The sequence below is a fragment of the Choloepus didactylus genome, chromosome X (genome assembly GCF_015220235.1).
Source record: "Choloepus didactylus isolate mChoDid1 chromosome X, mChoDid1.pri, whole genome shotgun sequence".
NCBI lineage: Eukaryota > Metazoa > Chordata > Mammalia > Pilosa > Megalonychidae > Choloepus > Choloepus didactylus.
Genome location: NC_051334.1, coordinates 16,578,342 through 16,650,430, shown reverse-complemented (window position 1 = coordinate 16,650,430; position 72,089 = coordinate 16,578,342). Strand labels below are relative to the sequence as shown.

Below are 72,089 nucleotides of genomic sequence, written 5' to 3'. Positions count from 1 at the left end.
CGAGCCTGCCTTCTCCCAGCCTCAGCACTGATCCAAAGACTAAATAAGAACTTGCAATTGTGCTTTTGCTAAATGAAGGGGAATCTGTGTCCCCAAGATTCAGACCACAAAACACCAGGAGGTGGTCTCCAGCCTTGCTTCTTTATAAGCTCTGCAAAAGCCTGGTGAGGAAGGGGATTTTGCCAGTGAGGACACACTTTGTCAGTTGAATCCCTCTCCTCAAACCACCCATCTCCATAACATACCTACACACACTTTAGAAAAGCTGCCGCTCCATCAATTCCACGGGAATTGTAGCATGTTATGGCTGTGGTGGAAGGCAGTTCAGATTCCTACGTTTGTTCATTTCCTGGCCATTGGGATGAGCTGCTGGCAGTGATCCAGCCTCTGCCGTGCTCTCCCCAGTGGAAAGATGCTCCCTTCCAGCTGAGGGCAGAAGAGGAAGCAGAGCTAGCCCCCGGAGAAGTGTGAGGGTTAATTTCACATGTCAACTTGGCTAGGTTGGAGTGTCCTGTTGTTTGGTCAAACACTGGTCTACACATTACTGTGAGAGTATTTCACCAATGGGCTTTGCATCTACAGTCAATTAATTGTACCTACAATCAGTTGATTGCATCACCACTGGAGAGAACCCTCAGCAATGTGAGTAATCTCATCTAATCAGTTGGAGGACTTAAAAGAGAGAACCGGGCTTCAGAGATCAGAAGAATTTCTACCTTAATTTCAACATAGGCTGTTGCTGGAATTTCCAGTCAGCCAGCTTCACCTACAGAATTTGGACTAAGGATTTCACTAACAACTTTATCAGAATTTCCAGCCTCTGACCTTGCCCTACAGAATTTGGATTTGCCAGCTGCCACAATTGCATGAGCCAATTCCTTATAATAAATCATATATATATATCACAAAGACATATATCCTGCTGGTTCTGTTTCTCTGGAGAACTCTGATTAAATATAAGAAGTTTCTGTTTGAACTTGCCTTCAGCTGCTGGGTTGCCAAGGGCCCCTGCGGGCTTGCCCTCCCTGTGGCTGTGCAGAAGCTGTTCTTTCTCATGCATGGGGTAGTGAGGGGCCCCAAGCAGGCACCATGAAACCAGGAGGTGAGTTTCCCAAGCCCAGATGACTTGGCATCAACACATGCATCAAGTGTTAGATATTGGAGTTAGAATCCTGAAATCTGAGGGTTGGAACAGACCCTAAGTCTTCTGGTCCACCACCCTTCTGTGCTCTGGCAATGGGAAATGTCACAGCCTTTTGTATTTGAGAAACTCTGCCAGGTAGAACATTCTGCAATGTGCCCAAGGGTCTCCCTCTGTAGATTACATCCAACCATCCTAGTTATCTGCTGGGACTCACTGAACAAGTCTGACCATCAACAGCTGGGGGAGGTTACACAGGCACTGCACGCTGCGAAGCTCATTGCGGCCCACACCGGGATGCAGGCAGTTCTCCTCCTGTATGTCCTATGTCAAAAGGAAAGTAGTTCGGGTTTTTTTTGTTTTGTTTTTTAACAGCAAACAATGAAGGTTGAAAGGATCCATAGAATGTCAATAAGGAGTGGTAAGGAAAACCTCTGCCTAGACATAGGAGAGGAAATTCTCCTAATTTAAAGAGCAGAACACAGGCAAAGGAGCAAGAATCAGATGGATGTATCAACAAAAGGTGGATATAAGAAGACAATTGAGTAATGTTTTCACAATATTGAAAGTAAAGAATACAGCACCTAGAATCTTCTATGCAGCCAAACTGTCAATAACATGATAAATATATCCTCAGGCATAACAGGCCTCAAAAGTTGGCCAAACAAAGATTTATATGGGTGTGAGTTTTGGATGAAGTTCTTAAACATAAGAGATCTACAAATTACAGATGGTCAGATGGCTTGATAAAATTATTTATTGCCTTTAAAAAGTAGCCAAGGGCAAAGAAAAAGAGAAAATATATCAGTAATTACCCAGAATTAAAAGTTTAGATAAAATCAACATAATCAGATGTGAGGCACTGGGTGGACACCAAGGGGTATGGGGCTCGTTTCTCACAAGGGGTGATAAAGATAGCAGTTCACAAATAAGGAAGAAAACAAACACAGAAAAAGTGTGACATTAAAATAAGGAGTATGTGATATAGTGCCAAATAATGTGTATAATACAATACAAAGTGAGTGAGATAAACGTAGATAAGGTGGAACAAACCAAAATACACATGAAGATGTTAGAAACAAGCTATGCAGACCAATGATTCAAATAATGTAAATAGACTAAACTCGCCTGTTCAAACACATATGTTGACAGGTTGGATTAGAGAGAGTGATGCAATTTGTAAGAGACACTCTTAAAGCATAAGAACATGAAAGGTTAAAAGCAAAAGGATGAAAAATGACATGTCAGGCAGATGCTAATCAAAAGAGAACTGGTATTCAAATCAGATAAAATAGACTTTAAGACAAAAAAGCAGTATTAAGGATGGAAAAGATGACTACATAATGATAAAAAGTGAAATTCACCAAGAAGGAAGTTCCATTTTAAACATGTATGTACCCAATATAATAACTTCAAAATACGTGATGCAAGCATTGATAGAACTACAAGGAGAAATCTAGGAATGCATCAATTTGTGGGAGATTTCAACACATCCTTTTTTTTTTTTTTTCATTTTTATTGAGATTGTTCAGATACCATACAATTATCCAAAGATCCAAAGTGTACAATCACTTGCCCCTGGGTAGCCTCATACAGCTGTGCATCCATCACACTTAATTTTTGTTCAATTTTTAGAAACTTTTCATTACTCCAGACAAGAAATAAAGTGAAAGATGAAAAAAGAAAAAAAGAAAAGGAAACTCTAATCCTCCCCTATCCCTAACCAACCCCCCTCAATTGTTGACTCCTAGTATTGATATAGTACATTTGTTACTGTTTATGAAAAAATGTTGAAATACTACTAACTGTAGTATATAGTTTGTAATAGGTGTATAGTTCTTTCCTATATGCCCCTCTATTATTAACTTCTAATTGTATTGTCATACATTTGTTCTGGTTCATGGAAGTGATTTCTAGTATTTGTACAGTTGATCATGGACATTGCCCACCACAGGATTCAGTTTTATACATTTCCCATCTTTTGACCTCCAACTTTCCTTCTGGTGACATACATGACTCCGAGCTTCCCCTTTCCTCCTCATTCACACACCATTCGGCGCTGTTAGTTATTCTCACATCTTGCTACCAACACCCCTGTTCATTTCCAAACATTTAAGTTCATCCTAATTGAACATTCTGCTCATACTAAGCAACCACTCCTCATTCTTAAGCCTCGTCCTATATCTTGGTACCTTATATTTCATGTCTATGAGTTTACATATTATAATTAGTTCCTATCAGTGAGACCCTGCAATAATTGTCCTAATGTGTCTGGCTTATTTCACTCAGTATATTGCCCTCGAGGTTTTGTCATCAACCCATTTTTTTTTTAATATGGTTTTGTTCACTCACCATACATTCCATCCCAAGTAAATAATCGATGGTTTTCTGCATGGTCATACATTTATGTGTTCACCACCTTCACCATTATCTATATAAGAGCATCTACATTTCTTCCACAAGGCAGGAGGGAGAGTCAAAGAAGGTAGAGAGGTAAAAGAAAGAGGAAAAAAAAAAGACAGCTAGGAAGCAGCAAAAGGAAAAATAACCTTAAATCAAAGTAGAATAAAGAATCAGACAATACCACCAATGTCAAGTGTCTAACATGCCTCCCCTATCCCCCCCTCTTATCTGCATTCACCTTGGTATATCACCTTTGTTACATTAAAGGAAGCATAATACAATGATTCTATTAGTTACAGTCTCTAGTTTATGCTGATTACATCCCTCCCCCAATGCCTCCCCATTTTTAACACCTTGCAAGGTTGACATTTGCTTGCTCTCCCTCGTAAAAGAACATATTTGTACATTTTATCACAATTGTTGAATACTCTAGATTTCACCAAGTTACACAGTCCCAGTCGTTATCTTTCCTCCTTTCTTGTGGTGTCCCACATGCTCCCCATCTTCCTCTCTCAACCGTATTCATAGTTACCTTTGTTCAGTGTACTTACATTGTTGTGCTACCATCTCCCAAAATTGTGTTCCAAACCATGCACTCCTGTCTTCTATCACCCTGTAGTTCTCCCTTTAGTATTTCCTATAGGGCAGGTGTCTTGTTCACGAAGTCTCTCATTGTCTGTTTGTCAGAAAATATTTTGAGCTCTCCCTCACATTTGAAGGACAGCTTTGCTGGATATAGGATTCTTGGTTGGTGGTTTTTCTCTTTCAGTACCTTAAATATATCACACCACTTCCTTCTTGCCTCCATGGTTTCTGCTGAGAGATCCGCACATAGTCTTATTAAGCTTCCTTTGTATGTAATGGATCACTTTTCTCTTGCTGCTTTCAGGATTCTCTCTTTGTCTTTGACATTTGATAATCTGATTATTAAGTGTCTTGGCGTAGGCCTATTCATATCTCTTCTGTTTGGAGTACGCTGCGCTTCTTGGATCTGTAATTTTATGTCTTTCATAAGAGATGGGAAATTTTCATTAATTATTTCCTCTATTATTGCTTCTGCCCCCTTCCCCTTCTCTTCTCCTTCTGGGACACCAATGATACGTACATTATTGTACTTTGTTTCATCCTTGAGTTCCCGGAGACGTTGCTCATATTTTTTCATTCTTTTCTCCATCTGCTCCTTTGCGTGTAGGCTTTCAGGTGTTTTGTTCTCCAGTTCCTGAGTGTTTTCTTCTGCCTCTTGAGATCTGCTGTTGTATGTTTCCATTGTGTCTTTCATCTCTTGTGTTGTGCCTTTCATTTCCATAGATTCTACTGGTTGTTTTTTTGAACTTTTGATTTCTGCCGTATACATGCCCAGTGCTTCCTTTACAGCCTCTATCTCTTTTGCAATATCTTCTCTAAACTTTCTGATTTGATTTAGCATTAGTTTAAATTCCTGTATCTCAGTTGAAGTGTACATTTGTTCCTTTGACTGGGCCATAACTTTGTTTTTCTTAGTATAGGTTGTAATTTTCTGTTGTCTAGGCATGGTTTCCTTGGTTATCCAAATCAGGTTTTCCCAGACCAGAACAGGCTCAGGTCCCAGAGGGAAGAAATATTCAGTATCTGGTTTCCCTGTGGGTGTGTCTTAGAAAATTGCTCCAGCCTTTGATGCCTCGGGTCACTGTGCTTTTCTGCCTAGCAGGTGATGCCTGTTAGCCTGTAATTCTTGACTGGTGTGAGGAGGTATGGCCGTGTTCCCCCAGGCTCTGGGGTCTGGTTCTGAATGGAAAGGGCCCCACCCCTTTCCTCCTAGAGAAGACAGAGCCCTGAGGTGGAGGTCATTAGCATTTCAATGGTCTCTCTCTCTGCTTGTGGTGTCTCCACCCTTCCCGGAGTCACAGCCCTGGAAACTGAAAATGACTGGGGCTTTCTCCACTGAGCCAAAAAAGAAACAGATAGTCCCCTTCAGACCCAGTCCAAGGCAACCCTCCGGCTCTCCAAGGTCAGTCGTCACCCAAAGCCTCTGTTTTTTGGGGATGCGTACCTGTAGTGAGCAGTTCACACTCGCTACTTAAAACCCCAGTTGGAGCTCAGCTGAGCTGTATTCGCTTGCTGGGAGAGAGCTTCTCTCTGGCACCACTAGGCTTTGCAGCTCGGGCTATGGGGGAGGGGGTCTCACGACTTGGATCCGCAGGTTTTACTTACAGATTTTATGCTGTGTTCTCGGGCATTCCTCCCAATTCAGGTTGGTGTATGATGAGTGGATGGTCTCGTTTGTCCCCCCGCAGTTATTCTGGATTATTTACTAGTTGTTTCTGGTTTTTTGTAGTTGTTCCAGGGGGACTACTTAGCTTCCACTCCTCTCTATGCCGCCATCTTGCCCCGCCTCCCTCAACACATCCTTTTTGATTACCGAGCGGTCAAGTAGACAAAAATATCATTAAAGATACAGCAGATCTGAGTGATACAATTTGAGCCAATGATTTGAGACTATACATTTTTTTCAAGCACACTTAGGAGCATTAAACATTTGATTATATACTAAGCCATAAAGAAAGAGTCAACTAATTAAAAAAATTAAATATCATTCAGACCATGATCCCTGAAATAAAAAAAAAATTGCTTAAATAACTTACAGGTTAAAGAAGAAATCATAAAAATTTAAAAATATCCAGAAGTCAATGAAAGTGTTACATATCCAAGCTTGTGAGAGACAGAAAAAGCAGTGCTTCAGGCCAAATTTATAGCATTAAATGCTAATATTAGAAAATGGGAGCCTCAAGATGAATGAGCCAGGTTTCCATTCTAAGAAATTAGAGAAAGAACCATAAAGATAATAAAGACAAGTGCAGATTAATGAAGTAGAAAATAAAGGTACAAGAGAGATTAACAAAACCAAAATTGGTTCCTTGGGGAAAATAAAACAGGTAGACCGTCAAGACTGTCCAACAGAAGAGAGAAGAAAACAAAATATGAATGAGAAGGGGGGACGTGACAACAGAAAAACTAGACATTTCAAAAGATAATAAAAGAATACTAGCAGCAAAGGAGAGGCTAGGCCTCCCTATGGTTGTGCCTAAGAGCCTCCTCCCGAATGCCTCTTTGTTGCTCAGATGTGGCCCTGTCTCTCTAGCTAAGCCAACTTGAAAGGTGAAATCACTGCCCTCCCCGCTACGTGGGATCAGACACCCAGGGGAGTGAATCTCCCTGGCAACGTGGAATATGACTCCCGGGGAGGAATGTAGACCCGGCATCGTGGGACGGAGAACATCTTCTTGACCAAAAGGGGGATGTGAAAGGAAATGAAATAAGCTTCAGTGGCAGAGAGATTCCAAAAGGAGCCGAGAGGTCACTCTGGTGGGCACTCTTACGCACACTTTAGACAACCCTTTTTAGGTTCTAAAGAATTGGGGTAGCTGGTGGTGGATACCTGAAACTATCAAACTACAACCCAGAACCCATGAATCTCGAAGACAGTTGTATAAAAATGTAGCTTATGAGGGGTGACAATGGGATTGGGAAAGCCATAAGGACCACACTCCACTTTGTCTAGTTTATGGATGGATGAGTAGAAAAATAGGGGAAGGAAACCAACAGACAAAGGTACCCAGTGTTCTTTTTTACTTCAATTGCTCTTTTTCACTCTAATTATTATTCTTGTTATTTTTGTGTGTGTGCTAATGAAGGTGTCAGGGATTGATTTAGGTGATGAATGTACAACTATGTAATGGTACTGTAAACAATCGAAAGTACGATTTGTTTTGTATGACTGCGTGGTATGTGAATATATCTCAATAAAATGAAGATAAAAAAAATAAAAGACACTAAAGAGAAATAAAAAAAAAAAAAAAAAGAATACTAGCAGCAATTCAACAATCTGCAAGCAATTTTGAAAGCAGAGATGGAAGCAGCACTGCTCCCAAAGTAAAAGCCTGTCAAGCCGCCACCTGCCCGTGAGGAGGTATATTCACACTGTGGAATTTCATGAAGGATTCAGAATGAATCGACTACTGTCACATGCAACAATGTGGGTGACTCTTAGCGATATAGCATCCAGTGAAAAGGGGTTACATCTTCAGAAAGATTACAAACAGTATGACACCCTTTTTATAAAATAAAAAATGCATGCTTGCTAAAGAGCCCAGATTTCAATTAGAGATATGAATGAAGCAAATCTGGTTAAGATGAGGGCAAATCGGGCCAAAGGGTAAAGGTCAAAACTGTGTCTTAAAACTTCAATTTCCATGTGAGACCAAGGGAAGAGATATTTATGTGGTGCAGGATCTACAGTCAGTCTGTTCAAACACCGCAATTACAGGGAACTTTGAATAGGAAGTGAGATATAGTAGGTCTGTATAGGTTAGAGTGAAATAGCGACACATCCCCAAATAATTTGGGCAGAGAATACAAATATATATGCAGGGTCCTGTGAGGAGCTGGGGGAAAATGCGGAAGTGTTGGACTTCCTCACCTGAATTATTGCTGATGTTCTCACAAATGTTGAGGACTGACAGCTTGGTATGCTGAGCCCTCTATCTTGGGGCCTGCCCTTATGAAGCTTGTTACTGCAAAGGAGAGGCTAAACTTGCACATAATTGTGCCTAAGAGTCTCCCCGAGTACCTCTTTGTTGCTCAGATGTGGCCTTCTCTCTCTCTAACTGAGCCATCTCGACAGGTGATCTCACTGCCCTCCCCCCTACGTGGGACCCAACTCCCAGGGGTGTAAATCTCCCTGGCAATGCAGGATATGACTCCCGGGGATGAATCTGGACCCGGCATCGTGGGATTGAGAACATCTTCATGGCCAAAAGGGGGATGCAAAATGAAACCAAGTTTCAGTAGCTGAGAGATTTCAAATGGAGTTGAGAGGTCACTCTGGTAGACATTGTTACACACTATATAGATAACTCTTCTAGGTTTTAATGTGTTGGAATAGCTAGAAGTAAATACCTGAAACTACCAAACTCCATATGTCCTAGTTTGCTCATGCTGCAGAATGCAAAACACCAGAGATGGATAGGCTTTTATAAAACGGGGGTTTATTTCACTACACAGTTACAGTCTTAAGGCCACAAAACGTCCAAGGTAACACCTCAACAATCGGGTACCTTCACCGGAGGATGGCCAATGGCATCCGGAAAACCTCTGCTAGCTAGGAAGGCAGCTGGCGTCTGCTCCAAAGCTCCGGCCTCAAAACGGCTTTCTCCCAGGACATTCCTCTCCAGCAAGCTTGCTCCTCCTCAAAATGCCACTCACAGCTGCACTCCCTTCCCTCTCTTTGAGTCAGCTCATTTATATAGCCCCACTTATCAAGGCCCACCCTGAATGGGCGGGGCCATGCCTCCATGGGAACATCTCATCAGAATCATTACCCACAGCTGGATGGGGCATATTCCAAGCAAATCCAACCAGCACCAAAAACGTCTGCCCCACACAAGACCACAAAGATAATGGCATTTGGGGGACACAATACATTCAAACTGGCACACCATAGAAGACGATTGTATAACAATGTCGCTTGCCAAGGGTGACAGTGTGATTGTGAAAACCTTGTGGATCACACTCCCTTTATCCAGTGTATGGATGGATGAGTAGAAAAATGGGGACAAGAACTAAATGAAAAATAGAATGGGATGGGGGGGTGAGGATTTGGGTGTTCTTTTTTATTTTTTATTCTTACTCTGATTCTTTCTGGTGTAAGGAAAATGTTCAAAAATAGATTGAGGTGATGAATGCATAACTATATGATGGTGCTGTGAACAGTTGATTGTACACCACAGATGACTGTACCATATGTGAATATATCTCAATAAAACTGAATTTAATTTAAAAATGTATGCTTTCTAGAAACGCACACAGATGCAATAAAACTATATAAAAGCAGGGGGGAGGAGAACAAAACCTATGGGATTCCAGACAGACGGTGATTCTGTCAGTTGGGGAGACAGACGAGTGCAATGGAATGGGGAACACATAACCAGATGTAAGTTATTGTTGGGTCCTAGCTTTTTTGGGGGGTATGGGTCTGCATGTGCTTATTACATTTTTAAAAACAGCCAGCTAAATAACTAGGTATTTAGAAGCTGGTTGTACTGGACCAATGATGAGGGTGGGTTGACTGGAAAACAAAGAGGCAGAGGAGGGATCAGGTTTGCAATCATTGCTATTACTTTTCCCCAGAATCTAGGAGAAATGCAAAGCTGGCGTGGCTGAACTTGGGTCTTGGCTGGGCCACTTTTGTGGGTCTGACCCTTTGTTTCCCCCAACTCGACTCCCGCGGTTGATGCCTCTCCCGCCTGGGGAGCAGACCACAGCAGTGAGTAGCTGCCCTGTCCAGGCGTGGATTAGAAGCTGCTGAGATCTGCAATTTGTTCTTTACCCAGAACTGGCAGCAGCTCAGGATTGGGTCTTGACCCCCGCTTATAGGAAAATAACTGGCAGGGAGGAGGATTCCTGAGATGCGGGGATTTGCTTGAAGGCAAGAGGACAAGGGACAAGGTCTCGGCGAGCTGCTGAATCATCATCCCTGTGTCTCTTAAGGTCAAGGGCCACCAGCTAGGCCAGGCCAAAGTGAGCAGGAGTTGGCTGGGGGGGGCCTTGCCTCCTGCCCCTCCTCTAATGGGGTAGAAAGCAGAGGGGGTGACGGGCAGCAAGGGGACAGTGGGTGGGGACCACACAGCCCAGTCCACTTCTGGAAAGGATGTGGAAGCTGGAGCAGGGACCCCAAGGGGAGTACAGGCATCAGCCGGGGGGAACCGACAGACTGGGGCGGGGGTGCAGGGTGTAGGACCCGGACAAGAGGGGTGGGGTCACCAGAAAGACGCAGGCTGTCACCAGGTGGGCAGCAGTGTTCGGGGGTAAGAACTCAGAGGCTGGGCTGGCATCCCCTCTTCCCCCAAGCAGCTGGGGGATCTCGGGAAGTTTCCAGAACCACTTTGTGTCCCAGTTTCCTCAGTCATTCCACTTGACACAGATCTATCAAGTACCTACCACATGCCAGGGACTCATCTAGACACATGGGATGCACCAGTGACCAAAACAATGATTCCTTTCCTCTGGGAGCCTAACTCCTCCCAAAGACAGACAACAAACAGTCACCTTAATAAATAAGCAACTGTGCTATGAGCTGCAAGGAGTTACATTTCAACATCAAAAGTAAAACTTCATTTTCAAGTGGTCTTCTCTTTATGTGTCTGACAATGCTCTTAACTTGAAATTCATGTTGAAATTGGGTGACTTCTATGTCAAAGGAAATGAGCATCCATTGAATATCCATCACATATATTCCCTGGCCCATGTCATTTCATCTTCACCTCACCCCTCTGAAAGGAGGCATTAGAATCCCCATTTTGTAGCAAGGAAAACTGAGGCTTGGAGAGGTTCAGAAGCTGGTCCAGTTTCCATGGTCTCTATCTAAGTGGCTGAGGCTGGGCTTCAAAGCTAGGCCTTACTCTTTTTTTTTTTTTTTTTTTTTTAATCTTCATTTTATTGAGATAAATTCACATACCACGCAGTCATACAAAACAAATCGTACATTCGATTATTCACAGTACCATTACATAGTTGTACATTCATCACCTAAATCAATCCCTGACACCTTCATTAGCACACACACAAAAATAACAAGAATAATAATTAAAGTGAAAAAGAGCAATTGAAGTAAAAAAGAACACTGGGTACCTCTGTCTGTTTGTTTGTTTGTTTCCTTCCCCTATTTTTCTACTCATCCATCCATAAACTAGACAAAGTAGAGTGTGGTCCTTATGGCTTTCCCATAGGCCTTACTCTTAAAACTGTATACCTTCTCCAAGAGTTGAGGCCCCAAAATGCATCCTTTCCAGAAGTTTCTTTAAAGTGATGTGTTACTGATACAAAAGCACACAGGCAAGATGGGAGAACAGGAGAGTGAAAGAGTTAATGAAGCACCCAGTTGAGTCCCCCTCCCCCACCCCCAATTTATCCTTTTTGTGCATTTAATTGGTGATTTCCCCAACCACTGCCTGGTTGAGGCCAAGGCTCCCCAGGCCTCCCTGGCCTGACGGCAGGGGAGGGGGAGGCTGAGCCCGTCTACCCACCCCCGGGCTGTCATGCTCTGCAGAGAGGATTTGCTATCCCTGCCGGACCACTACCCCCCTCCCCCCAACCACCACCACCATTTGCAGACTTCCCAGGAGGTGACAATGTACCCAGCCCCAAAGAGCCATAGCCCCAGAGGCCCATCCTCAGGGCAGGAGCCATCTGCTGAAAGCGTCCACAGTCCCCCCAAGGCTTACAGACTCTAGGGGTCACTAAGGTTACATGAACCCTCATAATTATCAACATGCATAACAGTAATACTAGCGTCTTAGATCAGAGATCTTTGTGCCAAGTGAAAGCACTGAGGGCCTAGCCCCAGGACAAACCAGTAAGGAAGCAAGAGGGGCAGAATCATAGAGCTGGGGAAGGGGCTGAGAAATGATGTGCTCTCGGGCAGCCCAGACTAGCTTTAGCCTGGCCCTCAGGGAGCCCCGAAGTGTGAACTGCACCATTGAGCAAGCCCTGGGGAGGGAGGGGGCTGGAGCCATGGCCCCTCCCAGATCAGTGAGTCATTGGCCTGGGTGATGATGGGGGTGGGGGGCGCATAACCCTGTGGGCCGTCCCGGAAAGGGGGCCGCTGTGAGTTGTTAGCAGGCAACGCTCGCTCCCAGAGGCTGGGGGAGGGGGGTACCAACAGCGTCCTCTACAACTAGCTACTGCTGCCTATGCTGTGTGCAGCACGTGGATTCTTTTCACCTTTGCTACAGTCCCAGGAGATAGTTCCAGTTATTTTGCAGGACAAGAAAGTGAGGTGCCAAATGCTCAAGTCATTTGTCCAGAGTTTCACAGCCACTCGGTGGCAGAGAGGGCCTCTGAAGCCAGGCTGTGTGACTTCACAGCCCACTGTAGGATTGTCAGAGTTAGCAAATAAAAGTCAGCAGTATTGGGGACATGCTTATACTGAAGCATTATTCATTGTTTATCTGAAATTCAAATTTAACTGGGCATCCTGTATTTTGTCCAGCAACCCTAAAGCCCAAGGTTTCAGGCTGCCCCTCTGTCAGCATTCAGTTCCTCAAGCACACAGAAGCCAGGGGATGTGAATTCTAGCCAGTGCCAGATATTGGGGGAAGATGCATTTTTACAGTGAAATGCCCACTAATGCGTCCATGCTTTGGCGGTGCAAGAGAGAGGAACGACCGTCTTTGTCGGATAGCAAGGACAGACTTGTGGTCACAGCTCCACATTTGTAAAATGATGCCCTTCAGGTGCAATAACTCAGAGTGTCTCACTGAAACCTCAAAGCAGGTGGGCAAGTGGGACATTTTCTGTCTAGTAATCAGGCAGCCTCGGGTTTCCCTTCACCCTCGCTTGAGGGAGCTCTGACTAAATCCTATTTCTTTCTCTCGATCACTCCAAACCCCCGCTGAGGACACTTTCATGACTTGCTTGGGGAGGCCACCGTCCTGGCTGAGGTCTCCTCAAGGGTTGTCCAAAGCACATGATGTGCCAACTGCAGGACCCACTTCCACTGTCCTCTCCCACTCTCCTCCTGGGAGGCATTTCAACTTGCACCTTGCCTGGGGTTGTGAGGGATGGGGTGCACTTTGTAGGCTCACTGAGGCAGCAGTAAATGTAAGCTATAATTAAATCAGACTGCGAACATATTGTTCAAAGAAATCTTAGCAGAACATGAGTCATATTGGTTAAGTGAATCACTCAGCCTCAGAGTTTCCATTTATATTTGCTTTATACTTCAGCTAAGGATTTCTGGGTCCCCCATTTATTCTCCCTCTTTGGAAGAAAGCCTCGAACCTGGAGATGGTTAAGTGTCCAGCTGGGCAGCCAAGGCGGAGGAGAGCAGGAGTGGGCACCTGGCCAATACCAAGGAAATCATCTCACCACCAGCTGAGGCTCCTTTCCTTGTCTGCACAGGGGAAGTATAACTAGGGGGAAATTTGGCCATTTGGACTATTGCTAGTTTCTCAAATTTAAAAAAAAAAGCCTAAGTTTGGCAAGAGGGAGGAGGTTAAATCTCTGGGTTAAAATGAAGTTTGTTGATCCTTGTGCATCTCTGGGTTAACTCAGCTCCCAGGACAGGTACCAGACAGCACAGAATGGTGACAGCACACAACCCTGGAGCCTGACAACATACGCCCACAACCCCACTCCACCACCTACCAGCAGTGCCCCTTGGGCAAGCGGCTTAACCTCTCTGTGTCTCAGTTTCCTCATCTATAAAATAAAAATGATAATACTATTTACCTCATAGAGCAGTTGTGAAGATTAATGAGTTAATATGTATGAAGTGCTTAGAAGAGCACTCGGCTCAGAGTAAGTGCTAATGTGCTAGTTCTCACTGTCGCCACCAACCCAACTCACCAGCAACGTCACCACTGTTTGTTTCAAATCATCACAACCATTATCGCCATCATCATCTCACTAGCATCATCACCACCACCAGCATGACCATCAGATTGGCCTTCATCATCACCCCCATGACCATCATCATGACCACCATCAGCAGCAGCCCTTCAGTGGCATTGCCGAGCACCAAGGGAGCAGGGCCACACTTGCTTTACAGGCAACAGGCAGAGACCAGGCAGAGTTGGGCTCAGGAGGCAGAAGGTGCAGGATGTGGGAGCTGGCAAGGACCTTCCCTGCCTCCCGTCCAGTCCTTCGGTTGTCGGTGAGGAAAAGAAAGCTCCACCTCACGCGTGTTAGCAGGCAAGCCCGAGCAGAGCCGAGTCTTCTGACTCCCCATCCAGGGCACTTGCATGTGTTCCCAGGGGCTCCTAATACACTCACATTCTCGGAGAGGGGAGTAGGTTTTTGACTTTAGGAAATGCACAGGGTGGGGACTATAGTGCAGGGAGGCAACAAAGGCTCATCCACCACTCTGAGCCATACCAAGGCCATGTTGGTAGGGTCTCCACAACCACAATGTTAACCATCCCCGTGACCTAGCACACACGTTCAGCACATGGCAAGTTCCAAAGCTGTCACCTCATTTGGATCCTCACACCAATCACAGGAGGCTAACGGGGTGGGAAGCACCCTGCCCTTATTGCAGATCCCTTGGAAGCTATTTAGTGAAGAGATATTTAATCTACTCAGACCCAACTTGTAAAAGGCTTCAGAGATTCCCCCAATTTTTCCCAACAGGGATCCTTCTATTATCATCCCATGTAGCCTATGTTTTGAAAGATTTTATCTACCAAGCTGCAAGTGATAAGTTAATTTGTTCTAAAATTTATTGATTTGAGACCAACATAATGGTCAAATGAAGTTTCTGTTCAGCATGAGCTAAATGGTGTTCCCAAGGTGAGAAGTGAGGAGTCCTGCCAAAAGCAAAGAAATGTGACATTCTCCTTGGCCCGAGAAGTCTTACTAGAGCTCCATGTACACTTGCTGGAAGGCTTTGTCAAATGACAACTGATGGATTCCTGTTAGGATGATTGCCCTCCCAGGAGATGCAGGGACCCCAGGAGGGCAGTCACGGGCTCTGATACCACCATGGCAGTATGAGCTCCCTTAGGTTAGTGGTTGGGCAAGGACCCAAGGAAGCCACAGTGGGGAAAAGAAAGGGACCTAATAGCTTGAGCCTGTTCCCAAGGCAGAGACTACCCACTCTGATGGTTTGGGACCCCTTCCCTTGGTGACAGCCCTAGAAGCCATAGGACCTCAGAGTGGTTCTTTCCTGGACCTCTGGGCACAGAACCCAAAGCTCTACACCTGCCTTGCAATGCTCATAATCCAAAGGTGCACCCCTTTCCTGATAAAGACTTATCCCCAGAGGGGCAGGGAGTCCAGAACCCCCTTAAGGGGCCTCCTAAAAATCATACCCAAGAGGGTATGCAATTCTGGCCCCATCAGGCCTGTGGAGCCAAGTGACACCAAAGATCAGCCCTTCTCACCTAAGATGCCCAGTTCTGGCCCCGCAGAGATCCTCACTGACGTGCCCTGAGAGAGAGTGAGACACCCTGACCCTAAGCTGGTCTGAGCTTGAACCATGCTTATCCAATTAGAAATGCTTGGCTTTGCTAAGAATCTCTGGTATTGTGGAAATATCACAGGGATTAGAGTCAAAGGACGTTGGCTTGACTTTCAACTCCATGACTGCTATTTTGACTAAGTCACTGAAAACTCATGCAAAAGAAAGACTAAAAAAAGGGGGGGGGAGGGGGACTATACCTAAAATCTCCATTAAAAGCCTATTTATCTACTGAAGATATAAATAAGGGGAAAATGGAATGAATGGAAACTTAATTAAACTAGAAAAACATAGGGAAAAAACAAAACCACATTTACTAAACACAGAGTAAGATGAACAAAATAAAATCGAGTGTATCAGTCAACTCACCAAAGGTAATTAGATGGAATTCACTCAATAAAAGACAGAGACCCTCTGACAGAGTTACAAATAAAAATCCAGGTATATGTTACTTAGAGGAGAAACAAAATAAACTGACAAAGAAAGATTGAAAATAAAATGCCAACAATATATCAGAAAAAAGGCCAATAAAAAGAAAGTAGGAATAGCAGTATTAATAAGAGGTAAGGAGAAAGTTAAGGCTCAAAACCCTAAACAGCACCAAGAAGGACATTATGTATGATAAAAATATACAATTAAGAACATATCATATTGACAGTGGATTGTATACCATGGATGATTGTATGGTGTGTGAATGTATTTCAATAAAACTGAATTTAATAAAAAAAAAAAGAACATATCATATTTATAAAACAATGTGCATTAAATAACATAGTTGCCAAAATCAAAGAAAAAAAGCCATAGAAATGCAAACAGAATATGAAAAAAATACCGTTTAACTAGTATGCTTCAATTCATGGCTTTCAGAACTGGATATATCTAATAAGATAAAAATCAGTGACAGCATAGACAAATTGATTGATAAGAACAATGATTTGGTCTTATCTCAAATGTAAAGGCTCCCAAATATATAGGGAGCCTTACATTCTGCAGATGGAAATACACATTTTGTTTGTATGTCCATGAAACATTTATAAAAATAAATCTTGTACATGGTCACAAAGAAAATCTTAGTAAATTTTTAAGGAATGTAAGTGAAATTTTAAATAAGGAAAATTTTAAATGTGGAAAATAAGAAAAACACTCTTAGAAAACCCTTAAAGAGGAAATTAAAAGGAAAATTACTGCCCAGAAACTAATAAAAAAAAGGAGAGCAGTTCATATAAAACCTAGAGAACACAGTGAAAGCAGGGTATAAAGGGAAATTCATAACCTTAAATGTCTTCATTATTTTTTTTAATGTCTAAAACTGACAGACCTATACTAATTGCAACCAATTCCTAAGCTGTTTCCACATTTTTGGTATTTGCAATAGCAGCACCCCACTCTCCTGGTACCAAAATCTGTTTTAGTTTCCTAGGCTGCTTAAAGCAGATACCATGAAATGGGTTGGCTTAAACAATGGGAATTTATTAGCTTACAGTTTTGAGGCCGAGAAAATGTCCAAATCAAGGCATCATCAAGACGATGCTTTCTTCCATTGGCTCCTCTGTCACATGGCAAGGCACATGGAAACATCTGCTGGTCTCCCCCTTCTCTCCAGGATTTCGTTGCTTTCAGTTTCTTGACTTCCATGGCTTTCTCTCTCTCTCCCTGTATTCATTTCAGTTTACAAAGCACTCTAGTAACCGGATTAAGATCCATCCTGAATGAGGTGGGTCACACCTTCTACTGACTAGCCTCATCAAAAGATCCTACTTATACTGGATTTAAACCCACAGGAATGGATTAGCTTTAAGAACACGTTTTTTCTGGGGTATACACAGCTTCAAATCATCACACTAATCTTAAGAAATTAGAAAAAGAACAGCAAAATAATCAACCAAAAGAAATCAGAAAAGAGAATTATATGGATAAAAGCTGAAACAAGTGAAACAGAAAACAAATGCCCCGTCCCCAAAATAGTTCAAAAGATGAACATACACAAAAATTGCTCCTTAGAAAAGATTAGCAATAGAGACAAACCTCTTGCAAGCCAGATCAAAGAAGGAAGAAAGCCAGCAGGAGTTCCCAAGAGGAGGAATTAGAAAGGTGATGTAACCACAGGTTTAGCAAAAATTAAAAGAATAACAAGAAAGTGCAAATTGGAACAATCCAGAAGAAAGGGATGATTTCTCTGCCAAAGTCAAGCTATCAAAATAGATCAATTTGGAAAAGTTAATAGCGGTTTCCCCCAGGTGGATGGAAAAGGGCCCAGGACCACAGGGGCCCACAGGTGAGTGTTATCTAACCTTTATTGGACAAATGAGTCCAGCGTTATTTATAGCAGCACGTCTCAAACTGAATGTGCACACAAATCACCTGGGGGTCTTGTTAAAATGCAAATTCGGATTCAATAGGTCTGGGGTGGGGCCCTAGACTCTGCATTTCTAACAGGCACCCAGGTGAGACCTGTGCTGTGGGTTCACACCTGGCACTTTGAGTAGCAATGACTCTTACAGGCAGTTAAAAAAAAAAAAAAGGTCCCCAGTTCATTTTATGAAGCTGGCATAACTTAAATACCCAAATCGGACAAAGCTCATTCCAACAACAATAAGTCCTCAACCTCAATTTCACTTATAAATATAGATGCAAAGTTCTAAATAAAATACTAGCAAATAGACTTCAGCATGGAATGAAAGAATTTATCAAGTCCTTCAATATGAAAAAATCTAGCAATATAATTCTTTATATCAATAAACTGAAGGAGAAAACCATATAGTCAGATTAATAGAAGCTAAAAGCAGTCATTCCTAATAAAAAACTTAAAATAAGAATAGATGGAAACTAGGTTAAAAAACAAGCAAACAAAAAAAACTAAGGATATTTATTAAAAACCAACAACAAATATTTTTTTTTAATCATCATTTTATTGAGATATATTCACATACCACGCAGTCATACAAAACAAATTGTACTTTCGATTGTTTACAGTACCATTACATAGTTGTACATTCATCACCTAAATCAATCCCTGACACCTTCATTAGCACACACACAAAAATAACAAGAATAATAATTAGAGTGAAAAAGAGCAATTGAAGTAAAAAAGAACACTGGGTACCTTTGTCTGTTTGTTTCCTTCCCCTACTTTTCTACACATCCATCCATAAACTAGACAAAGTGGTGTTTGGTCCTTATGGCTTTCCCAATCCCATTGTCACCCCTCATAAGCTACATTTTTATACAACTGTCTTCGAGATTCATGGGTTCTGGGTTGTAGTTTGATAGTTTCAGGTATCCACCACCAGCTACCCCAATTCTTTAGAACCTAAAAAGGGTTGTCTAAAGTGTGCATAAGAGTGCCCACCAGAGTGACCTCTCGGCTCCTTTTGGAATCTCTCTGCCACTGAAGCTTATTTCATTTCCTTTCACATCCCCCTTTTGGTCAAGAAGATGTTCTCCGTCCCACGGTGCCAGGTCTACATTCCTCCCTGGGAGTCATATTCCACGTTGCCAGGGAGATTCACTTCCCTGGGTGTCTGATCCCACGTAGGGGGGAGGGCAGTGATTTCACCTTTCAAGTTGGCTTAGCCAGAGAGAGAGGGCCACATCTGAGCAACAAAGAGGCATTCAGGAGGAGACTCTTAGGCACAAATACAGGGAGGCCTAGCCTCTCCTTTGCAGCAACCGTCTTCCCAAGGGTAAAACTTATGGTAGAGGGCTCAACCCATCAAACCACCAGTCCCCTATGTCTGTGGTCATGTTAGCAACCATGGAGGTGGGGTAGGCGAATACCCCTGCATTCTCCACAGGCTCCTCAAGGGGGCACTACATCTTTTTTTTTATTTTTTTATTTTTTTATTTTTTTAACTTTCCCTTCTTTTTTCAAATCACCTGTATGAAAAAAAAAGTTAAAAAGAAAACAAACATACAATAAAAGAGCATTTCAAAGAGACCATAGCAAGGGAGTAAGAAAAAGACAACTAACCTAAGATAACTGCTTAACTTCCAACATGTTCCTACTTTACCCCAAGAAAGTTACATAATATAGCAACATTTCAGTGAACTTGTTCCTACTACAACCATCAGAAATTAACAGACCATAGTCATTTCTGGGCATCCCCAGAACGTTAAATAGCTTATCTGTTCTTCCTGGATTATTGTTCCCCCTTCCTTAATTGCTCTCTACTGCTAGTTCCCCTACATTCTACATTATAAACCATTTGTTTTACATTTTTCAAAGTTCACATTAGTGGTAGCATATAATATTTCTCTTTTTGTGCCTGGCTTATTTCGCTCAGCATTATGTCTTCAAGGTTCATCCATGTTGTCATATGTTTCACCAGATCGTTCCTTCTTACTGCCGCGTAGTATTCCATCGTGTGTATATACCACATTTTATTTATCCACTCATCTGTTGAAGGACATTTGGGTTGTTTCCATCTCTTGGCAATTGTGAATAATGCTGCTATGAACATTGGCGTGCAGATATCTGTTCGTGTCACTGCTTTCCGATCTTCCGGGTATATACCGAGGAGTGCAATCGCTGGATCGAATGGTAGCTCTATATCTAGTTTTCTAAGGAACTGCCAGACTGACTTCCAGAGTGGCTGAACCATTATACAGTCCCACCAACAATGAATAAGAGTTCCAATTTCTCCACATCCCCTCCAGCATTTGTAGTTTCCTGTTTGTTTAATGGCAGCCATTCTAACCGGTGTTAGATGGTATCTCATTGTGGTCTTAATTTGCATCTCTCTAATAGCTAGTGAAGCTGAACATTTTTTCATGTGTTTCTTGGCCATTTGTATTTCCTCTTCAGAGAACTGTCTTTTCATATCTTTTGCCCATTTTATAATTGGGCTGTCTGTACTATTGTCATTGAGTTGTAGGATTTCTTTGTATATGCAAGATATCAGTCTTTTGTCAGATACATGGTTTCCAAAAATTTTTTCCCATTGAGTTGGCTGCCTCTTTACCTTTTTGAGAAATTCCTTTGAGGTGCAGAAACTTCTAAGCTTGAGGAGTTCCCATTTATCTATTTTCTCTTTTGTTGCTTGTGCTTTGGGTGTAAAGTCTAGGAAGTGGCCTCCTAATACAAGGTCTTGAAGATGTTTTCCTACATTATCTTCTAGGAGTTTTATGGTACTTTCTTTTATATTGAGATCTTTGGTCCATTTTGAGTTAATTTTTGTGTAGGGGGTGAGGTAGGGGTCCTCTTTCATTCTTTTGGATATGGATATCCAACTCTCCCAGCCCCATTTGTTGAAAAGACCATTATGGCTCAGTTCGGTGACTTTGGGGGCCTTATCAAAGATCAGTCGGCCATAGATCTGAGGGTCTATCTCTGAATTCTCAATTCGATTCCATTGATCTATATGTCTATCTTTGTGCCAGTACCATGCTGTCTTGGCAACTGTGGCTTTATAATAAGCTTCAAAGTCAGGGAGTGTAAGTCCTCCCACTTCGTTTTTCTTTTTTAGAGTGTCTTTAGCAATTCGAGGCATCTTCCCTTTCCAAATAAATTTGATAACTAGCTTTTCCAAGTCTGCAAAGTAGGTTGTTGGAATTTTGATTGGGATTGCATTGAATCTGTAGATGAGTTTGGGTAGAATTGACATCTTAATGACATTTAGCCTTCCTATCCATGAACATGGAATATTTTTCCATCTTTTAAGGTCCCCTTCTATTTCTTTTAGTAGAGTTATGTAGTTTTCTTTGTATAGGTCTTTTACATCTTTGGTTAAGTTGATTCCTAGGTACTTGATTTTTTTAGTTGCTATTGAAAATGGTATCTTTTTCTTGAGTGTCTCTTCAGTTTGTTCATTTCTAGCATATAGAAACATTACTGACTTATGTGCATTAATCTTGTATCCCGCTACTTTGCTAAATTTGTTTATTAGCTCTAGTAGGTGTATCGTTGATTTCTCAGGGTTTTCTAGATATAAGATCATATCATCTGCAAACAATGACAGTTTTACTTCTTCTTTTCCAATTTGGATGCCTTTTATTTCTTTGTCTTGCCGGATTGCCCTGGCTAGCACTTCCAGCACAATGTTGAATAACAGTGGTGACAGCGGGCATCCTTGTCTTGTTCCTGATCTTAGAGGGAAGGCTTTCAGTCTCTCACCATTGAGTACTATGCTGGCTGTGGGTTTTTCATATATGCTCTTTATCATGTTGAGGAAGTTTCCTTCAATTCCTACCTTTTGAAGTGTTTTTATCAAAAACGGATGTTGGATTTTGTCAAATGCTTTTTCAGCATCTATTGAGATGATCAATTGATTTTTCCCTTTCGAGTTTTTAATGTGTTGTAATACATTGATTGTTTTTCTTATGTTGAACCATCCTTGCATGCCTGGAATGAACCCCACTTGGTCATGGTGTATGATTTTTTTAATGTGTCTTTGGATTCGATTTGCAAGTATTTTGTTGAGGATTTTTGCATCTATATTCATTAGGGAGATTGGCCGGTAGTTTTCCTTTTTTGTAGCATCTTTGCCTGGTTTTGGTATTAGATTGATGTTAGCTTCATAAAATGAGTTAGGTAGTGTTCCATTTTTTTCAATGTTTTGAAAGAGTTTGAGTAAGATTGGTGTCAGTTCTTTCTGGAAAGTTTGGTAGAATTCCCCTGTGAAGCCATCTGGCCCTGGGCATTTATTTGTGGGAAGATTTTTGATGACTGATTGGATCTCTTTGCTTGTGATGGGTTGGTTGAGGTCTTCTATTTCTTCTCTGGTCAGTCTAGGTTGTTCATATGTTTCCAGGAAATTGTCCATTTCTTCTACATTATCCAGTTTGTTGCCATACAGTTGTTCATAATATCCTCTTATAATTTTTTTTAATTTCTTCAGGATCTGCAGTTATGTCACCTTTTTCATTCATTATTTTGTTTATATGGGTCTTCTCTCTTTTTGATTTTGTCAGTCTAGCTAGGGGCTTGTCAATCTTGTTGATCTTCTCAAAGAACCAACTTTTGGTGATATTTATCCTTTCTATTGTTTTTTTGTTCTCTATGTCATTTATTTCTGCTTTAATCCTTGTTATTTCTTTTCTTGTACTTGGTTTAGGATTGGTTTGCTGTTCATTTTCTAGCTTCTTCAGTTGATCCATTAGTTCTTTGATTTTGGCTCTTTCTTCCTTTTTAATATATGCGTTTAGTGCTATAAATTTCCCCCTTAGCACTGCTTTTGCTGCATCCCATAGGTTTTGGTATGTTGTGTTCTCATTTTCATTCGTCTCTATATATTTAGCAATTTCTCTTGCTATTTCTTCTTTAACCCACTGATTGTTTAGGAGTGTGTTGTTTAACCTCCAGGTATTTGTGAATTTTCTAAGTCTCTGATGGTTATTGACTTCTAATTGTATTCCATTGTGGTCAGAGAATGTGCTTTGAATAATTTCAATCTTTTTAAATTTATTGAGGCTTGTTTTATGTCCCAGCATATGATCTATTCTGGAGAAAGTTCCGTGAGCACTAGAAAAGTATGTGTATCCTGGTGATTTGGGATGTAATGTCCTGTAGATGTCTGTTAAATCTAATTCATTTATCATATTGTTTAGGTTTTCAATTTCCTTATTGGTCTTCTGTCTGGTTGATCTATCTATAGGAGAGAGTGATGTGTTGAAGTCTCCCACAATTATTGTGGAAACATCAATTGCTTCCTTTAGTTTTGCCAGTGTTTCTCTCATGTATTTTGTGGCACCTTGATTGGGTGCATAGACATTTACGATTGTTATTTCTTCTTGCTGAATTGCCCCTTTTATTAGTATGTAGTGGCCTTCTTTGTCTCTCAAAACATCCCTGCATTTGAAGTCTATTTTATCTGAGATTAATATTGCTACACCTGCTTTCTTTTGGCTGTAGCTTGCATGAAATATTTTTTTCCATCCTTTCACTTTCAATTTCTTTGTGTCCCTGTGTCTAAGATGAGTCTCTTGTATGCAACATATTGATGGTTCATTTTTTTTGATCCATTCTGCGAATCTATATCTTTTAATTGGGGAGTTTAATCCATTTACATTCAACGTTAAAACCGTGAAGGCATTTCTTGAATCGGCCATCTTATCCTTTGGATTATGTTTGCCATATTTTTCCCTCTCTCTATTAATATCCTTTATTGTACCCATACCGAATCTCTTTAGTACTGAACCTTTCTCCAAGTCTCTCTGTCCTGTCTTTGTTTCTCTGTCTGTAGGGCTCCCTTTAGTATCTCCAGTAGGGCAGGTCTCTTATTAGCAAATTCTCTCAGCATTTCTTTGTCTGTGAAAAATTTAAGCTCTCCCTCAAATTTGAAGGAGAGCTTTGCTGGATAAAATATTCTTGGCTGGAAATTCCTCTCTCTCAGAATTTTAAATATATCGTGCCATTGCCTTCTCGCCTCCATGGTGGCTGCTGAGTAGTCACTACTTAGTCTTATGCTGTTTCCTTTGTATGTGGTGAATTGCTTTTCTCTTGCTGCTTTCAGAACTTGCTCCTTCTCTTCTATGTTTGACAGTGTGATCAGTATATGTCTCGGAGTGGGTTTTTTTGGATTTATTCTATTTGGAGTTCGCTGAGCATTTATGATTTGTGTATTTATGTTGTTTAGAAGATTTGGGAAGTTTTCCCCAACAATTTCTTTGAATACTCTTCCTAGACCTTTACCCTTTTCTTCCCCTTCTGGGACACCAATGAGTCTTATATTCGGACGTTTCATATTATCTATCATATCCCTGAGGTCCATTTCGAGTTTTTCAATTTTTTTCCCCATTCTTTCTTTTATGCTTTCATTTTCCATTCTGTCATCTTCCAGGTCACTGATTCGTTGTTCAACTTCCTCTAGTCTTGTACTATGAGTGTCCAGAATCTTTTTAATTTGGTCAACAGTTTCTTTAATTTCCATAAGATCATCCATTTTTTTATTTAGTCTTGCAATGTCTTCTTTATGCTCTTCTAGGGTCTTCTTGATTTCCTTCATATCCCGTACTAGGGTCTCATTGTTCATCTTTAGTTCTTTGAGTAGCTGCTCTAGGTGTGTCTCTTCTGGTCTTTTGATTTGGGTGCTTGGGCTTGGGTTATCCATATCGTCTGGTTTTTTCATATGCTTTATAATTTTCTGTTGTTTTTGGCCTCGTGGCATTTGCTGTCCTTGATAGGGGTCTTTTAGGGTTTGTAGACCAGTTGAAGTCCTTATCTCTAATTTATCAGATCTACAGCTTCGTGGAGTACACTTTCTCTAACTAACCAGCAGGTGGCGTCCACGAGCCACCTGTTCTCCACAAGCCAGATCTCCCCTGCTTAGCCTTTTTGGTGAGTGGGGGAGTGAGTCTTGTGGGGCCCAATTGGTGTCCCAAGCTTGCGTGTGTAGTTGGTGTTGCCTGCCCTGTATGTGGGGCGTGTTTCTGGGCAGTCGGGGAGGGGGGGTGGCCCTAACAATCAAATCTCCCTGATGATCCTAGAGTTTTAAAGCTACTGCAATAGTCTAATCCTTCAGTTCAGTCCTGCCACAGTTTGTCTCTGCCACTGACCCACAAGTCTTTGGTATTGGCGTATGGCTCCTGAGACTTGCAAGTGGGCCCCTCTTCCAGGCTGTGCACCCCGGGTCCTCTGTTGAGGGATGACTGTGCTATGTCACAGGTGAGTGCCGTCCCCCCAGGGCAGTTCTGGGCTGCTGGGCTGTGTTGGGAGGCTCCCAGTCTGCTCAAATGATGGCTGAATGGGGCTCTGTTAATTCACACTGCTCCCCCTTCCCAGCTCTGGGACATTCAGCTGAGGTTGCAGGGAAGGCTAATGTCCACGCCCAGTTTTGTGGTGTGTGCCTGTTATTTGAAGCACTTCCGTCACACTGGGTTGTCTGGGGCAGCTCTGGGCTATGGGGCTGGCGATGGGCAGGAGTGTTTCCTGTCCACCAGGATGGTGGCTGTGAGCGGACACCCCCCTTTTCTTGGGAAGTTGTGTTGTTTAGTGAATTTTCTCAGCCACTGGATTATTGCCTTTTGTCTCAGAGCTCTCTTAGTTCTGCTCTTGACTTGACGTGCCCAAATTTCAATTCTTTGAAGCTTTCTGTATTGAGCTTCTTAGAGTAATTGTTTTAGAAAAAGCAAAAAGGATTTAAAAAAAAAAAAAAAAAAAAAAAAAACGGCCCTCCTCAGAGATCTAATGGGTTATTGAAATGCTAATAGACAAAGCAACCAGGGCCATTAAGGAAAGGTGCCCTGGGCAGAGAGATCAGCCTTGCTTCGGGATTTGCATATGCGCCTCAAGGCCTGATCTCCGCCCTTCCCCTTTCTGTGTTCACCAGAACTCCAAAAATCCTCTGCTTTTACTTTGGAGCTTCTCGTGTTGTTTTCCTTCTATGCCCGTCTCCTCTCTGCTGGGCTGGCTGCTCTCAGAGTCTCTGGTGTCTGGCCTCAGTCTATCTATGGTTGGAGTTTGAATCAGTAGAATGAGTTTCCGATGAGAGCAGCCACTGCAATTCTCCCTTCTCCTTCCTGGAGCTGACAGCCCCTCCTCCCCCGGGACTGAGCCTGGCAGGGAGGGGCGCGGGTCCCCTGGCCGCAAAAACTTACAGATTTCGCTGATCTCAGCAGTTCCACGTTTTCATGAGTGTTGTATGAAGTATGCCCAAAGACAGATTGCTCTGTGGTGTCCAGTCCACGCAGTTCCTGGCTTTTTACCTACTTTCCTGGAGGAGTAACTAAAACATACAGCTCACCAGTCTGCCATCTTGCCCCGCCTCTCCAAATATTATTTTAAATGTCAAGACACTGAAAACATTTAATTGAAATCAAGGATGAGACAGAGATGCTCAAGTAGACCATTATTATTTAACATTGTTTTAGGACAGTAGTTCTCAACCCTGAATGCCCATTAGAATCATCTGGGAAGCTTTTACAAAATATCCCAGTCAAATCTCTATGCTACAGGGCCTCGAACTGGAAATCTTTTAAAAGCTTCCTGGCTGAGGTTAATGTGCAGCCCAAATGAGAACCATTGTCTTAGAGGCTTCAGCAAATGCAACATAAAAAGAAAATAAAACAACAGTCATAATCTTTGGAAAAGAAGTAGGGTTGCCAAATAAAATACAGAATACTTATAAGAAGGTTTAAAAATTATTCATTGAAATTCAAATTTCACTGGGTGTTCTGTATTTTTGATTGCTAAATCTGGCAACCCTAAAAGAGGAGATATAAACTAACTTTGTTTGCTGATGCTACAATTGTATACCTAAAAAGCCCAAGAGACCTTATTTTAAAACTTTTAGAATTAATAACAATATTTGGTAAGGAGGATAGATACCACATCCATCAACAGCTTTTGTTTACTCTAACAACAAGTACCTAGAAATGCTAAGTTTTCCACTTACGATACTGGCAAAAAACTATAAAATACTTAGGAATAAATTTAATAAGAAAGGCATAAGGCCTATGAAAGGAAAACTATAATAGCTCATTAAAAGACAGAAAACATTTTATGAACAAATGGAAAGGAACACATTTTTCTTAGATAGGAATACTTGATATCATTAAAAATGTAAAATTTTCCAAATTTAGTATATATCTTTCATTCAATTTCAATTAGAATCTCAACAGAGCTTTTCTTGAAATTGTATGAAATTATCTCCTTTCGGGTCTGTTTCTCTGAAGAACCTTGACTAATACAGCAGGATTACAAAAATTATGTAGAATATAATTTCATTTTTATATAGCATATCATGAAAAACCACCTTGATTATGTATTAGTGTTTATGTAAATACATGCATATATGAGGACACGCATAAGTCTGTATAGGTTTATATGCAGACACATACAAACATGGAGGGGTACGCAGCAAGTTGTTTACAGGGCTTCTCTAGGTGGGGTGAAGGGGTGATGAGTGCCATGCTGATTTTGGGGGAGGAAAATTGAAAGGAAAAATAAGTGTGACCCTGTAAAAAAACAACATAAATAATATGATCCCAAAAAAATTAAAGAGGAAAATTATTCAGAAATAAGTCCTATCAAAATTAAAAAATGGAGACCCAGTAAATGTCACGTGTTGCATAATGCAAGCACTGGCATATTATGGACATTCAATCATTGTCCAGGTAAAAATATGAAGCCTAAGGATAATTAACAAAGAGCAATGGCTACAGAACGTCTGTTTTTCAGCTTCTGGCAATGTGGTTGACTCAGACAACCTGAAAATCCTTTTATTACACTCACCTAGAAATACTGGGTAAACTATAGCATAATTATTTGAAATGTACGGCTAGGCTCATAAATGATAAAAGCAAATCCCCAGGTGTCAGAAACAAAGAGGGAACTAAAAACGCCGAGGGGTGAATGCTTGGACGAACGGGGTAATTGTTTCCAGAACCTGGGGGCTTGGGTTTTAATGCCCACACAGGGGAAGGAAATAAGGCTTTGGACTTTGGGAGGTAGGAATTGGAACTGAGAACCTCACATAATGCCAAGACCCTCAAAGAACTATTTATGAAAGGATTTAAAAACAAGAGAGACCGCAGGACACAGGGCTTTGGATGGGAAAAAATAAAAGCCCTCTGAGAATTCAAAACCACAGGACCACAATTCACGTTGCTTTTATTCTACCCAGGCAGTTCAGAAACTCCAGACTAAAAAGTAACATGAGAGTTATTCCTCAAGCTGTATGGACACCCGTATATTTTGTATCTGACGGGATGTTCCCACTTCTCAAATACGGTATTTTCAAAGAAAAAAAAATACAAGCCCTGCTAATGATGAGTTCACAAAAAATTACAAACACATGAGTGAGCAATCCAACCTGATCAAGAGTTCGTACACATCACATACTATTAGACTCCCATGAAGTCCAAATATATATAGATAATCATAAAGAAATTATGAAATAAGTACATATAAAAGGACACAAGGAAAGTCTGAGAAACTGCCCTAGCCAAGAGGAGCCTAAGGAGACAAGACAACGAAATGTAATGTGGTCTCCTGGATGTGATCCTGGAGCAGAAAAAGGACATTAGGGGAAAACAATGGAAAAGCTGAATAGATTATGGGCCATGGTTAATAATAATGTATCAATATGGGTGCATTGTGACAAGTGTACCATTTCAATGTAAGATATTAATAATAGGGGAAATGGGCATGGGGTATATAGGAACTCTCTGTACTATGTTCACAGCTTTTCTGTAAATCTACAGCTATCCTAGAGTTTATTTAAAAAGTTAAAACAAAAAAAAAAATCAGTTGCCCATGTATGTGTGGGTCTATTTCTGGAATCCATTCAGTTTCATTGATCTATTTATACATCTTTACACCAATTCCACACTGTCTCAATTTCCATTGCTTTATAATACATCTTGACATCAGGTAGTGTTAGTTCTCCAAATTTCTTCTGCTTTTTCAAAGTTGTTTTGGATATTCTAGGTCCTTTGCATTCCCATATGATTTTTAGAATCAGCCTGTAAATGGCTACAAAAAGTTTGATGGGATTTTGATTGGGACTGTGTTGAATCCATAGGGGGATAATTGGAGATAACTGACATCTTACCATTATTGAGTCTTTTAACCCAAGAATACAGTATAGATCAACATTTATTTAGGTCTTCTTTAATTTCCCTCAGCAATATTTCATAGTTTTCAGTGTTCAGGACTTGCAAATCTTTTGTCACATTTATTGCTAAATATTTCATTTGTTGAGGCTATTTTAAACGGTATTGGTTTTTAAATTTCAATTTCTGATTGCTTATATATAAAAATAAAATTGATTTTTATATATAGACCTTGTGTCTTGCAAACTTGCTAAACTCACTTATTAGTTCTATTAGCTTTTTTGTAGATTTCATCAGATTTTCTACATAGATGATAATGCCATCTGCAAATGAAGACACTCTTCCTTCTTCCTTTCCCATCTGGAAGCCTTTTCTTTCTTTCTCTAGTCTGATTGCACTGGCCAGGACTGTAGGTTTCTTGTAGATGACCTTTATTAGGTGAAGGAAGTCCCCATCTATTTCTAGTTTGCTGAGAGATTTTTTTTTCTTTAATCAGAAATGGACATTGACTCTTGTCCAACATCTGTGTCTACTGAGATGATCATACGGTACATCTTTTGTGGTTTGTTCACAGGTGAATTACACTGAATGATTTTCAAATATTAAACCCAACTTTCATTGACCAAAGGTCACTTGGTCATGACGCATTTTCTAAAATATATTCCTGGATATGATTTGCTAAAACTTTGCTTGAAATTTTTGCATCCATATTCATGAGGGATATTGGTCTGTAGGGTTTTTTTTTTCCCCTCTGTAATGTCTTTGTCAGGTTTTGGTATCAGGGTAAGGCTGACCTGTAGAATGAGTTGGGAACTATTGTATCCTCATCAATTTCTGGAATAGTTTCCGTAAAATTGGCGTTATTCCTTCCTTAAATGTTTGGTATAATCACCAGTGAAGCCATGTGGTCTTCAAGTTTTCTTTATGCAAATGGTTTTAACTACAAATTCAACTTCTTTATAGATATAGGGCTATTCAGGTTTTTTATTTCTTCCTTGTGTCTTTCAAGGTATTTATCCATTTCATCCAAATTGTCAAATTTATTTATTGGCACAAAGTTGTTCATAATATTCCTTTATTCTATATTAATGTCTGCTCAAAAACTCGTGATAATCATATAGCGTTTCTTTTTCAGTTTGTTAATATGGTGAATTACATTGAATGATTTTCAAATAGTAAACCAAAATTTAATTCCTTGGACAAACCTCACTAGGTCATCATATATATATATATATATATATATTTGGAAATTTGTGATCAATTTGATTATGTGTCGTAGTTTTCTTCAGGTTTCTTGTGGTTGGGGTTTGTTGAGTTTTTTCAGCCTGTAGGTTTATTTTTCATTAAATTTGGAAAATATTTGCCTATTATTTCTTCAAATATTTCTTCTGTCCCCCCACACTTCCTCTCCTTTGGACATTCCATTTATACATTTATTAGGGCTCTTGAAATTGTGGGACGGTTTACTGACACCCTGTTCATTTTTAAAAATTCTTGTTATCTCTAGAAGTTCTATTTGGATCTTTTTCTATCTTCCATTTCTCTCAACTTTTTGGACATATGGAATTCAGTTGTAATAATTATTTTAATGACTCTGTCTGCTAATCCTAACATCTGTGTTAGTTTTGGATCAGTTTCAAATTTGATTGATTTTTTTCCTCATTATGGTTAGTATTTTTGTGTTTCTTTGACTGTCTGGTAACTTTTGTTTGGATGCTAGACATTGTGTATTTTACCATTTTGGGTGCTGGATATTTTTGTATTCCTATAAATATTCTTGGGCTTTATTCTGGGACACAGTTGAGCCACTTGCATACAGCTATATCATTTCAGGTCTTGCTTTTAAGATTTGTAAGTCCAGACCAGCGCAGTGTTTAGTCCCCACTACTGAGGCAAGGTACCCTTTGGAGGACTCTACCCAATGCCCCGTAAATTATGAGGTTTTCCACACTAGTTAGTGGGACAAGGTTCTATTCCAGGAACTAAGTGAGCACCAGATGGTTCTTTCCCTGGCCTCATGTAAATGCACTGACCATTACTCTGCTGAATACTCAAGGGGAATCCTCTGCAGCTCTCCAGACTCTCTCTCTCTGTTCGGCTCTCTCCTCGCTAGTACTGTGTCCCGTGAGAACTAGCCACCTTGGTTTCCCAATTTAGTTGTTATTCTGGGCCTTGCCTGGGTTTCCCCACCCTGTGTCATGGCCTGGAAACTCTCTCAAGGCAGTAAGCTAGGGCAATTTTAGGGCGACCTCATTTGTTTCTTTCTTTTGGAGGCCACTGTCCTTTATTGCCTGTTGTCCAGTGTTTTGAAAACCATGGTTTCATCTATTTTGTATTTTTGTTGTTATTGTTTTAGTTGTTTCAGGCAGGAGGATAGATCTGGTCCCTATTACTCTTATCTTGACCAGAAGCAGAATTTGCCTTCAAGTTTTCATTTGCTTTGAAAATATTTTGGTAGTTGGATTTTAGAGGTGAAAAATACTTTGTTTTCCAACCCATCCTGCCCTGGCCCCTTCATATTCCTCCTAAATTCTGCTTGTAAACTGAATAGTTCTTCCTTTAGCTCATCTCTTTTTTCTTATGCACTATTATCCACAGCTAGGACCAACTAGCTGTCACTTTCAACATTTTGCCTGGAGAGCTCCTTAGTCAAATCCAAAGTTCATTAAGAATATTTTCCATCTTCCACATTGCTGTAGACTACAGTTTTACAAATTGTTTCAAAACTACATTACCTCATAGTCATTTTTCTAGCCTGCTATAGCAAATTCCTAGCAAATTTTCCAGTCTTTGCTGTTTCGTTGCTTTTCCAGCCACTCCCTATGCCTTGTCCACATATTTTAATTTTTGTTAAGACAGCACTCCACATGTAGCTATCAATTTCCTTGTTTTGTTTTGTTTTGCTACATTATAAACTACCTCAAAATTTAGTGGCTTAAAACAACTATTTATATAACTCATAATTTAGTAGGTCAACAATTTGAGCTGGGCTCAGCTGAGCAGTTCTTCTGGCCTAGATCAGGCTCAGCTAATCTCAGCTGAACTCACTCATCTATTGGCAGTCAGCTGGTTGTTCAGCCGGGGCTGGCTACTTTATGATGGATTCAGTTGAGTTAGCTTTAGTAAATTTTATTTTTTCCCTAGAAAATAGTCCATTCATCTAAGTTTTCAAATTTATTGACATAAAGTTATTCACAATAATATTTTACACTTTTTTTTAGCAATTTCTGGTATACCTACAGTCAAACCCCTTCTTCATTCATTCATTTTTATGGTTATTTTTTTATATTGGTTTCTAATTTAATTGCATTATTGTCAGATAGTGTAGTCTCTTTGTTATTGATTGCTTGGTATTTGAGATATGTTTTGTGGTCTAGTATGTAATCAATTTTCATGAATGTTCCATGTGTGTTTGAAAATAATGTGTACTCCCTAAAATTGTTTGCAGGGTTGTGTATGTGTATACACACATACACATCATATGTACACATATTATACACATTATATATTTTATATTTATATGATCAGGTTATTAATTGGGTTGTCCAATCTTTTGTATACCAAATTTTTTATTTACATGATCACTAACTGATAGAGGTATATTAAAAATCTCCCTCTTCTCAATTTCTCCTGGTAGTTATGTCAATTTTTGCATTATAAATTTAAAACTCTGTTATTGGATGCATATAAATTTATCATCATTATATTTTCCTGGTGAATCATTCCTTTTAGCATGACTTTCCTTATCCCTAATGATATTATTTGCCTTAAAATCTATCCTGTCTGATGTTAATATTGCTATGATTTTAATTATACTTTTTTCCTGCTTCCTAGGGGTTTCTTTTACTTTCTTGCAAGCTCGGTTATGCATTTAAAAAAGAAGTTTGTTATATTTTATCTATTATTGCTGATGTTTGTAGCAGGCAGGGTTGTAGGATATCTAGTCTGGCATATTGGTACATCTTGAAGTTCCTAAACTTAAAAAAAAAAAAAAAAAGAAATATATTTGCCTTGAAACAGAAATCTCTTGTGTTTGATACACGACCAGAATAGCAGAATAAACTGCACAATGTATGCATAAACAATGCCCCATCTTACCAAAGAAGGTGTCATACCATAATAATTGTAGGGCTCAATCTGAATGTATTTACTCTGTATCTCAATAGGAAAGAAAAAAGTTTTTTCAAACAATATACTCCCACAGCATCCCCCAAGAATCTAATATGGCCCCCATCCCTGAAGAGTAGTTCCCCACAATTGAGAATTACTGGTTTATGATAGCTCCAAAGAAGATTACGACTTAAAGATGGAAATATTTTATTCCATTAACAGTTTGGTATTCCTCCTCCCATCCCTCAGCCATACACAGATGTTGCACTGAATCGTTTTCTCTGGTGCTCAGTGGGTGTCTTTCAGTATGTTGCCAAACTCTGGTCTCCCAGTTAGGTGGCATCTAAGAGACCAACACTAGACTCAAACTCAGTTTCTCCCTGGCAATGTGTGGGTCCTAATACTGGAACAAAATCCTGTCAGATGACATTTAACCTAGTCTTAACATTAACAATTCACTAGGAATTTCCAACATCCATATCATGCATTTGTTTGTGGAGTGAGCTGGGGACTACTCTTCTCTACTACTGACTATGAATTTCAAGGGTCCTGGTAAATATTATGTCTGTGATTAGGATCCAGCTATATACACGGAGGCCGAGTGAAGCCCTCATTTTTGGCCAGCCAGGTTGGTGTCTGATTTGTTCAGATGATCAAATTTATGCACTACATAGAAAGCCTTTAAGAACTCGTTAAAGTCAATGTTTCCGTCTTTGTTCAGGTCCATTCTGTTGGCGAGCTCATCAACTTGGGAGTCATCAATGTGAACACTGTAGTGAGTACAGAAAAGTTGCCACATGGTACGAAATTCTTCCATGGAAATCAGGCCTAAGAGAATATAGGAGAAGGCTGTGAGTGTTCATTTTAAGACCCACCTAAGGGAGGGATGGGGCAGTCATACTGATTGAATAGTCTCAATTAGAAGCTCACTAATATGTCTGACCACTGAGACACTGAAGGAAATGGAAAGGGAAGAGTAAGATCACAAATGTAAGAAACAATATGTCCCTTTCAACTACCAAGTGATCCTGAGATTATTCAAAAGCCAGAATGAGTAAATAGTGAAGGGACTGTGGGCTGTGGGGCTATATGTGGTATAGAAACTTTAAGATCTGAAATCTAAGGGAGGGGACACAGAAGGAATGCAGAGAGGAAGGTGACATCAAAGCAGAAGGAGAGGATACCCTGATACCCCGGGACTAAATAAGAGGATCGCAAACAATGGTGCTCTGCCTCTTTTATAGCAGTAATTTACTTTGATGTGTTGGATTATTGATTTTTTATTCTTTATAAAAGGTCTCTGCAATAGATTTGATTTTTTTTTTAAGTTTGAAAAATAAGCTAAGTAGAAAATGAGTTGTCACAGCTCTCAGTCCCCAAAACAGAATCTGATTTTTTTTATTGCCAGGAGTAATTAAGCTTTTTAAACGGGCAGTGGATTTGTGCTGGTGATTTATAAAAGGAGCTATTCCAGTTTGCCAATGGATACATAGGCTTATGTAGGCCTCTTTGGTCTTGAATACAGAGTTTGTGGGCCAAACTAAAATAACAATAATAATAAAAAAGGTGAGCTCACTTATTCCCCTTAAGTTTAATCAAGCTTGGATGAAGAAGGAAATCAATAAAAAATTTAAAAAAATTTAAAAAAAAGGAGTTCTGGATTCAGAAAAACAGACTAGCTTTTGCTTTCTAGTACTGAATTAATTAAAGAAAGTTCACTTACCTGAGTGATCAGAGTCAATTACATTGTATATGATCTGCAGGTCAGATCGGTATCTGTACACAGTTTCAATTAGAGTAGACTGAGCCTACAATAAAGATTTTCTGAGCATTAAAACATATAGAATTAATGGCACAAATCAAGTTCAGTAAATATAACAATCATGAAATATTATCACAAATTCAAATTATATGACTGAGATAGAAATTTGAAAAGGCAGCCTTCCTTGGAGGCCCAACACTCTTCAATCAGCTAAAGTACCGTGCTCTTTGTTTTCTGCACTGGTCTGCAGTGTGTGTTCCTCAGGGGACAGGGCCAAGGAGAATAAGGAAGCAGTAAATAACAAAAGTCAGCATTTACCGAGAGCACCTCTATGCCAGGCTCTGCACAAAGAGCTTACTTATGTGGGTTATTTCATTTAGTCCCCAACCACAATCCTAAAGAGTAGGAACAGAACTACTATTGGGTTCATTTTACAGATTAGAAAGCAGAGAGGTAAAGTAACTCTCCCCAGGTTCACATAGCTGGTAAGTGGGAGTTGAATCGCAGCTGCCTAGAGTCAAGGCCTATAATCGTAGTCACTGCACTGAACTGCCCCTTAAGGGAAGCCAAAAGCCTCCTCCTTGTCTCGCTCCTGCACTCTCCCTCCCTTCTCTCTGTTCCTAACCTCTCATCTCCCCTGCAATCAACCACCCAATTGCCAGTTCCTATGGGCTCACTTTCAGCTCAATGTTAACGTATTGCTGATGAGTTGTTAACTAACAAATACTAGAGAGCTGACACCTCTCCCTGGGGTATTCACATTTTAATAAGGGATGCTAAATTTTAAAAATCTTTAAGGCATATTCTGGGTCATGTAAGCAAGTCTATAACCTCACAGCTTCATAGGAAATACAGTGAGTATTTTAAAGGGTATGTTGTATGAAAGAATGGATGTCAAATCTTCCCTTCACGAGACAACACTTAAAATAAGAATCACGTTTGCCATGGATTTGCTTGCCTTTGCAGGAGTGGGTGCCTATCCTCAGAGTACACAAATTTCCTGACGATATCACAATGTACTTGGGAGATCCCTCTTAGGCCTTTCCTAAGACAGCTACAAGATGATTACATCCCCAAATTTTTGAAGGGCTAAGTTATTCGTTTAGGTTGTCCAAAGTGTGTTTTGCTCCAGCCAGGTTTTAACTGGGGCTATGTTTCACTTGCCTCTTTCACAGGTTTTTGAATGTGGATATCCTGGAAGCTGGACATGTAGTCAATATTTCCATCTTTGTCTGTGTTTACCAGATGCGATCTCAGGGATCTCCATGGTAAGTTCAGCCCCAAAATGCTCTCCATGGAAAAAGCCCACTGGCCCAAAGAAAGTTTTCCTAACAACAACAACAACACAACAAAAGTCTTATCATTTGTTTACATTTGTTTATAATTTGATAAAGAAACGCAGCCTCCTTGGTAGAGTGAGTGGGCAGTCTGGGGTTCTGAGGCCTGGGTACCTCCTGCTCTCCTCTATGATCTGTCCTACCAGACCACACAGCTCTCAGGGAGGAATCAACTTAAGAAAGTCTTCAGTGTTCCACAGATCTTCCCCTTATTATACTTATAAGAAATCAAGACTTTTAGTGTTAATTTTTTTCCATTTTCTGATTAACAAAGTAAGGTATGCTTATTAGAGAAGATTTGAAAACAAAAGAATATAAAGAATAAAAGATTTACTTTACTCACCTTTCATTTTCCTATGTAATATCTTTTTCCCCTAATATTGCATGTAGTTTTTCAAAATAGAAAATCTCCATTTCCTTCTGATTATTAAAGATATGCTCATTTAAAATAATTTAGGATGTACAGAAAACAATGTTATTATTTCCACTCCTTTTGCTATATATATAAACATGTATATACATAAATTATACATATTTTATCTCTTAAAATCAAATATACATTACACTCTAGCATAAATTTTATATCTATGTATTGCATATGACAAAACCCACATACATATTTAATCTCCTTTTTTACTTATAATAAACTATGGACATCCATTTATATTATAAACATAGATCTACATCATCATTTTAATGACTATGAAACTATTCCTTAGAATAATTCCTAGACGTGGAATTGCTGGATCAAAGGGTATGCATATTTTTAAAGCTTTTGATACATATTATCAAACTGCTTTCCAGAAAGAGTCTATCCATTTACATTCCCACCAGCCCATTTCCCCACACACTTACCAGCTAAGGACAATTTATTTTTAATTGAAGTTTATCACATACAGAAAAGTTCACAAAACAAATACAGAGCTCAAGGAATTATCATAAATGGAACTCATGCAACCACCACCAAGGACAAGAAATAAAACACTGATAGTACCCAAATTGTGTGCCCCACACAATTATTACCACATCCCACTTTCCCAAGGAAAGCTGCTATCTTGATCCCTCACACTATAGTTTATTTTTTGCCTTTATTGATCTCTATATAAATGGAATCATCCAATAATATATTTGGGAGGAGAGACCTTCTGGCTTTTGCTGAACAATAGTTCAGCCCTGTTGTTCCATTTAGCTACTGTAGTTTATTCATTTTCATTGACATATGTATTCCATAGTATGAGTATTCACAACTTAAATATCCATTCTATTATTGATGGACATTGGATATCTCTAGTTTGGGGTTATTACAAACCATATTGCTAAGAATATTTCTGTACGTACCTTTGGTGCACATATCTCCCTGCATTTCTGTTGGGTATATACTTAGGAGTGAAATTGCTGGATGATAGGGTATATAAAAAGTATAGCTTCATTTGATACTCCAGTTTTCTGATATGGTCGCACCAATTTAGACTTCTACCAGCAGTATATGAGAGTTCCTGTTGGTCCACATCTTTGCCAACACTTGATATTGCCAATATTTTTCATTTCAGCCATTCTAGGGACTGTGTAGTAATATCTCATTGTGGATTTAATTTTTGTTTCACATATTACTAAAGAGGTTGAGCACCTTTTCATATATTGGCTATTTGGATATCCTCTTTAGTGAACTGGCTATACAAGTCTCTTGCCAATCTTTCTACTGCATTTTCTGTCTTTTTATTTTGATTAGTAGGTGTTATTTATATTTTCTGGATGTGAGACTTTTGTCAATTGCTTGTGTTGCAAATAACTTCTCTCATTCTATGGCTTGCCTTTTTTTCATTCCTTTAGCGGTATAGTTTGATGACCAGAAGTTCTTAATTTTAATGTAATTAAAATCACCACTTTTTTCTTTATGGTTAGTGTTTTCCTGTACTGTTTATGACATCTTTGCCAAGTCCAATGGCATAAAAAAATTCTTCTGTAAATTCTCCTTCCATAAGCTTTGCTTTTGCCTTTCATAATTAGATCTACAATCTACCTGGAACTGATTCTTATAGACGTATGAGCTATGGGTCATTTCTCTTTTTCATATGGCTGTCCATTTGGCCCAGCATCATTTATTGAAAAGACTATCTTATTCCCACTGTGTGGCAGTGGCACCTTAAAGCGTCCATATATGCATGAATCTTTTTCAGGATTCTCTATTTTAGTTCCATTTGTCCATGTGGGTTATCCTGGTGCCAATTCCATACTATTATAATTACCATACCCTTATAATATGTCTTGTTATACTGTGGGACAAGTACTCCAACCTTATTCTTTTTCTTCAAGAATGTCTTGGCTATTCTTGCCCTCTTGCACTTCCATATAAATTTTAGATGCAGCTTCTCAAGATATATGAAAAAATCTCATGTTGGGATTTTGATTGGGATTGCATTGAACCTACAGCACAATTTGGGGAGAATTTATCTTGATAACTCTGAGCACAATACCCATGCATTTATTTCAGTCCTCTTTAATTTCTCTTAATATTTTATAGTTTCCATGAAGAAATTTCATACATCATTTATTATATTTCTTCCTACATACTTGATTATTTTATCTATTGTGAATGATATATTTTTTAAAATGGCATTATCTAAAAGTTAATTGCTGGTTACACCGGTTATCAATTTATTCTCATTCAACTCAAAACCTACACTTCTTTGCCCTGTTTTGTGATACTAGAGCTGGACCCTGTAAATATTTCTCCTTTTACAGCTGCTATAATGTTAAACTATCAGCATAGGGCGCAGAAAGAATGCTGCAAAGAATAGCAGAAGAAACAGCTTCTCTTTCTGGTTCTGGTGTGCTTTGCTTCTTGCTTCTACAGCACAGCATGGTTGGCAGAGGTATGTAGGAGACACAGGGCACCCACCCTGTAGTGAATTTCACTGACACCCTAGTGCATGGCTGTAGTGTGTGGGAGACATAGTGGTACACAGCCTTTAGAGAGTTTTGCTGGCACCCCAGTGAGTGGCTCCCTCCTCTTCAGTCCTGGCCCACCAGCTGCAGATAAGGTCACACCTGAAGCACCTCAGTGAACTTCTCTGTCCAGTGGGCCACAGCCAAACGTTCTCCAAAGAGGTCTGAATCTCAGCAAGTTTGTGTCTTTTTTGGGTATTCTTCCAGAGCCCTACAGACAGTAGCTACTCCCTATACTTGCTATTCCTATATTCTTTAGAGTTCTCTTTTATTCCTTTTAGTAGTTAATCACCTTTTACTAGTTAATAATTCTTTATATTAAATTTCTCTGTTCAAATTACTGGTATGGTTTCTGTCTCTTGGCTAGACTCTGACTGATACACTAACATACGGAAATGCAATCAATTTCCATGTATTGACCTTGTGGTCAACAACTTGCCAAATTCACTTATTAATTTTAATCATTCTAATTCTAATAAAATGAATTCTAATAGTTTTTCTGTGGATTTCTTTGGACTTTTCTACATACTTAATCGTGTTGTCTACAAATAATGAGTTTTATTTCTTCCTTTCCAATTACCATTTTATTTCCTTATCTTGCCTTATTGCATTGGCTAGCATCATGAGTACAATGTTGAATAGAGGTGTTGATTGGGAGCATCTGTATTAATTTCCAATTGCTGCTGTAACAAATTATCATGGAATTAAATTAACATAAATTTATTCTCTTACAGTTATGGGGGTCATAAGTCCAAGTCAGTTTCAATGGGCTAAAGTCAAAATGTCAGCAGGGCAGTTCCTTCTGGAGGCTCTGAAGGGAGGATCCATTTCCTTGCCTTCTTCAGCTTCTAGGGGCTGCCTATATTTTATCTTGTGGCCCCTTTCCCCATCTTCAAAGTGCATTATTCTCATCTCTGCTTCAATCATCACATTGTCGTCTTCTCTAAGTCCTCCTGCCTCCCTCTTATAAGGACCATTGTGAGTACAACAGACCCACCTGCATAATCCAGGATAATTTTCCCATCTCAAAATCCTTAATTTAATTACATCTTCAAAGTTCCTTTTGCTATGTAAGGTAAGAGTAGCAGAGTCCACAGATTGGAATGTGGACATATTTGGGGAGCCATTATTCAGCTTCCCATAGCATGCTTGCCTTATTGTCAATCTTAGAAGGAAAGCTTTCAACATTTTTCTATTAAGTGTGCTATTTGTTATAGGTTTTTGTAGAGAGCTTTCATGAGATTATGGAAGGTCACTGTTAGTGCTTTTTTTAAAAAAAATTATTAGAAAAATTGTAAGTTTACAGAAAAATCATCCAGAAAATACAGCGTTCCAATATACTGCTCCCTCACAAACAGTTTTCCCTATTGTTAACATTTTGCATTTATGTGGTAACTTTATTACAATTGATGAAACAATATTAATTATAATTATGCTATTAACTATAGCCCATATATAGTCTATAGTTTACATTAGGGTTTGCAGTTGTATAATATAGTTCTATGGGTTCCTTTTTTTTTAAATTTTAACTCAAAGAAATACATCAGAGAATTTTTGCTTATATAGAGAGAATTCTATGACTGATCATATGTAACCTGGTATGGTAAGGAATGGCAAGCATTACCTGATTTTCTTACCTGATTTACTGCAATCATAAAGTTCGAAAGCACAAACGAGGTCAGATTTTCGTGAAATAATTCTCTCTTTTAGTATCCTGATGGCACTACTTTCAATAGCATGCACCCTATGTCAAGAAAACATTAAATGAAAGTTACAGGAACCATCCTGTTCTGTTTCATTTTAACGTGCTATGTTATCACTTAACAATTTTCACTTTAAATGAATTGCCTAAATTCATACATACCATGTTCCTAGATAGTGAATGTAAGAGTGTATATGTGTGGGTATTTTGTGAAATTCTAAAAGGATTACAAATGGGTTTTCTTCTGGATTTCAAAGAGTCACACGGACAATTAATATCTGAGAATATCCAATAAAATTTTGAAAAAGAAGAAAAAAAAAGAGGGACTTGCTATACCAGAGATTAAATTTTACTATAAAGTTACTGAAATAAAACAATGGGTGTTGACCTAAGAGAAGACAAGCACACAAGTAGAAAATAATAAAAATTTCATAAATACAGATGACTATGTATGGGAACAATATATATAATAAAGGAGGCATTGCAGTGAGTAGAAAAAGACCATTTTTTTCTAAATGGTGCCAGCATAGTTAGCCAACCACCTGGATTCTAAACTCCTACTTCAGGCCATTTACAAAAATAATCTTGAAGTAAAGGAAGAACAAAGGTACAAAGTAGTCATGAGACATATACCAAAAAAAAAAAAAAAAAAAAAAGAGGCAGACATAAATCCAGCCATATCAATAATAGCATTAAATGTGACTGGATTTAAAAACAAAACAAAAGGCAGATATTGTGAGACTAGATTAAAAAAAAGACAGACAAGATCCAGCTATGTGTTGTCTACAAGAGATACACTTTAGTTTCAAAGATTCAAGCAGGTTGAAAGGAAAAAGACAAAAAAAGAAATATCATGCAAACAGCAAAGATAAGAGAGCTGGAGTAGAGCAGACAAAATAGACTTCAAGACAAAAACTGTTACCCAAGATAAAGAGGGATATTTTATAATTATAAAAAGGGTCAATCAATCAGAAAGATAAAATAACTATGTGTGTGTGTGTGTATGTGTGTGTGTGTATACATATATGTATATATAAACCTAATAAGAGAGCCAAAAAATCCATGAAGCAAAAATGACAAAATTGAAGGGAAAAATAAATGATACAATAATAATAGTTGGAGACATCAATTCTGTAGTTTCAATAATGGATAGAACAACTAGTTGGAGAATCAACAAGGATATAGAAGACTTGAACACATTATAGACCAACTCCACTTAACAGAAAAGCATAAAACACTCCAGCCAACAACAGCAGAATATACATTCTTCTCAAGCACATATGGAACATTCTCTACAATAGATCCTATGCAAAGCCATAAAACCAAGCCTAAATATATTTAAAAGTATTGAAATCATATGAAGTATCTTTTCTGACCATAAAAGAAATAAATTAGACATTAATAACAGAAAGCAGTTTGGGAAATTTACAAATGTGTATAAATTAAACAACACACTCCTAAACAACCAATGGGTTGAAGAAGAAATCACAAGAGAAATTAGAAAATGCCTTGGGATGAATGAAAATATAAACACAATATGCCAAACATTTTGGGATGCAACAAAAGCAGTTCCTAAGAGTAAAATTTATAGCTGTAAATGCCTACGTTTAAAAAGAAGAAAAATCTCAAATCAATAACATAATCCTCCACCTTAGAAAACTAGCAAAACAAACAAAAAAAGAGTAAACTAAACCCAAAGTAAGTGAAGGTAAGAAATTATAAAGATTAAAGCAGAAAAAAAATGACATAGAGAATAGAAAAATAATAATAACAAAACCAAAAATTAGTTCTTTGAGAAGATCAACAAAATTGACATACCTTCAGTCGGACTGACCAAGAGAAAAAGACAGACTCAAATTATTGAAATCAGGAATGAAAGAGGAAAGATCACTATTGACCTTACAGAAATGAGGATAATAAGGAAATATATGAATAATTGTATGCCAACAAATTAGATAACCTACATGAAATTGGCAAATTCCTAGAAGACACAAACTACTGAAACTATAGACCTATAATAAATAAATAAATTGAATAAGTAATCCAAAAACTTCCCACCAAAAAAAGCCAAGGCCCAGATGACTTCCCTGGTAAATTCAACCAAACATTTTAGAAGAACTAATACCAGTTCTTCACAAACTCTTCCTAAAATTAGAAGGGGGGGAATACTGCCCACCTTAGTCTGTAAAGTCCATATTACTCTGATACCAAAACTAGATAAAGAAATCACAAGAAAAGGAAACCATAGACCAACAGTCCTTAATAATATATATGCAAAATTCCTAAACAAAATACTATCAAGCCACACCCAGCAACATATTAAAAGGATTATACACCATGACCAAGTAGGATTTATCCCGGGAATACAAAGCTGTTTAACATCTGAAATCAATCAATGTAATACACCATATTATTAGAATAAAGGGCAAAATCCACATGACCATCTCAATAGATGCAGATAAAGTATCTGACATATGCAATACCCTTTCATGATAAAATTACTCAACAAACTAAGACTAGAAAGGAACTTCCTCAATCTGATAAAGACATCTACAAAAACCTACAACTAACATCATACTTAATGGTGAAAGACTAAAATCTTTCCCCCTAAGATAAAATACAAGACAAAGATGTCCACTCTCACTATTTCTATTCATCATTGTATTGGAGGTTCTAGTCAGGGCAATTAGGCAAGCAAAAAGAAATAAAAGGCATCTGGATTGTGAAGAAAAAAGTAAAACTTTCTCCATTCAGAAATAATATCATCATGTATATAAAAAATCCCAAGGAATCCACTAAAAAGGAGTTCATTAAGCTTACACAATATCAACACACAAAATCAATATAAGATCAATATACAAAAATCAATTGTATTTCTAGATACTAGCAATGAACAATCCAAAATATAATTAAGAAAACAATTCCACTTACAGTAGCATCAAAATGAATAAAATACTCAGGAATTAATTTAACAAAAGAAGTCCAAGACCTGTACACTGAAAAGTACAAAACACAACTGAAAGAAATTAAAGATCTAAATAAATAGAGTAACATTCCATGTTCATGTTTTGGAAGACTTAATATTGTTAAGATGGCAATAGTCCCCAAATTGATCAACATATTCAACATAATTTCTATCAAAATCCCAGCTAGCATTTATGCAGAAATTGACAAGCTGATCCTAAAATTCATATGGAAATGTAAGGGACATAGAATAGCCAAAACAATCTTGAAAAAGAAGAACAAAGTTGGACTCACATTTCTCAGCTTCAGAACTTTCTGCAAAGCTACAGTAATCAAGTCAGTGTGGTACTTGCATTAGGGTAGACATATAGATTAATGGAATATGATAGAAAGCTCAGAAATAAACCCTTACACTTATGGTCAACTGATTTTTGACAAGTGTGCCAAGACCATCCAATGAGACAGAATAGTCTTTTCAACAGATGGTGCTGCATCAATTGGACCATCACATGCAAAAGAATGAAGTTGGATCCTTACCTCATACCACACACAGAACCTAACCAAATTGTTCATAGACCTAAATGTAAGAGCTAAAACTATAAAACTCTTAGAAGAAATCATAGGAATAAATCTTTATAACTTTGGGTTATGCAATGGCTTTTTAGATACAACACCAAAAACACAAGCAACCAAAGGAAAAAAAAATAGACAATTGGACTTCCTCAAAATTAAAAACTTTTGTGCTGCAAATAATACATCAGAAAAGGAAAAGACAACCCACAGAATATGAGAGAATATTTGCAAATCATGTACCTGATAAGGGACACATAGAAGGTACTCAAATTTTTTTAAATAAAATGGACGAATAACTGTCTATTTTTATAGGAACAAGAGTAGAGGGGAGATGGGTCCACCTCAGGCTGTTAGGTTTAGTTACTTCTAGAGAAGAGGATTATTGAGTAGTCAGGGGAGAAGAGATCATTAACATTTTCTTTCTATATATTTGTTTTGTTTCACTTGTTATCAAACATTAATTTTATAATTTAAAAATACCTTAAAAGACCATGTTAAAGGGGAAAAAGGGAAGATATGCTATGAATGCCATCACATGGAATGAGAAACTCGACTATTTTAGTCATATACACCTCTGGCAAGAGAAGAGGAGGAAGACCTTGTCGGGCAGAGAAGGTTGTAGGTTAGGGGTCTGAGTGGGTATGTGGACTCTCTTCTTTATATTTCATTAGGTTCTGCCCCTGGATGATGACTGCTTCACCCATCTAAAGAAAAGTATGAATTGAAAATTGTTCCTTTGGGTTTCAAATATTGGCACATTCACTACTTGGTGTCTGAAGCCATTTCCATTTTGTTTATACCAATAAGTAACCAATAAGTAGTTGCCTTCACTCTGTGGCTGCTCTTTGTCACTCAGGACTGTTTTTACTGGGTCAACAATACAAGTGTTCAGAATTCTCCTTAGAATATACACACCTTTGGTAAAGAGGCTTTGGGCACGTTAACTCAGTTACTTGGTACTGGACAAATCGAGGCTTCATACCAGGACCCAGTTTGATGTAAGCGCCTCGATTGCTGCCTTCTTCATAATAATTAGATGCAGAAAATACAGTAATAACCTGATTGAAGAAAAAGAGGGTGAGGTTCATGCAAAAATTAGTTCTCAGAAGGTCATTAATAAATGCAGAAATAGCTATAATTCGTTAAAAACAAAAATCAAACAAACTTCATAACCACGGAAAATTATCCAGGTCTGATGTGCTTTCCTGAGATTCTGCCCTAGATGAAAACAAGGCTTTTTAATCAATATCCACAGGAGTACTAACTGCTAGTCACTCATCCAATATCTTCAATGTATTGCAATCCTGTGTATAATTTTATTTCCACATCTTGGAATCCTTAATGTTCAGTTTTGTGAATTCTAATTTTCCAAGGACATAAATATTTTTTGTTCTTTCCTTATAATATTTGAGCTTTCAAAATAAAACTTGTGTTGTATCATGGTCTTTTTCTTTTGCTTGGAGCTGAAAGATTTAGAGGGTCCAGGGCTCCATAAAACCAATGCTTTAAGGGCAGGGAAATAGTGGCTAGAATAAGGAACCCCCACCACCATTTTTGAAAGGAACCAGCCTTGGGGCAGTGGTGGCATATGGGAGGACAATTCTTGTCTGTGACAGGAAACCTGGCTTAGGCCCAGTTCCACCCTAATAAGTATGTCACTTCAGACAAACCACTGCTATTTTCTCTCAGTTTTCTTATTGCAAAGAAAACCTAAATAATACTTGCCTTACTCATCTTGCAATGTTAGTGTGAACCTAAAATGAATTAATAGAGTTAAGAAAAGTGAAAGTGTTGACATTGAGGGCAATACCATGCAATTTGGTATTCATTTTTATTCACTGCTGTTTGCTTTTAGAGAAAGAAGCATCCCAGGACAACTTGGGACAAGAAACCAGTTCCTCGGTTCTTACCTCTTCCAGCCTTATCAGACACCACTGACAGAGCACAACACACTCCATTTTATTGGCCACAGCTAAACTGCCCATAGCAAGCAAGTTGCTGGAGATCACCTACTCAACAAGTTGAAGGGAAGTGGGTTGCTTGGCTCTGCCCTACACAAGGAAAGTGCAAAAGGTGCAAGAAGACAAAAAATATTCACTGCTATCTTTTGTATTTTCTGTGAGGGTAAGTACATTCTTAATCACACTGTAATGGAGATTCATCTTACAATTAATAAAGAACAAAGTCTTTCTGTGTGTGTACTTACTGCTGTGTGCCATACATTTCTATTCCTGAGATTAGGGAAGATCAGGCAAATAAGCCAAATATTTCTGAGGGTGAGGGGCAGTGAGGCCCCTTCAGATAACCTCTGTGAACCCTCCAGTCTCCTGCTTCTGTGTACCCAAGCATGGCCTTTCGTTTTGGTATCAGGGAAGATATCTTCCCATGGTCTTCTGGATCAATACACTCTCCTAAGAGAAGACTATGGTGGTGGGAAGGCTGTCTGTGAGAACGTTTCCAACAGCGTGAGCTTACCTTCCCATCATGGCAGACTTCATAACCCTCAGGCTTACATTCATGAGACCGAATGAGCATCTTCAAATGGTATTTACTAAGAATCTTGGAAGTAATATCTGGTCCAAAATAGCAGCCTCCTCCCCGACTTTTGTTTGGGTAACAGCCTCTTTGGCCTCTGGGATCACTCCACAGAATATCAACAACCTTTGAACAACAAACCAGATTAAGCTGCTATTTACAAGTGAGAGTCTGTCATTCTAGATTCCAACTTATTTGCCAGAAATATCCCAAGTTATCCCAAAGGAAAACTATTTCTCATTCCTCCTTGAAAATTGTTTTATACTCATCTCCATGAATCCTTTCCAGAGTAATTTGAATGTCCATAGCCACCTCAATCCCTTTCTGCTCATCTCCAACAACCAATGTAGCAATAAAAATGACCAATTTAGCAATACTTAGTGTGAAGAAACAATCCCTGCTTTTTTTTTTTTTTTTTTTTTTTGGTCTTTAAAAATCCCATCACAATTGTTTCACACTTGTGCAAACTCTTTTCTCTAAAGGAGCGTCATTGCACGTTCAGAGGAGAAAGTAACTCCCCACAATGAATACACATGTTCAGAGGGATAAAGTAGGTCACCCAGTTGCAATGGCCTGGAATTTTGTCCTGTTGGGCACACAGCCTAAGAAAGCCCTTGTTTTTTTCCCAACACAAATATAGAAAACTATTCACCCAAGAATACCTTCTAAAGCATCTCTTCCACTTTTTGCCCCTTGACAAGTACATTCTCATTTTTGGCAATGGATTCTGTAGCTTTTAGCCATATTGGTTTCCATAGTGCGTTCTCCTAAATCCCTAAGTACGTTATTAGCATCACATTTCTTTTTGGAGCCAAAAGAGGCAAATGCGGCTACACAAATGCCCAGGACTGAAGACCCAAGTTTCTAAGAATATTTTTCCTAGTAAATCAGAGGCTCCCTCTTTGTGGCTCCGATCTATGTATAAAGATTCTTTATTTAAATTTCTATCTGAGCTTAAGCAGTAGTGAGAAAAAGTAGCTTTGTCACAAAAGCTGTGAAACCTTGAGAAAATGCTCTGGGAATCACTTTCTAAATCTTTAAAATCAGAGGTTTGGACCAGATGACCAGTAAAGTATCTCAAAGTTCTAACAGACTATGATTGTAGGAGTCTATATTTTCCATGTTTCCTTTGAAGACCTGAAGTAGCATGCATTGTAAGTTGTACAGTTTTTCTAGTGGGTCCAAAGCAGATTTTGAGAAGAGGGCCAGAAACGGTTGTCCCACTAAACCTGACTGTACACCCATCCATGTTTGGTATTGAAGGGAAGCTAGAAATAAGAGGAAAGACAGTGAGATGGAAAGAAGAACGGTCCTGGTAGCAAAACTGCTCTTGTATGATAAGCACCTGGTCAGAGCTAGAGACCCCTGCACCAGGCCCATACCAGACACTTGCAGAATTTTTCAGGGTTGATTGAAGTGAGAATTCAAACTACCCAAAGAAGACTCAGACAATAATTTTCCTCTCTCCCCTCTGAATTCCAACATTGGCATAACCCTACCCTACAAATAAATAAAATGGAACCCTTTCACTTTGCTGGTGTTTAGGATAAAAATAACACATTTAAAACTGTGTCATATCTGGCTCTTACCATGAATTCATGTTATGGGGACATGTTTTGACCTTTAGTACAGTAAAGGAGGAGAGATGGAACATGAGTTGTGTTTTATTAGAAGGGGATTAAGTTCTAAGTACCTACATGAGATGCAATTCATTTACAGCCAAAATTACCCCCGGAAAAACTTCTTAAATTCCCCTTAAAGGACAGGACACATGATTTTGTATATACAAGTCCTATGTAATAATACGGATGTGTGACTATTTTATAGATACATTAATGTACAGTATATGATAGAGAATATATATGAAAATATAAATTTACAGTATTTTCATCCTTTTTAGCCATATGCATATAGTTGAATTTACATAAATTAAATGTACATATGATGGGACTCGAACTAGAATAAGCACTAGTCAAGGAATTAGCTCTTCTAGTATTTACCTGTGCCACCTTGGGCAAATCACTTAACCAATTTGGGCCTTAGCTGGCTCATCAATAATATGAGAACAATATATCAAACATTCATTTTTCTTTGATTCAAAGTCATAAGGGGGTATCTATTTTATAGAAATGAACTTCTCCTTCAGAACCCATTCCATGAGTTCTGCATTTCTTTTCTCTGTCTAGAATTCATTTACTTGCCTAGGTTTACCCAGACTGTGGCCATTAACATAGATCTATTTTCTATTCTTTGTTGGTGAAACCAATTCTTCAGCAGAGAGAATCTCTTTCAACAGCACCTTCTCCTCTGAAATGCAGGGGACTCTTATGTGGTAATTGCATGAAAGAATAATTATTTAAAAGATTCCTGAGAATTTTCAAACAAAAAAATATGGAAAAGCTTTATTGAATTACAGCTTTTATATAACCTTACCAACCCAAATCTATTTGTTTCTCAACCTTTTAAACCTCCTTAATCCAAAATAAATCCTGCAATAAGTGCCCTGTGCTTGTTTGCAGCTGTAAGTAATCCAGTTTCCAAAAGTATGCTTTAGGTGAGGGTTAACAGCACTGAAAGGTGCATCTAAATGCTTCTTTTAGTTACGTGTGCCAGTTTGAATGTATTATGTCCCCCAAAACGCCATTATCTTTGATGCAATCTTGTGTGGGCAGACATATTAGTGTTGATTAGACTGTAATTCTTTGATTGAGTGTTTCCATGGAGATGCGACCCACCCAACTGTAGATAATAGCTCTGATTAGATAATTTCCGTGGAGGTGTGGCCCTGTCCATTCAGCATGGGCATTGATTAGTTTATTGGAGCACTATATAAGCTCAGACAGAAGGCGCAAGCTTGTTACAGCCAAGAGGGACACTTTGAAGAATGCTGAGAGAGGAGATGCAGCTTACAGAGACATTTTGGAGATGGCCTTTGAAAGCAGCCTTTTGCTCCTGAGAAGCTAAGAGAGGACAAATGCCCCAAGAGCAACTAAGAGTGACATTTTTGAGGAGCTGCAGCCTAGAGAGGAACGTCATGGGAGAAAGCCATTTTGAAACCAAAACTCTGGAGTAGACGCCAGCCACGTGCCTTCCCAGCTAATAGGTTTTCCGGACACCATTGGCCATCCTCCAATGAAGGTACCCGATTGTTGGTGCCTGACCTTGGACACTTTATGGCCTTAAGACTGTAACTGTGTAACCAAATAAACCCTCTTTATAAAAGCCAATCCGTTTCTGGTGTTTTGTGAAAAGGCAGCATCAGCAAACTGGAACAGATTTTTGTACCAGAGAAATGGGGGGCTGCTTACCTTGCAAATACCAAACATGTTGGAATGGCTTTTTAAATGGATAAGGGGAAGATTCTGGAAGAATTGTGAGGAGCTTGACAGAAAAGGCTTAGATTGCTTTGAAGAGACTGTTGGTAGAAATATGAATTCAAAAGATACTTCTGATAAGGCCTTGAGCAGAAATGATGAATGTGTTGCTGCAAACTGGAAGGAAGGCGATCCTTGTTTTAAAGTGGCAGAGAATTTGGCAAAATTGAGTCCTGGCGTTGGATGGAAAGCAGAATTTGAAAGCGACGACCTGAAATATTTAGCTGATAACGTCCCCAAGCTAAATACAGAAGAAGTAGCCTAGTTTCTACTTGCAGCTTATAGTAAAATGCGACAGGACTGAGATAACAGAGAAATGAATTCTTGTGTACAAAGAAACCAAAAATTGATGCTTTGGAAGATTCTGGGCATCCAAAAAGTGAGACCCCAGAGGCGACAGCCCCACATGAGGATTTAACCAAACATGGAACCCGACTTCCATTTCAGTACAAGCCAGGATTGGAGATGGAGTTATCCAGAAAGGATATGTGGAAAGTCCTATTGTCTGATGGATTTGACCCCTGTGTACTTCATGCCAAGCCAACAAGATTTTTGCAAGATCTATTTAGAAGGAGATACTGCCGGCCTGGACTGGAGAAGGGACAAATTGAAGGAAATATTTCTTCAAAGATAGAGCCATGGAGATTGCAGTCTGGAGTCAGGAGGTCTCGGGCTGGGAGAGTGGAGCAGCCCATGCACGGGAAAGGGTGCATTTGCCCCGGAGGCAGAGCGCAGGCCTTCCAGCTCGATGCTCAGGAAGACTGCTGCCACCCCAGGCCCCAGAGAGGGTGGAGCACATTCCCCGGGGACTGGGGAGAGCCTGGCTGCCACTCACTGTTCGGAGAAGGGAGAACCTTTGCCCGGGAAAGGCACAGTCCGGGTGGCACCCCGATGCTTGAGGAGGGTGGGGCCGAGAAGAGGGTGGTCTCCCCAATTTGTGGATATGTTGGAGCACTCACCCCAGGGTTTGGAGAGAAAAGGGCTGCCATGTAGGTCCTTTGAAAGGGTTGGACTCCTGCTCTCTCAAGCCCCAAGGATAAAACGTCGTTCTCTAAATGACTCTCAGACTTTGAAATCTAATGGAGTTTGCCCTGCAGGTTTTAGGAACTGTTTTGGTCCCTTAAACTCTGTTTTCCTTACTGTTTCTCCTTATGGCAATGGGAATGTTTATCCTATGACTGTCCCTCCTTTGTATATTGGCAGCAGATAACTTGTTCTAAGTTTCACAGGTCCACAGTCAGAGGGGAATTTTGCTTTAGGACAGACCACGCCTGTGACTGACTTTGATGGGATCTTGTGCTTACTTATTGTTGCTGAAATGATTTAAGTTTTTGTGATATTGTGATGGGATGAATGTATTTTGTATATGGAAAAATCATATCATTTTGGGGTCCAGGGAGTGGAATGTGCCAGTTTGAATGTATTATGTTCCCCAAAACGCCATTATCTTTGATGCAAGCTTGAGTGGGCAGACGTATTAGTGTTGATTAGACTGTAATTCTTTGACTGAATGTTTCCATGGAGATGCGACCCACCCAACTGTAGGTAATAGCTCTGATTAGATAATTTCCATGGAGATGTGGCCCTGTCCATTCAGCATGGGCCTTGATTAGTTTACTGGAGCACTATATAAGCTCAGACAGAAGGAGGGAGCTTGCTACAGCCAAGAGGGACACTTTGAAGAACGCACAGGAGCTGAGAGAGGAGATGCAGCTTACGGAGACATTTTGGAGATGGCCTTTGAAAGCAGTCTTTTGCTCCTTAGAAGCTAAGAGAGGACAAATGCCCCAAGAGCAACTAAGAGTGACATTTTTAAGGAGCTGCAGCCTAGAGAGGAACGTCCTGGGAGAAAGCCATTTTGAAACCAGAACTCTGGAGCAGATGCCAGCCACGTGCCTTCCCAGTGAACGGACGTTTTCCAGACTCCATTGGCTATCCTCCAGTGAAGGTATCCGATTGTTGATGCCTTACCTTGGACACTTTATGGCCGTAAGACTGTAACTTTGTAACCAAATAAACCCCCTTTATAAAAGCCGATCCATTTCTGGTGTTTTGCAAAAAGGCAGCATTAGCAAACCAGAACATTACGTGTTTTCTCTCCAGTTTTTGAACATGTCGTTTTAAATATTGTGCTCAGCCGAAATCTTCTGGCCAGATACCAAGATTTCTTTAGATGACTTCCTCCTACTATTCGTCCACCCTTTGCCTCATTGGATGAGGGTGACTAGAATATTTCATTTCCTTCTTCAGACCTCCTATTCCTTCAGATAAAGAGACTGGGCATTAGAGTCAGACCTGGGATCAAATCCTGCTCCATCATGCACTGACTGGCCAAGTGACCTCAAACAAGTCATTTCACTCTTCGGAGCCTCAGTTTTCTCACCAGGTTGTTGTGAGGGTTACATAGGATGCTGGATGAAAAGAGATTGAAGCAATGCCCGGCAAAAGAAGATGCTGAACTAACTTTTGTGGATTCCCTTTGGCTAGGTGATAGTACTACTTTGAACTTTTTGTCATCTTTAAACATAATCAAGAGATAAGTTAAAATAGAGTTCTTATTGGCCCAGAACCCTTCTCTGCATTTTTGAAGTTCACTAAGGATATCTATATTGGCTGAAAATGTTGACTTTGGGGTTGGGGAGAGAGGTGAATGAGAAAGGCTTTGGAACATCTCTGCAAACTTTAAAAATTTATCTAATCACAAGTAAATCCAGATACCATATTACCCACCTACTCATACCTGTGCCCATGTATTCTACCTTCCTGCCCATTACCATAGATGAACTAACCATTCTCCCAACCTAAAGCCAATTCTCCACTTGCACACTAGATTCCATAACCTCTTGTGACTTAAGGGTCATTTTTGCTCTAGCTTCTCTGCCATCCCTCACATCATCAATTTTTCTCTACTGAATAATGTCCATTGGCATTCAAACATGCTGTTATTTCTCACAATTTAAAAAATATCTTCTTGACGTCACTTTCCCTGCCAGTTACTGCCCTATTTCTTTGCTTCCCTATACCACAAAACTGCCCCCCAAAGTTGTCTGTACTTGATTTCACCAATTCCTTGCCTCTTCAAAGAGAGCTCTGAAAGCTATCCTGATCAGACTCTCATCTCCACCACTCCATCACAACTGTTCTATTGAAGGTCAACAATAACCACATTTCTAAATCCAACAGTCATTTCCAATCATCATCTTGCATGCCCTTTCAGAACACTTAACATAACTGATCTTTTCTTCCTCCTTGAGACCCTTTCTTAATTTGGCTTCCAGGACACCACACTCTCCTGGTTTTCTTCTACCTCATGGGTTGCTCCTTCTCAATCTTCACTAATGATTCCTCCTCTTTCCTGACTTCTTAATTTTGAAGAGCCTCAGGGATCAGTCCTTGGTTCCTTTTCTCTATATACTCACTTCCTTGTTGAGCTCACCAAGTCTCGTGCATATGGCTCACAAATTTGTACTGCAGGCTAAGAACACTATCCAAACTCCAGGCTTGGATATACAACTGTTAGTTGGTATTTCCACTTGGATGTCTAATAGACATGTCACGTTTAACATGTCCCCAGATGGACTGATACTCCCCCCACCAAACCATATCAAATGACAGCAACTCCATCCTTCCGACTACACAGAGCAAACACAGTGGAGTCACCTCTGACTCTTCGCTTTCATATCCCACATCCAATCAAGGAAATCCAGGAAATCCTGTAGGCTCTACATTCAAAAATACATACAGAATCTAACCACTCCTCAGCCCCAATTCTGCTAACACATTGGTCCAAGTCCCCATAATCTCTTGTCTGGGTTATGGTAATAGTCTCCTAAATGGTCTCCCTGTTTCCACTCTTGCTACCCTACAATCATCAGTGTAATCCTTTTAAAACTTAAGTCAGATCCTGTCACTGTTCTGCTGAGAATCCTGCAATGGCTCCCCATTTCCCTTAAAATAAAAGCCAAAATTCTAACAACGATCTGCCAGTTCCTACATGATCTACCTCTTCCCCATCCACCCCAACCCTACTTACTCCTCTGACCTTAGCCACTATACCTGTTCCCCTTCATTTATTCTACTTCAACTACACTGGTCTCCTTGCTGCTTCTTGAATGCACAAGGCACATTCTTTTTTTCTAATGCAATTTTATTGAGATATATTCACACACATCTAAAGTATACAATCGATGGCTCACAGTATCATCATATAGTTGTGCATTCATCACCACAATTTTAGAACATTTTCATTACTCCAAAATAGACAAAAAATAAAAATAAAAAAGAACTCCCAAAACACCCCATACCCCTTATCCCCCTATTATTTACATATTTTTTGTCTTTATTTTATTACTTATCTGCACATACACTGGGTAAAGGGAGTGTCAGTCACAAGGTTTTCACAATCACACAGTCACACAATAAAAGCTATATAGTTACACAATCATCATCAAGAATCAAGTCTACTGGATTACAGTTCAACAGATTCAGGTGTTTCCTTCTAGCCAGTCTAATACAGTAGAAACTAAAAAGGAATATCTACATAATGCATAAGAATAACCTCCAGAATGACCTCTCGACTCTATTTGAAATCTCTTGGCCACCAAAACTTTATTTTGTTTCATTTCCTTTCCCCCTTTTGGTCAAGAAGGCATTCTCAATCCCACGATGCCAGGGGCAGGCTCATCCCTGGGAGTCATGTCCCACATAGCGGGGAGGGTAGTGAGTTTATGACTGAGAGAGAGAGGCCATATCTGAGCAATTAAAGAGTTCTCTGGGGGTGACTCTTAGACATAATTATAAGTAGGCTTAGCTTCTCCTTTGCAGGAATGAGTTTCATAAGGGCAAGCCCCAAGATTGAGGGCTTGAGTTATTAAATTGGGAGTCCCTAATACTTGTGAGAATATCAGGAATTTCCCAGGTGAGGAAGTTTAATATTTCCACATTTTCCCCCAGTCCTTCAAGTGGACTTTGCATATATATATATATAATTTTCTGCCCCAAATGCTCTGGAATGTATAGGGGTATTACATTAACCTGTTCAGAATTACAAGATCTCATTCCCTATTCTAGGTTCCATGTAATTATGTTCTTTAAATAAACTGACCTTACAGGTTAAATTAGTGTGCTATAGAGAATATAAATTTTGTACCAAAAAAACATCTCTTAAATAACAGTTAACACTCAGGAATAGATGTGACTGCTGTAAGAACTTACAATCTAGGAACCTTTACAATAAGTCTTATTGAACATTCTGTACTCCTGCATCATCAATTGCCCAATCTCTGTCCCCCATTCTATCCCCTGATAACCTATGCTCTTGAATTCAATTCTCAGCATTTGCTCATTATAGTTTGTTGATATTAGTGAGGCCTTACAATATTTGTCCTTTTGTTTCTGGCTTATTTCACTCAACATAATGTCCTTAAGTCTCATTCACCTAGTTGCATGCCTCACAACTTCTTTCCTTCTTACAGCCACTCAATATTCCGTTGAATGTATACAGTACAGTTCGCCCTTAGGTTTACCGGTCGATGTACCCTTAGGACACCTCCAATTGCAAAGCGTGAATACTGCTGCCATAAACACCAGTGTGCCAATGTCTATTCGTGTCCCTGATTTCATTTCTTCCAAGTATATACCAAATAATGGGTTTGCAGGATCATATGGCAACCCTATACTTAGCCTCCTGTGGAACCACCATACTGACAAGTCATGTTCTTGTTAAAGCATTTGCACTGGTTATTCTCCCTGCCTAAAACAGTCTTCCCCAACATCTACAGAGCTTATTACCTCATTGCCTTTATTAAAAAATGGGCAAAGGACTTGAATAGACATTTCTCCAAAGAAGATAAGCAAATGGTCAATAAACACAGGAAAAGATGCTCAACATCATTAGTTATTAGGGAAATACAAATCAAAACCATGAGATTCCACCTCATACTCACTAGGACAGCTATAATTAAAAGGACAGACAATAACAAGTGTTGGCGGGGATGTGGAGAAATTGGAACCCTCATACAATGCGGGTGGGATTGTAAAATGGTGCAGCCTCCTGGGAAAACAGTTTGGAAGTTCTTCAAAATGTTAAACTTAGAGTTACCTTATGGCCCAGCAATTTCACTAAGTATATACCCAAGAAATGAACACATATGTTCACATAAAAAGTTGTACATGAATATTCATAGCATTATTCATAATAGCCAAAAGGTAAAAACAACCCAAATGTCCAACAATTGATGAATGGACAGACAAAATATGTGGTATATCCATACAATGGAGTATTATTCAGCAATAAGGAGGAATGAAGTACGGATACATGCTATAACATGGATAAATCAGAAACATTGTGTTGAGTGAAAGAAGCCAGACCAAAAAGACCATATATTCTATGAGTCCATTTATAGAACATGTCCAGAACAGGCAAATCTAAAGTAACATAAAGTAGATTTGTGTTATCCACAGCTACATGGGGAAGGGAAAGGTGGAGGGAATGAGGAGTGACTACTAATGAGCATGAGGTTTTTTTTGGGGGTGGTTGATGAAAATGTTCTAAAATTAGACTGTGGTTATGGTTATACAACTCTGGGAACATACTAAAAACCATTGAATAGTACACTTTAAATGGGTGAATATGGTATATGAATTATATTCTCAATAACACTGTTACAAATATAGTGATGAATTCAGATAGAAATGGTTTGATCTACTTATAAAAATAAAGTCACTTTTATCTGTATACCGTAAGGGACAACATCTATGCTATGTCTTTGTTGCCATTTTGGTGAATACTGGGTTTCTGTAGAGTTTTGCTCACCTACCTGTTCCCATTCATGTTTTGATAACTGCTCAGGAAGGGATGTATTTGATTTTCCAGGCATCGCACTTGCACCTGCTTTAGTTTTCTGGAAGTCAGAGGCAAGGTCTTCATTTAATGGCACTGGTGGCATTAGCACAGATTTCATCTACAAAACAAATTCATGCATCAGCCAAACCCTATACTTAGTGTGTCACATGCAGAAATGTGAGGGCCAGTTGGTATTCTGTTGTGCCTCAACCTAATGAAAGACACATGGTCACCTTTTCATCTCACCCAGCAACTCTAGCTCATCGATCTGCTGCTCTCTGTAAAGTGAGCCTGTTAAATTCTGTTTGTATATTACCCAACAGGAAAAGTTTCCCATTTGAGTTTCTAGGAGACACCAGAAACCACAGCTGTAGGCACTAAATAAATTTTGAGGCCTCATCACAGGAAATTAAAGACGCTATGGGCAGGCAAAACTAGTCTCCCTGTGAGCCTTTCTCTATAAAGGGGGCTAAGAGAACCGACAGGCTTTGAGGGGTTCAAAAACACCTTTCAAGAGGGTGGCTGCTTTTCATTTTGTTGTGTTTTCCTTGATAAATGAGAGAAAGTACACCTTTGTCCAAGAAAGTTCTCAAAGTGGATAGAGGTTGAAAACTTTTGAAGCCCGTCAACCTAAATGCAATGTAGTTCTCAACCTGACCCTGCCAGCAATTGGTTGTGTTCTCTGATCCTAGCAGCAAAGCTGCTGTATTCCTTTGGAAACCAAATGTCCTTCTGATAGCAAATTAATTACTATAATCCTTTCTGCATTCCCTTTCACAACCTGACACTATAATTTTATACACATTCCTTTGTAGTACCATACCTTTATGCAAAACTGAATTTGTAAATAGTGCTTCTGTTACATTGGTGGCCATAGTTCAGTGATGGGCAATTCTCTGAGGTAGGCACTTAGTTTCTTCTAGAAACCAGGGTTTGTATGAAATCTTACCTTTAATTTTCAAAAAAAAAAAAACATTAAATCCTATTCTGAAGTCCTGTGTCATTGCGCCAGTTGGAAATTCAATCTCAGATATTATTAGTGAACTCACAGCCTCACCTCCCTCTCTCCCCCCAGAAAATGTCCCCAGCTCATAGGCAGAGAAGAACATACTGGTAGGACCCTCTGGACTTAGGTCCACACAGCTCACTTCTGGTAAGTTCACTGGACAAGGCCACATGGTCTCTTAAGTGTGTGTGACTCTGTAGTTTTCAAGGACACTTGGGATAGAGATACTTTGCCCCAGCTCCTCTTAAGGCACCATACCACCATTTTCTTCTGGAGTCCTACTACCCGCCCCTTCCCACACCCTCTGCCAGGGAGTTTGAAGAACACAAAATCAGAGTCTTAGACTAACAGAATCTTCCTTCTCTGCCTCTCCACACTGGCCCTCAACCTGCCCCACTTTACAAAATGCCTTTAATGAACCTAAATGGAGGTTATCATCAGGTTCCCGAACCCTACTCCTCCCCTATGAACAACGGTACCATGAAAACAGGTGTAAACCAGGAAGTATGGTCACCCCTACAGCTGGAGGGTCCTATGGGATAGGAAAGTGGGGGCTATAAAATTGGATTTGGAAATCTACTTTTGCATCTCATCTGACAGAGTCCCAAAGGCTTGAACATGCTTTCATTAAGGTTCAATTCAACAAGTATGTGCTGCAAGTTCAACCTCACTCAAGGAGGGGTAGGAGATAAAAAACATATACAAGTCAAAATTTCTATCTTTAAAACCAGTCTTATGGGTAGGTGGAACAGTGACCCCTGAAGAGGGTAAAATTTGAGTTACCCTGGAAAATCCTGGCCCCCAAATTCTCCAGGGTCTGTCTTGGTGACTGAAATTCAAACCTCAGACCCAAGAACCACGAAAGAGTAGGAGAGGGTGGGAGAAGGGAGGTATATGTTTAACACCTACTCTATGCCATTTTGTTGATGTAGGTAATTATATTCTCCCAGCAATCCAATATGGTAGGTATTTTTATCTCCAATTTATAGGTGTGGAAACTGAAGCTTAGAAAACTTAAGTATCTTTCCCAAAGTCACCCGGCCAGGAAGTGGCATAGGCAGGCTATAAATCTAGCTACATCTGTCTGAGTTCAGAGCCTCATGGTCTTTACCACACTAAGGGTCCCTACTTAGGGTCTCCACAGAGCTAGTAATGGGTATTCCAGAGAAGTGGTATTAATATCTCAAAAAGCCCTAGATAGGGTTGGCTGCTCAGGCTAATCTCAGGAAAGTAAATCAAGCAAGAAAGTAACTTTCAATCTGATCACTTGGCAGTGGCTGCCATGGCTGATGAGTGCTGTTGTCATAGGGCACTGTAGCATTCCTGCCATGTGCTTGCTAACATTTGATTGACAAAAACATCATATTCCCTTGCTCTTAGCTGGAATCCTACCCTCCGGTTATCACTGGATGGGAGAGGAGGGGGGCATATAAAATCACCATACAATCAGGACTGGCATTGTAAAGTTTCTACCCAGGTTTGCCTGACTTTGGTCTTAAACCTCTTAAATGATACTCAACAAACACTGATTAAGTATTTACTATGTCTTAGGTGCTAGGGCTATAGCAGGGAGCTAGAGAAGCAGGGGAAGATAGTAAACAACAGTACCACAATTCCTTTTTTAACTTTGGTAACTGTTAAGAAGGATATACACAAGGGGCTTGAAAGCATACTAAAGGAAACCTGATCTGGGCTGGAGGTTGTGGAAGGCTTCCCAGGGGAGGGGTGCATTTAAGCTGAAATTAAAAGGATGAGTGGATCTTAGCAACAACATTATTCATATGTATATAAAGGTATAAAGGCTCCAAAAACTCAAGGTGTGATAAGTGTCATACTTTTGTCTATATCAAGTTAAAATTCCAGTTCTAGACCCCAGCTCCTAGATTGGTTGAAAATTTATCAGTCTTGAGGTGTCGGAGTTCAGGTTTCTCACTAGGACCATAGCTGATCTTCTGGCTTTGCAGCTGCTATTGGCCCTCATTCTCACAGGGTGCCTTTGTAGGGCACTGGTACCCTCTTCCCCCAGTCTGGGGGCTTCTGCTTGGCACTAGTGGAGGAAGACCACATCCCTCACTCTGTATGGCCCACCCAAGGGAAGCCCTTCGTTGAGTGTGGGATCTTATCAGCACTGCAGGGCCCTTCCCGCCGATGTTCTATACATGTTCCTGCTTGCTTCTGTCGTATTGAATATGATTTGGGTTTAAAATCTTTCAAAAAACTACTCTGAGCCATTTGAAGTATATTATAAGGTAAGTTATATCAATTCAAAAATAAATTGAGATTCTGCTTTAAAAATCAGGATTTTTCATTTCAAAAAACTATATGAAATGCCAAGTTTCTTCATTTTTCCACTTCCACCATGAATTTAAAAAATATTTTCCATATATAGGTTACCTATTTAGTTTTTTATCATGCAATCATAGATTTTTCTTAAAATTTTTACTAATCTTTTCAGAGTTACAACCACCACAAAACACAAATCAATACAGAATAATAAACAAAAAGAAGTACACATCGCCTTATTTTTGAGACAAGGTTTATGCATACATTACTTCTTACTTTGTTTCTCTCTAGATGGTGGAGTAAATTCAAGTCTGTGGACTCTGATATCCCACCATGTATGACCAGAATTTCGTTGTCAACTATCGTACCAATTGGGAGCCAGGTATAGACTTCTTCCAAGAGTCGCAAGATTTTTCGTCCATGTAGCTGTAAGGAAAACAGCTTGAGTATGTTTTGTTTTTCTGATAGGTTCAGGTTTATTGATTAGTTACAATGTATGGACAAAAAGCAACAGTTTTCAGGCCACCCAAAGGAAGTTAGCACGGAGTCACTAACCAATTAGAACCTTTTAAAGAGCAATATGTTTCAATCAAATGCTCAGTTACCCAGTATGTGTTTCATGGCAATATTAGGCCACCCAATCTGTTTCAGAAAAATCCTTGATAAGCAATTGATCAGGCCTGGAGCCAGGCTATTGTCTTGTCAAATCTGGGCCAAACGTTAATCCTTAAGAACAGAAAAGAACACCAGTGAAGTGGACACTCTGGGCCATTCACAGCTCTGGTCCTGGGTGTTTCCTGCTATCTGTCATTTCAGGGACAACTATTAGATCTGACAAACATTTACTGATGTTGAATGAGAAGACATAGTCTGTGCCCTCAAGAAACACACAACTGATTAAGGGAGATAAGACATGTATACAAACAGCTAAAATAAGTGCTATAATTTGAATCTGAATCTAGGTCTCTGGGAATATAGAACAGATGAGAAAATTAAGCTCTACCAAGAGTTCAAGGAAAACATCATGGAGGAGGTGGCCTCTAAATTGGACTTTGAAAAATGAGTAGGATTTATGACTGGTAGATGTGGGAAAGTGTGTTTTGAATAGAGACTATTGCATTGGCAGAGGAATTAAGGCTGGAACGTACAGAGCAAATTCAGGGAACAGTGAGCAGGTCACTTTTGTTAGAGCTAAACTGATGCATGAGAGACAAGAGAGGAAGGCAAAATTGGGAAGGTAGTTTGTAGGCCTATCTTATGGGGCCTAATGTATCAGACTAAGTGATTTAAACTTTATTCTGAAATAATGCCCTCAATCCTAGCCTAACGCCCTCATCCAATATATAATTTAGACCTTATTCTTTAAATCACAGAAAAACATTTTTTTTAAAATGACATTTGGCGTGACAATAGTAAGAAAGCAAAATTGCAGGCCATCAAAAGGATTAAAGGCCATTGCAAGGGACTAGGAAGTGAGAAAAGGAGGAGGAGGAAGATGAACGTGAGCCATCTGTAACAGGGTTCTTGGGAATTCCCAGAGCTGTTGCCTCCTTCCAATGAGAGCCCCCCAAATGCCCTAGCGAGGCCAATGGGAAGGCAGTGTGCCCATCGACATTCTCACTTGGTGGATATGAAATAGATAGCACCCCCTTCTCCCTTGGCCTAGTTCTTGTCATTAAATATTTGTTTATTCTTATAGGAAGCAAATAGGAGGATCAAATAGAAATTAAAATAATAACTCACATCCTTGCACAACATAACAATTTATATATACATGTGTACAGACACATGTATTTTCACAGGCATTATTTCACTTGATCCTTGTAACAATCCAATGAGGCAGAAATGATCATTTCCATCATACAGATAAAGAAACTGAGGTATGGACAAGTTAACTGACTTTCCCAAGATCCCACTGATACTAGTAGAGAATCAGGACTACAACACATGTCAGCATAACTCTAGGTATCTTATATTTTCCCCACCATCCTATGCCTCTTGGCAACCCATGCTCGTTAGAATAATCACATCCCTTCCTCTAAGAATCCCAGGACTGGTTCTTTTCCAATCACTAACGATCCCCTCTTTGAGTTAGGATCTGAAGCCACCAAGGAGTGACTGTGCTTTTTCCCCTCAGTTCCCATAGAGGAATGCTGAACCAACAACCAAAGAGGAACATTTCCTGCCATAAAGATTAATAATTAACACTGTGCATTTCTTGATTAGGTCAATAGTTTAAGCAAAGGGGTTGGATGAATGAAGTCTAAGGACATGTGGTATTATTCTACTTCTGATTTAACATCTTCCCCAAATCCCTAAATACTCATTAGTCCTCTCGCCCCTCTAGTGTGAAAGTAGCCTGCTCAAAGTCCTTAGGGTCCCCAGAAAGCTTTGCACTGCTTATAGACCATGCAGACAGACACATTACAACCTGAAGCCATCATCTCATTTCAGCTGCATGGAGATTCCATTCACGTTTACTGTCTAGCTGCTGAGCCCCCTCAGGAACCTGCTGAAGCAACTCTGCCCAACAATTTAGACTGTGAGCCTGGCCCCAGTAAATGACAGTGTAGCCCTTATTGTTTACAAAGAAGGTTCTCCTGCTAGACTATGGGCTCCTTGAAGACAAAGACTGTGTCATATTTGTTTCTGTCTCCTCAGTGTCAACATAGTTCCTGACATGCTCTAGGTTCTCAGTAAGTATTTGTTGAACAAAATAGAGACTGTGGTTTGCATCAGATACCACTACCACATTTTACTTAGGGAAGAGTCAGTCTTTTTTCCTGTTGCTCCAATACCAAGTATTCTGGCACAATGATGATTTTAGGAACTGCAGACCCCTTCTTTAGTCTGTAACCACAGAGTCATGGTTCTGAAGGAGAAAGCCCTACTTCCTTTTACTTCTGTGTCCTCATACTAGCTTACTTGATTCATTGGCTCAAAAAGACAAATTTAGATATCAACTTTCTTAAGGGGCAGAAACATCTAGGTTATACTACAACTCTGGGTCCCTAAGCCAAAAGATCTCTAATGGAAAGGGGCTCTCTTTTTTTGGACCTCCCATACAGGTGCGGTAGCAATGAGGTAGTCATGACGATGGATGACCAGGAACATAATCTGGCTCCAAATGTATTTTTTGGATCTGTCATATGCCTTCTTTTGCACTCATTCTTTAGTGGTGGTATTAACACCCATGCATACAATTATTTTCATTCATATGCATTTCTTCACACTCACTCATACTTCCATTTTTCATTCTAATAATAATAATAATAATAATAATACCAGCTACCATTTATTTGGGGCATACTATGCACCAGGCAGTGTGTTGGGTTAATTTTCACAACCCTAAAAAATGTATTATTATTATCCCCATTTTAATGAAGTAAACAACTTGTATGGAGGTAAAACAACTTGTATGAGGTCATATGAGATATAAGTATGGAGCCAGGACTTGAAAGGGCCTAGGCTCTTAACCTCCAAGCTATGTGAACTTTAGTCTTCTAATTATTCTATCTCCTTAGCAAACAGGACACAGTTTCTCAGAGAAAAACAGTGCGTACACTGTTTACCACCTCTGTCTCTATGCTAATTTGCTCTGGCCCCCTGATTCTGCCAGGATGATTCTGGCATCTAAACAAACACCCTCTTGTTATAAATTCACTCTTCCTGTGAGATACTACATACCATGTACTGAAACAATTTAGGGCTTAAGGATGTCTCCAAATTTCTAGAAATCACATAAACTGAGAGATTGGAACTAGATTCATTAGTGGATGGGTGAATGTATTAGTCAGTCATAGTGGATTAATTACTTTTTTTTTTCTTTTAAATAGCACAATTGCTTTCCAAATATAAGGAAATAATAGCACCTAGAGGGGGCATGATGGGAAGCCAAGGGATCCCAGGTGTCTAGCCATCCAATCTCTCATCCTAGCATTCCTTGTGCTGCTTTTGACTTCACTAGGGGTTTCTGGATGGGGGCAGTACCCAGATGGTACTTTTGTGCCTATGCTGAAATTTACACAAAAGTCACAAGGAAAAAAGCTTGGTTTAGTCCAGAAAGAAAATATGAGACTCTATCCTGGCCAGGGCTTCCTGCTGTGCTTTTATTTCATTGCATGGATTCTGACTAGCTCCCCATCACCCTTCCTGAAGCATCAATCTGGGCTTTGACAATGCTTCACTTTTGTATAAATAACAAGGAGAATACAAAAAAAAGAAGTATGTAAGTCTTACCTTGTATTTATTCAAAACTTCTTTTGTGAAGCCATACCTGAAAAAAAATACGGGATTTAAGCAATTCAATTAACTATTGATAACTTCTACTTAAATGAATCATGCAAAAAGGGGAGTCCTTGACATCTCACTATCACAAGTATCAATAACTCAAGAAACTAGACTAGTTGGAAGTATTTTTCCTCAAGTCTTTGCTAGGTGTAATGGGAAAGAACAAAAGCAATCAATGCCAACATCTTGCCCTCAAAGAGCTTATGGTATAGTTGGGGAAAGAAGATAAATTTTCATGAAACAATTTAAGAAATATGTAGTGGGCACAGGCTGTATAAATGCTGCAAGTATTCCGAGAAGTGTGCTGTGGCAGCTGGGGTGAGCCATGCGAAAGACAGCCTTTTGTTTAGGTAGAATTTCTCAGACACCCTATATCTTACTTTGAGTGAATGATGAAAAAAAAAAAAAAAGACTGAACAAAGAGGAAGAAAGGCCTAGAAGATAACAAGTTGGCTCTGTATGCTTTTGCTGATATAGTTCATGCAATGGTATTCAGGGTTTTAATAGAAAGTGCCAGGAATTTCAAAATACAAATAGCAGTAGCTATGGGGGATTTAATGATGGAATTTTTTCAATTACTTTTCCTTGATTTGGGACAATAGTATGTACCATTAATACTCAACACCGTGAAACTGGAACACAGCATTTACTCCAAGTTTCCATGCAAATCATGTCATGTCAGGCTTCTGCCATGTAACATGTTTCTGGACATGACTTCAGTCCTGTACTCACCAAAGCTCTCTGCTTTATTAAATCCAATAGACACCTTGCAATTCTCATCTTTCTTGCCCTCCTGAAGCATGAAATACAGTTGACTACATTGTCCTTCTTGAAAAATTTTTTTCTCTTGGATTCTATGATAAATATCTTGGTTTTCCTCTTTCCTTTCTGGCTACTCTGAATCTCCTTTGCAAGTTTGCCTCCTCTATCTAGCCTGAGATGTTAGAGTTTCTTCAGGTTTAGTCCTCTTCTCCCTTCTCTCTCTCAGCAATTTCACCTGTGCCCTGGTCTTTAGTTACTAGCTATATGCCAATACCACAGGACAATGTTCCATACCACACTGTGTCCGAGTTCTGGACACATATACTTAAACTGCCCACTCAACAGCACCTCAAATCAGATTACCCCAAACTCAACTCCTCACCCTCCCTCATCCCAACCTGCTCATCTTTCATGTTCTCAATATCAACGAATGATGCTGCTATACTCCCAAACTCAAGCCAGGAACTTGGAAGTCATCTTGATTCCCTCCTCTTCCAAATCCCCCATATCATGCTACCAGGCCCTAAGTCATCATTGCACAAATTCCTCTTCAAGCAATCTACTTCTGTGCATCTCCAATGCCATCACCCTGGTGTAAGTGAGAATCCATCATTTATCTCTTCAACCATTTCCTAATTGGCTGCCTTGTATCCACTCTAGCCTCTCCAATTCATACTTCCTGCATTTTAAACTGCTACTTTCTAAAACACACATTCTATGATACTCTTCAATGATTTTCTGTCACCCTTAAAAGAAAATCCAAATTCCTTTGCATGATGCAAGTACTTCAAATCTCTCCAGTCCTACCACACACCATCCTGCCCCTTATTCTATGCCCCTGCCCTCCTGAACTTTTCTCAAGTCTAAAAAGTCTCGTCTCGGGCTCTGCATAAGGTTGCCTCCTCACTGTGGAACACTATCCCATTCCTGCCATACCCCTTTTCTTCCACCCCGGCTCTCCCTTGATTGCCTAATTCATCCTTCAGGTCTCCGACTAACAAGACACTTCTATAAGGGAACTTTACATCACTCCTCAGACAAGGTGGAGTCCCCCCTTTACAAACTCATCACACTTGAAAAACATGCTCAGCATATGTCAGCCCTGCTAGATGTAAACTCTATGAGGGCAGGGGCCATGTCTCTTTCATTAACCACTAGATAAATATAATTGACTAACTGAATAAATGACAGAATAAATGCCATGCCCAAATAAAAGTATTGAGCACTGTTATATAGAATGGACTTCGGATAATAGTACTGGGATATTTTTCTTCACAGTCTTAGCATTTCCTTTCACACCTGAGAATTGGAATTGAAACTCTACACTCATGCCAGGTGCCAAAACTGCACAAAACACAAAAATAATCAGTTGCTGAGTTTGGACCAAGGCACCCAAAAGCCCAGGACCAAAAGCAAGAAGCATGCCATGCCTTCTACTGCCCTAGTACAAACCGGTTTCTGTTTTTCATAAAATAAGAAAAGAAAGAAAAAGGGAACATTTGTCACCTATTGTGCCTTTCAGCAAAAATTCTTAAACCATTTAACAAATCTTTATTCCTCAAATCTCCAGTGAGGCAGATAGTTGAAATGCTATGTTACAGCTGTTCTCAAATATGTTTATGAACACTATGCCAGAAGCAATTACCATGTCATAAAAAATATACACATCAGTGAATATCACAGTACTAGTTTCCGAGACAAAATCTGAGGCAAAGCAAAAGATTAGGAACAGAATAAAAAGAACAGAATTAGAAGAAAAGACAGGAAAGGGGCTTCAGAGCAATTTACACTCAGTAGAAGACTGGGGGTGGTAAATAGAGATAAGAATCAAGGTCTTCCTTGAGATTCTCCTCATCCCCACTTCTCTACCCTCATCTCTAACTCTTAGCTAGGAACTAAATGTGGCAGCATTTCCCAGAGCTGTACACAAATGAGGAAACCTAAAGACCTAGGTTACCTCAGATTCATCAGAAAATCTTCATGGTTCCCTCTGTTCAAGTGCATGTCCCTGGGGTAGACAAGAAGACTCACACACAGGATCATTAGGATCTCTATGGAATTTTTTCCTCGATCTACAAAATCACCATTAAAAACATACGGATTGTCCTCTGAAGGAAGACCATTCTGTGGAAGGAGAGGGGGGAAAAACAAGCAATTAAAAGAATGTACTTTTCAAGTAAGGCTTTATTCATAATGTCCCTGGGAATATGGAGAGGAGAGGCTGGTTCAGTGCCTTCATTGGGAAAAAAAGCTGCTCATTCCCTTGAGTCGGTAAATTAGCTCAAAACAGGAAGATTCCAGTAGGGGTGGGGGTAGGGGGTGCTCATTCTACCCACCACCCACTGTGAGTTCTCCCTGGAAGGAGCTGATTTTTATCCTATCAAAAATAGAATCTCTCATCTCTTCCTTTTCCCCTGAAGAAAAAAGGGAAACTTCTACCCCAGGAAGAACTCTGAACTAAGAGGTAAAAGTCTTTCATACTAAGGGGCCCTATGGTTAACTTCTCTGAGCCGTGATTCTCTTAATTTGCAAAAAGGGGATGACACCATATACCTCCCCAGATCAAATGAAAGAATGGATATAAAGGAACCCAGGGAACTTTGAAGGCATCATGTTGAGTGAAATAAGCCAGATGGAAAGGGACAAATATTGTAGGATCGCATTTATATGAAATAAGCAAAATAAGCATATTCATGAAGTCAGAAACTAGAATACAGGTTACCAGAAGCCAAGAAGGGGAGGGGAATGGGAAGTTAATGTTTCATTCGTATGGAGTTTCTGTTTGGGGACAGAAAAGCTTTGGCAATGGATGACGGAAATAGAGGCACAACTTCCTATAGTAATGAACACCACTGAATTGTATAATCAAAAAGAGAGAAAAAAGGGAAATTTGAGGTTGTATATAAGTTACCCTGCACACACACAAAAAACTGTAGAATTGTACAACACAATGTAAACAGTGTGCTAAAATTAATAGCATAATTATAATAATATTGTTTCATGAATTGTAACAAAAGTACCACACTAATGTAAAATATCAGTAATAGGGAAAACTGTGTGTGTGTGTGTGTGTGTGTGTGTGTGTGTGTGTGAGAGAGAGAGAGAGAGAGAGAGAGAGAGAGAGAGAGAGAGAGAGAGAGAGACGGGGGTACATGGGAACTTTGTACTTCCTGCATCATGTTTCTGTAAACATAAAACTGCTCTAATGAAAAAAAAACACACACACACAAAAAAACATAAAATGAACCCAAGAAACTATAAGGTGCTAAGTGACCCTGAGCAGGGCTGATACAACACCAGCACGCACTGATACAATCACATCAGGTGTCTATATCCAGCCTGGATTCTGATCACTCACTGTGCCATATTAGTTAAATATTTTTAATATCACCCGTAAGAACGAGATAAGACTTTTACACACAGTGTTAGCGCGAAAAGATCTGGAATCAGGAGAAAGGTCTGGTCTTTATAATAGTGATTAATTCATTTACTCTTACAGTATAAAACTCTAAGACAAAACAAACATATGTTACATGGTTACCTTTTCTCAATGTCATGCCTGATGGTGAAATGGCCTAATGAACTTCTATTGCATAATAAGATAAATACAAATGTTAAAAAAAATACCTTACAAAGAGAAAAAGTTAAGTACTCATCTGTGCAAATGTATGTCCTCCTTCAGGAAATAATACACATATTCCAGCTAGAGTAATCTTTCTCCAACTACTTTCAAATTTTCTTCTTTTGTTAGCTTTCAAGCTACACAAGAAAATCTTATTTTCTACTCAACATCTTAGTATTTATATATATACATTTTTGGTTTTTCAAATCAATATAATAGAAAGAGTTGAACAACTATAATACATACTGCTACACAGAACTCAGGGATGCCAGAAATTATTATGTAATGTAGCATATTCTGAAGGAAATTTGGGGGAGGTGGCAGTGGTGTAGTGTCCTGGGCCAAAGTAAGAGGACTTATTCTCTAGTCTAGCTTCACTTATTACCTTGGGCAAGTTTTTTTTCAACCTTTATAAGCCATAGTTTCCTCAGCTATAAAATGAGGATAACAACTTCCATGCTTACCACACATGGCTATTTAGTAACTCAAACAAGACTTTGCATGTAAAACTTCACGAAAACTGTAAACACCATATGAACTAAGGGATGCATTTCATTAAGACCTCCATGTTATTACTAATTTTAAGAGTCCATGATTTTATATTTGCTTATATATTAATTCATATAACCTTATTTATCTGGGGTTGGATAGTGTGCTAGTTTGGATGTATTATGTTGCCATGTTCTTTAATGCAGTCTTATGGGGGCAGACTTATTAGTGTTGATTAGGTTGGAATCCTTTGACTGAGTGTTTTCCATGGAGATGTGACTCAATCATCTGTGGGATGTCTGATTGGATTATTTCCATGGAAATATGGACCCCGCCCATTCAGGGCAGGTCTTGATTTAATCACTGGAGTCCTATAAAAGAGCTCACAAACAGAGGACCTCAGAGCAGCTGAGAGTGACATTTTGGAGAGCAACTGAAAGAGACATTTTGAAGACAGCCGCTGAAAGCAGACTTTTGCTGACACTTTGGAGATGATAGCCCAGAGTTTGCTCCAGAGAAGCTAAGAGAGGACAAAATGCCCCAAGAGCAACATTTTGAAGAATGCACAGGAACTGAGAGAGGAGCTGGAACACAACCTGGTATCAGCAGATGCCAGCCACATGCCTTCCCAGCTAACAGAGGTTTTTCCAGATGCTATTGGCCTTCCTTTGGTGAAGGTATACTTGTGTTGATGCCTTAATTTGGACATTTTCATGGCCTTCAGACTGTAAATTTGTAACCAAATAAATCCCCTTTATAAAAGCCAATCCATTTCTGGTATTTTGCATAATGGCAGCATGAGCAAACTGGAACAGATGGTATAAGCCAAATACAAAGAGAGGCTATTTCTCATCAAAACTTAAGGAAAAGAGGAAGGACTATGCATCTCTGATACCCTTCCTTCCCCCAGCCTTCAACTGGTTGGGAAGAGCAAGATGGAGAAGCTTGAGTTGTTGGAGACTACCGGCTCTATTGGGATGGCCAGGCCTGAGGGAGCTGGAGGAGCAGCAAGAGAGAGTCCTGGGTTGAGAACATGGAGGAAGTAGGCCTAATGGGATCTGTGGACCCCCCCCCTTGATTAAGGGGGCACTCTGCGTCAGGGCACATGTATTATCCTGATTCCTGGGGAGGGCTGGATCTTACTGGAAGAAGTGTAGGGAACCTTATTCCATATCCCTGAAGCTGAAAGAGCAGTGATACCTTCATTTGGGAGTACCAAGCTACATAGAGACTTCCTCTCACACTCTTGATGCAGGAGTAGAAACTACTGTGCCTCCAACTATGGGAAGGCTAAACTTAGCTATTTTCCTAGGTTAAAGTAGAAAATAGAAAATGGAAATAACCTGATACTAAAGGGGATCCAGCAACCACAGAGGCAGACCAATCTGATCTGCTAAAACAGGTGGCCCCTAATAAAACAGGACTGCTGGAAGAGCCAGGAGGCTATTTTATTTTAAAAATAATAAGAGGAACATAAATTGAATAAAAAGATAATGCTTGGCATTAAAAATATGCTATTAAAATTTAAGATATCAATAGATTAGAGCTAATCAAAAGAAAAATATAGTTGGGAAATAAATTATTGGCCCAAAAGAGCAAGCAAAAGAAAAATCTTGCACACAGAGTAAAAAGCAAAAAGATGGAAATCACGAGGAATGAGTAAGATACTAGAGCTCAGAGCCAAGAGACCTAATATGCCAAAAATAAGCAGTCAAGAATCAGGAAAAAGGAACAGATGGAGAAGAAGCAATAATCACATAAATAAGAGAAGGAATTTTCCATGGTTATAAAGAAACTTCAGCTTGAAGTTTGAAGAGCTCATGACTCCCATGCACAATTGATGGAAAACAAATCCCTACTACCTGGTCAAATTCTTACAGTCAGACAGAAAGAACAAGTTACAAAGGGAAAAGAATCAGCATGGTATCAGACTTCTCATCTGCAACGGTGAAAGGTAGAAGATGGTAGAATAAAGTCTAGAGATTAAAGAGAGAAAAGAACTATGAACCAAGAATTCTATAGCGGCCAAGATATCATTAACTTCTCAGGGTGACAGAAAAATATTTGTAAGAGATCAAATACCACTGAAAACCATAAAAGTTCTTCAGAGTGGGAGAACCTAAGATGGCAGCTAGGAGAGACAGGGCAAAAAAACACCTCCATGAAAAATACTAGATAGAGGCCAGAAAGTGACCCAGAACACCAGTTCCAGCGATGCACCAGCTGGACAAGGTCTGTTAAATCCACAGGGACCGTGCACTTGGTGAAACCCAGAGTCTGTGTTCTGAAACAAGTGAGTAAGCTGCTGAATGTCCGGCAGCCATGCTGCGGTATGGGGAAACCATGGGTTGGCGTTTGGAGGCGATCTAGTTCTTTTTTAAATAAACCCAAAAGCGGCTGCAGATACAACAGCGAGAACTACACAGTGAAGTGCGGCAAGACAGGTCTGTGCAAAAGCCT

At 39.6% G+C, this 72,089-nt stretch overlaps 1 protein-coding gene across 1 annotated transcript; it reads right to left on the bottom strand.

Moving 5' to 3' along the window:
* Positions 1-33,355: 33,355 nt before the first annotated feature.
* LOC119523339 (serine/threonine-protein phosphatase with EF-hands 1-like) lies at positions 33,356-68,697 on the bottom strand. Its single transcript, XM_037822101.1, has 11 exons — positions 68,686-68,697; positions 67,476-67,642; positions 64,706-64,742; positions 60,743-60,892; positions 57,152-57,295; positions 46,900-47,085; positions 45,340-45,482; positions 40,823-40,929; positions 36,067-36,230; positions 34,864-34,948; positions 33,356-33,968 (listed from the first exon to the last, which is right to left on the bottom strand). The coding sequence occupies exons 1-11, from the start codon at positions 68,695-68,697 to the stop codon at positions 33,751-33,753; spliced, it is 1,413 nt and encodes a 470-aa protein (XP_037678029.1). The 3' UTR covers positions 33,356-33,750.
* Positions 68,698-72,089: the final 3,392 nt, after the last annotated feature.

Coding starts and splice junctions, on each gene's coding strand:
- LOC119523339 (XM_037822101.1), bottom strand. Junction 40,930..45,339: donor CCAAAGCCTCTTTACCAAAG/GTGTGTATATTC, acceptor TTCTTGACATAG/GGTGCATGCTATTGAAAGTA. Junction 33,969..34,863: donor AATTGACTCTGATCACTCAG/GTAAGTGAACTT, acceptor ATATTCTCTTAG/GCCTGATTTCCATGGAAGAA.